The sequence below is a fragment of the Schistocerca gregaria genome, chromosome 4, assembly GCF_023897955.1.
Source record: "Schistocerca gregaria isolate iqSchGreg1 chromosome 4, iqSchGreg1.2, whole genome shotgun sequence".
Taxonomy (NCBI): Eukaryota; Metazoa; Arthropoda; class Insecta; order Orthoptera; family Acrididae; genus Schistocerca; species Schistocerca gregaria.
This window is the reverse complement of record NC_064923.1, coordinates 239,531,015-239,603,103: the sequence shown is the minus strand read 5'-3', so window position 1 is coordinate 239,603,103 and position 72,089 is coordinate 239,531,015. Positions and strand designations below refer to the sequence as shown.

At 43.2% G+C, this 72,089-nt stretch overlaps 1 protein-coding gene across 1 annotated transcript; it reads left to right on the top strand.

Annotated features, from left to right (window-relative positions):
* Nucleotides 1-11,550: 11,550 nt before the first annotated feature.
* On the top strand, nt 11,551-63,592 carry LOC126266828 (senecionine N-oxygenase-like). The gene is made up of 8 exons (XM_049971382.1): nt 11,551-11,907; nt 15,285-15,397; nt 21,559-21,697; nt 34,098-34,216; nt 38,625-38,802; nt 47,287-47,437; nt 48,349-48,512; nt 63,121-63,592. Exons 1-8 carry the CDS (start codon nt 11,830-11,832, stop codon nt 63,421-63,423), a joined length of 1,245 nt encoding a protein of 414 aa, XP_049827339.1. The 5' UTR covers nt 11,551-11,829; the 3' UTR covers nt 63,424-63,592.
* The last annotated feature ends 8,497 nt before the right edge of the window (nt 63,593-72,089 follow it).

Genomic DNA, 72,089 nt, shown 5'->3' with positions numbered 1-72,089 from the left:
GGGAACAGTTAAGTGTTAGCGATCTTCTCATCAGATTCTGCAGCAAACCAATACCGACAAGACAATTCAGATATTCATGTGTACGTGTCAGATTGAAGATGGAGAGACGGACGAAGTATATGAGGATACTGAACAAGTGGTACGTAGAGGGAGGTGAAAATCTAACAGTCATAGGGGATTTGAATGCGGTTGCAGGGGAAGGAGTAGAAGGAAGGCCAACAAAAGCAGTTCAGATTTACTTGCCGAGATCGCGAGCGAAAGATGAATTGATAGCGGAAATATACTGAGCGGGTAATTCAGTGCGCAAAGGGAGATGAAAATCCAGTAATCGTAGAGGACTGGACGCGGTTGTAGGGGGAAGGAAAAGATGAAAGCGTTGTGGAAGAATATGGGCATAATATCAGAAATAAGAGAGGAGAAAGGCTATTTGTGTTCTGCAATAAATTTCAGTCAATAATATCAAATATATTGTTCAAAGACCACAAAAGGAGATGATATATTTGGTAGAGGGCCGGAGATTCGAGAAGATTCCAGGTGTATTACACCACGGTTAGACAGAGTTTCCGAAATTAGATACTAAACAGCAAGGCGTAACTTGGGCCTGATATAAAATCTGATCACAATTTATATAGTAATGATGAAGAGCAGACTCAAATTTAAGATAATCTGTGTAAAAGGAAGTGGGATACTAAAGTACTGACGAATGACGAGTCGCGTTTAAAGTTCGCTAAGAATGTGGATACTGCTATAAGGAACACCATTGTATACAGTTCAATTAAAGAAGAGTGGACATCTCTGAAAAGAGCAGTCACACTCTTTGTAAGGACGGAATTGGAAACAAAAACACAGCTACTAGGAATATAAATGATCACGGTGAGACAGGTGCACCATCACCATATAGGTCACTCAGGATTGAAACAAAGAACAAGCGCAGGTAAGAAAAAGTGAAACGGAAGCAGGAAAAATGTGAAGAAATCTAAAATGAAATTATCGTTGAATGAACTCACTCAGCATACAGAAATGTCAAAATAATCTTCGATGAAATTAAAATCAAGTGCTGCAGCGTCAAGAGTGCAATGGTAATTTCACTGTTAACGGCAGAGAGAGACGGGATAGGTGAAAAGAGTATATTACAGGCCTCTGTGAAAAGGTCGAATTGTCTGATGACTTGACGAAAGAAGAAATTATAGAAAACATAAGATAGTGGGGATTTAATAGTAGAATCAGAGTTTGAAAGAGCTTTCGAAGACATGAGATTAAATAAGACGGAAGGGATGCACAAAATTCCATCGGAATTTCTAAATGCATTGGGGGAAGCACCAACCATACCATTCAGATTGGTGTGTGCGAAAAACAAGAGTAAGGAACAGCGAATGACGTGTAATATACAATATGTACAAGAATCAAGAGGGACCAACAAAGCTGGATGACAGAGAATGATTTGCTAGGACTGAAATCTATGTAAGACAGAGATGACATCTTTTGCCCCTGCTGTTCAATGCAAATGTCGAAGAAGCAGTGCCGGACATAAAAGAATGGTTCAACAGTGGCATTAAAATTCAGAGTGGATGGATTCCAATAATAAGATTCGCTGATGAGATTGCTATCCACAGTAAAGATTAAAAAGAAGTACGAGATGTGTTGAACGGAGTGAATAGTCTAATTAGCATAGAATATGTACTGAGTGTAAACCAGAAAAAAGCCGAAGGTAATGAGAAGGAACAGAAATGAGAGCAGTGAGAAATGCAACATAAAAATTGGTGTTCAGAAAGTAGACGAAGTTAAGGAATTCTGCTACGTTTAACACATGATGGAATAAGCAAGAAGCACATAAAATGCAGACTAGCACTGGCAAAGAGGGCATTGATGGTGAAACTAAGCCTATTTATATCACACATAGACCTTAATTATGGGAAGAAAACCCTGATATTATACGGGGTTTGGAGTACAATACTGTATGACAGTGTATAATGTACTGTGCGAAAATCAGAAAGGATGAGGATTGAAGCGTTTGTCATTTGGTGCCACAGAAGATTATTGAAAGCTAGGTGCAATGCTAGGGTAAGAAGCCAGAAAGTTTTCCCCAGAATCAGTGAAGAAAGGAATATGCAGAAAGCATTGACAAGAAGATGTGACGCGATGTCAGGACATAAGACACAGTTTGAAATATGTCCAACAAATAATTGAGGACGTAGAGTGCAAGTGTTACTCTTAAGACGAAGAGGATGGCACAGGAGAGAAATTAGTGTTGAGCCGCATCAAAGCAGTCAGAAGACTGATGACTCAAAAAATATAAAAAAAGGGTCTCATCTTTGCCACGTTATAATGTTCTGGTCGCACTTGTGATCTACGTTTATAATATAGAGAAGCAAAGCATTTTTCACAGATTTCTTTGTCCAGAGCCTTTACCGCTTGCAACATACACCCATGAGCCAAAACATTATAAGCACTTCCCACCACCTCATTGGAGCCGCTTGGTGGCGTTGCGGTGACGCGGTAACAAAAGTATATAAGCGGAGCAGATATGGACGGGTATCACCCCGGCGAAGATGTGGGCTGCACATAGGGAAATCCTAGGAGATAAGCGAGTCGGACAAAGGGTAGATTATTATTCTGCAGAGTATCTCGAAAATAGCGAAGCTGGCCGAATGTTCGCTTACTACTGTCATGAGCATCTACAGAAAGAGTTAGAAGGGCAGTGAAACTACTAACTACTAGGCACTAAGTAGTTGGACGTCCACGACTCTTCACAGAACGTGGGGATTGGTGGCTTGTCTGGTCTGTAAGGTAGGATAGATGGTGATCTGTAGCATCTCTGCCAAAAGAGCACAACGCTAGCGCACGCACGTGTTTCGGAGCACACCGTTCATTGTACGCTGTTGAACGTGGAGCTCCACAGCAGACTGCCCTTGCCTGTTCGTATATTACGATTGCAGTGGGCACGGGACTATTGGGATTCGACTGTCGATCAATGGAAACGCGTCGGATCTTCGGGTGAATCACTTTTTCGCTACACTAGGTCGCTGGTCATCCCATAAGTAACATCGTCGAGGTGAACGGCGGCTCGAAATGAGCAGAGCGCCACAGACGCTGGCTGGTGGGAGCAGTATTATGCTATAGCAGACATTCTCCTGTGCTTGCAAGGGATCTGTAGACACACTGAGATCTGCGAACCGTCTGCATCCCTTAAAGGTTTACGTCTTCTCCGTCAGCGATGTCATCTTTCTGCAATATAATTGTCCGTGTCTCGGAGCCAGAACCGCACTACAGTGGTTCGAGTGGCATTATAGTGACCCCACGCTGATGCCTCAGCGACCAAATTCGCCTGATGCAAATCCTATTGAAGGCATCTGGGTCGCTACTGAGCGCCATCACTGCGTACGCAAATCAGCGGCCAGAGTGGCCGAGCGGTTCTAGGCGCCACAGTCTGGAGCCGAGCGACCGTTACGGTCACAGGTTCGAATCCTGCCTCGGCCATGGATGTGTGTGATGCCCTTGGGCTAGTTACACCGAATTAGTGCTAAGTTCTAGGCGACTGATGACCTCAGAAGTTCAGTCGCATAGTGCTCTCAGCCATTTGCACAATTTTTTGAACCTTAATTACGTGAATTACATGACTTGTGCGCAGACACATACCTCCACAAAGCTACTAACATACTGTCGAATCCCTAATACGCAGAATCAGTTATATTTTTCGTTCTGAAGAGGGACAGACAAGCTATTATTCAGGTGATCATAAAGTTTCGGCTCATCAGAGCCTGTCTTCACACCCAAATTGGTCATACCTGATGTCATATCCCACACCATAAAATCACATCGGAGAAAGGTAGTATCAGGCATCCCTCAGGATCTGGTATTAGGTCTTACATGCTTTTCACTGGATATCATTGAGTGACATCAGCTTTGTCCTACTTGATGGGCTCCAGTTGTATCTGTTACTAAGCAAAGCCTTTCTCAGGAAAGCTCATGGTGTCTGGCACTGTTTATGAAAGTCTGTGTTCCTTATATCTGTGATGCTTGACTCTGATCCTATTTCACCATCGAATGCAAAACTCACTTGGCTGCTTGCACACAAGAGCAGAGATTTCAATAGCCTCTGTCTTCTCTATTTCCTTTTCGACGAACACTGATCCCTCGACCTTAACGCTCTTGTCTGAACAACATAGCATTCCCATACCAGAAGAAAATCCTTCGTGTCCCAATCCATCGTTCACCTATTCTCTCGAAGTCTTTCTCAGTAGCAGGAACACGACTCTGGAATAACTTCCTGCATCATATTAGAGAGCTGAATAATATCTCCAGTTTCAGAAGACAGTTAAAGACATATCTACTAAAGCAATAATAATGATTACCGTAGCCTCTGCACGCACTTGTTGGGTTTGTATATCCTTCTTTCAAACAAGATCTTCATTTCCCAGTATTTTTGGCTGGTGCAGCCTCCTTAAATTTCCTTTCCTCAGAATTCGCTATATCAGGAAACATCCATCTTATACACCTACAAACTATTTCTGTAACTGCCACTATCATTACTGCATTGTTATTATTATTATCACTGTTAGTGGCAGCAGCAGCAGTGGTATAAATATTACCAATATTAACTCTATTAGTCCTTATGCAGTACCATTTACCCATATTGCCCCGATAGGCACTCAATTTTAAAACCATCTGTCATATGAAAATGTTATTTCTGAGATAACTAGGACGTAAAAAAGGCACTGTATGTGTGAAAGCCTGATCGGATGAAAGAGAGGGCCTGAGGGCCTTAATCAGATCAGGTGAAATAAATAAAAATAGCCGGCCGCTGTGGTCAAGCTTCAGTCTGGAACCGCACGTCAGCTAAGGTCGCAGGTTCGAATCCTGCCTCGGGCATGGATGTGTGTGACGTCCTTAGGTTTGTTAGGTTTAAGTAGCTCTAAGTTCTAGGGGACTGATGACTTTAAAAAGTTAAGTCCCATAGTGCCCAGAGCCATTTGAATAAAAAATAAAATAAAAATAAAGGGCAACAGCAGATGATTTTCGCAGTCAGGGGCAAATTTTTCCACACACTCTAATCACAGGGTTGCTTACCTGGTTCCTATCACAATGGAAAGTTCAAATGAATGTTGCTGTATTCACTATATGAACCATTCCCCCATTCTCTGATACTGGTACACGAAATCTTGTTAGTTTTCTTATTTTCATTATGTTATGTCATACAGTGTTATGCTTTGGGCAGGACGCACAAAGAATGTTCTTGGTCCAGAAATTGCTCTCAGGATGACTGGCGGTGTCATTTCGGGAACTTGGTGAAGGCTGCTCTTCAGTTGTCAGTGCTGACACATTCAAACGAAATTCAGTGAGAAACGGATGGAAAAACAACATGCACTTGGTTAACACCTTCTTGAGCATTATACAGGAAGAAGAGCAATATTCAGCAGGTTTCACTTATAACAGGCTTCCAGTAGAACCGAAAGCATTGAGCGATAAACCTCAAGTATTCAGATCCAACCGGAAAGATTTCCTTGTGGCGCAATCCTTTTATTGTGAACGAACAGTAGTTGAGAACTTTTCTAAGACATTTGTTATTGGTTTTATAATTCTCTGAAAATTTTATGATCATCATTGTATCTACTGACTCGTTCCATGATCAAGTGTCTTTGGCTCGCATGGTCCCACGAAACCTGATAAATGGCTGATCTAAATAAAAAATTAATGAATACTACGCTTTGAATTGATGTAATAAGAGAATTCATCTGCTTAATCTGGTCATGCGAAGTAATTCCTCTCGAATTGTATGCCCAAATCTTCTCTTGAAGCTTAGCGGAGGGAAGTGATTCTACAATGAAGTTGGAACGGAATGAAAATAAATGCGTGAACTTCATATCAACGACGACGTCATTAGAAATGGAGCACAAGTCTGTAATGGACGGGAATGAAGCAGGATATCGGTCGTATATCTTTTTTCATGGTGAATCGCCCCAGTATTTGTCTTAATCAGTTCAGGGAAAGATACAAACCCTATTATGGCAGCACCACCCTGTAACGAGTCATCTGCTGTTCACTTTGCTAGGTAAAAAATCTAGAGTTACAGGTCACTACCTCGTTCACCCTACTGTCATTTATGAAACTAAGGCACGGGATTCGATAAATTGATTTTAAAACTATAATAGGAACTCCATTCGTGGATCAGACTTTAGGGCTGTTCGAAATGGCCGACTGCTGCCTACAGGTCAGTACGAGCAGCGATCTACGACCGTGGGATATATGAACGGCATGTCTCCAGTCCCTATAGCCGTTACTGAAAGTAGACGAATGCAGATGGTGATATTGCCTCTTTAAGCAAGCAACTCCTCATTTGGCCTTACGAGGCAGAGATGACTCGTTCCAGACCTCCCTGCCCCAGAAAAAATCTGTGGAGGTACCGGGAATCAGACCTTCGCCATCGAAGACAGCGAAGCTAATCATTCGTCTATGGATGCAGTCAAAAGGAAGGACTCTTGTCGTTTCAATAATTCCCTTTCAGATTCATCGAGCCTTAATCATAACATAATCGGAATTTAATGTTCACTGGTAGACAGTCACCTTCTCCACAAAAAGTGAATTATTTATGAACGAAAATATTTATCAACTTGAATTAAATTTGGATTCAGTTACTCTTTTAATATCATAGATAACGACCCAACTAGCAATCAAGAAATAAAATTGCACTTTTGTAAAGTTTGTTACATCATGAGGGGTCAAAAGTCGTGGAATAGTGGTGTGCAGGTATACGGATAGCTGTAGTATCACCCATACACGATATAAAACGGCAGTTTATTGGCGGAGCTTTCATTGGCACTCAGATGAGTCATATGAAAAGGGTTCCGACGTGTTTATGGCCGCGTGACTAGAATTGACAGGCTTTGAAGGTGGAATGGCAGTTGGAGCTAGATGCAAGGGACATTCCACTTCGGAAATGGATAGGAAATTCGGTATTCCAAGATCCATAGCCTCAAGAGTGTGCTGAGAATATCAGATTTCAGGCAGTACCGCTCGCCACGGACTACGCAGTGCCCGACGGCCTTCACTTAAAGACCAAGACCAACGGCGTTTGGGTAGAGTTGCCAGTGCTAACAGACAAGCAACACTGCGTGAATTAACAGCATAACCCAGTGTGGAACTGTGACGAATCTATCCGTTCCGACAGTGCGGCGAAATCGGGCGTTAATGGGCTGTGGCAGCAAATGGCCGACGCGAGTATCTTTGCTAACAGCGCGACGTCGCCTGCAGCGCCTCTCCTTAATCTCGTAGCCATATCGGTTGGATTACCGACAACTGGAAAACAGTGGCCTGTTAAAATGAGTCCGTATTTCAATTCATAAGATCTGATGTAATGGTTCGAGAGTGGCGCGGACCACACGAAGCCACGGACCCAAGTTGTTGACAAGGCTCTGTGCAATCTGATGGTGTCTCCATTGTGATGTGCAATGTGTTTAGATAGAATGGACAGGGTCCTCATGTTCAACTAAACAGATCACTGACTGGAAATGATTATTTTCGGCGACTTGGAGCCAATCTGTAGCCACCCATAGATTTAATGTTCCCTTACAACGACGCGCCTTGTCACTAGGACACAGATTTAAGAGATTGGTTTGAGAACATTCTGGACAATTTGGGCGAATGATTTGGCCACCCAGATCCCACAATATGAATTTCATCGAACAAAAGCCTGACTCGGCAACTCTTTCTCAATTATGGACGGGCATAGATGCGGCATTGATTCGTTATTTCGGCTGAGAACTGCCAATGACTTCTTAAGATCATGCCACCGGGAGTTGCCGCACTACCCCGGGGAAAAGGAGGTCCGACAGAATATTAGGAGGCATCCCAAGTATATTGTCCTATCAGTATATGTATTAGTGCGTTTATTAAGTGGTAGTCCTTTCTGGTATTGGAAGAAACTTCCATCTGCAGCTCGGCAGTTCTTCTGCTGTCCAACGCCACGCTTCTAATTTCGTCGTAGTGTACAACTCAGGAATAGATTAGACTGATCTTAATACTCGGTTTGGAAATTGTCAATGCAGTGATAGTTTTCCATACTGGATTCTGGTAAGCATTATCCGTCCTTGTAAAACATCAAACAGGAGAAAAATACTTTTGTGGTGAATAAACATTCTCCTAGAAATGTTCAGACCATGCGCAGGCTCTTCTTTCGCTACCAAAGTGCATGCTTCCGAAGGTCTGTTCTGATGAGCAATACGTCGGAATTCATATGTGCTGTATTACTAAAATAAAATAGTTACCCATACATATTAAGATTTAGTATATTTTCCTATATTCTTCTTGTGTAGCAACACATTTCGCTTGTCTCTCATTCCTACAATTTTCGCAAAATATCGAACTTTCTATGAAAATACGAGGATTGGAACTTTAATTATGGCAACTATTTATTTACAGCTCGTACAAAATAACTACGTGTTTCAAAACTTTACTGACCTTCAAAGTAGTCACCAACATTGTGTATAGCCCGTTGCCAGCGATGTGGAAGTCGTAGGATACTCTTAGCAGTGCCAGTTGTGTTGACAGTTCGAGCGGTGCGGTCTATTGCCCGACGAATTTGTATCAGTTCTGAAGCGAATGAAATGAAGTGTTTCCTTCAGTTTAAAAATCGAGTTGCACTTACGAGGGCTTAAGTCAAGGGAGTGCAGTAGGTGGTATAGCTCTTAGCAGCCCCATCAGTCAAACAAATCAATAACAGCTTGCACTGTACGTGCTTGAGCATTGTCCTGCATGGTGAGGTCCTGGAGGAAGTGCCCACACTTCTGTCTCTATGCTGTTCATTTTTGGAACACAACCTACGACCAGCTTAGAGACAGAGGTGATGACATTTTCTGCAGGTCATCACAATCATATTGCAGGACAATGCTCAAGCACGTACAGTGCAAGCTGTTACTGATTTGTTTCACTGATTGGGCTGCTAAGAGCTATACCACCTACTGCACTCCCCTGACATAGCCCTCGTGAGTTCAACTTGATTTGAACTGAAGGAAACACTTCACGGCATTCACTTCAGAACTGCTACAAATTCGTCTGGCAGTAGACACCGCCGGTCAAACTGTTAACACAACCGCTAATTGTATCCTACGACTTCCACATCGCTGGCAACGAGTTATACACAATGCTGGTGACTACTTTGAAGGCCAGTAAAACTTTGAAACACCTATCTATTTTGTATGAGCTCTAAATAAATAGTTGCCACTATTAAAGTTCCAACCCTCGCATCTGACTTTCAGCAGTGCATTAAATTAGCTTCAGACAAGAATTCATTGTATGTGTACTCCATCGGAGAACTAGCACCACAATAATATTTCATAATACATTAATCGCTTAGTAACAAAATTCAAAGAGAAGCGCTGCGTACCACAGAGCGCGTAGCCTCTCTCTCGCACACAGAAATCTTTTATGTTGAAATTTCAGATAACATATTCGCGACTTGAGCGTAACGGTGTCTGACTAAACTTTAATGTATATGAACGTAGCTCTCGTACGCAAAAGCTGGTAAATATTAGTTGCGACGTAACAAACCACTTACGCTTTAGGCTCTTCGCCTGCACACATTCGAGGTGCTTCTGAATGTTTGCACATTCCATCTGTCCATCTTCCATAATGCAGAATTCTCGATCCTTTCTTATCTCTTGGAATCAAGCTAAACGCTTGCTTGATTCTCTAATAGCCATTCATCTAAAAGTCATTAATCTCACTACGTGTGCTGCTCACAGTCTTCATTATAACCAGTAATCCAGATTTTGAGCACTGAAACATCTGTCCCCCCCCCCCCCCCTTCGGCCCTAAAATTACAATCACAATTACGGCTTCCACAAGCTCGATCCCTGGTCGTTCTAAGACGTTCACGTTATATCGTGACTCGGAGTCAATATTAAAATACAACTCCTCCTACAACTGTGTGGTTAGGTCAGTTCAAGGGTTGCAGAAAGGCAGCAGCATACCAGCTCCAACAAGAAAACACTTCTGTGGCATCAGCCATCAGTTTCGGAACTCCTGATACATCTACATCTACATCTACATGACTACTCTGCAATTCACATTTAAGTGCTTGGCAGAGGGTTCATCGAACCACAATCATACTATCTCTCTACTATTCCACTCCCGAACAGCGAGCGGGAAAAACGAACACCTAAACCTTTCTGTTCGAGCTCTGATTTCTCTTATTTTATTTTGATGATCATTCCTACCTATCTTCGCATTCGGAAGAGAAAGTTGGTGACTGAAATTTCGTAAAAAGCTCTCGCCGCGACGAAAAACGTCTATGCTGTAATGACTTCCATCCCAACTCGTGTATCATATCTGCCACACTCTCTCCCCTATAACGCGATAATACAAAACGAGCTGCCCTTCTTTGCACCCTCTCGATGTCCTCCGTCAATCCCACCTGGTAAGGATCCCACACCGCTCAGCAATATTCTAACAGAGGACGAACGAGTGTAGTGTAAGCTGTCTCTTTAGTGGACTTGTTGCATCTTCTAAGTGTCCTGCCAATGAAACGCAACCTTTGGCTCGCCTTCCCGACAATATTATCTATGTGGTCCTTCCAACTGAAGTTGTTCGTAATTTTAACACCCAGGTACTTAGTTGAATTGACAGCCTTGAGAATTGTACTATTTATCGAGTAATCGAATTCCAACGGATTTCTTTTGGAACTCATGTGGATCATCTCACACTTTTCGTTATTTAGCGTCAACTGCCACCTGACACACCATACAGCAATCTTTTCTAAATCGCTTTGCAGCTGATACTGGTCTTCGGATGACCTTACTAGACGGTAAATTACAGCATCATCTGCGAACAACCTAAGAGAACTGCTCAGATTGTCACCCAGGTCATTTATATAGATCAGGAACAGTAGAGGTCCCAGGACGCTTCCCTGGGGAACACCTGATATCACTTCAGTTTTACTCGATGATTTGCCGTCTATTACTACGAACTGCGACCTTCCTGACAGGAAATCACGATGGTTATACACATAACTCCATACTCTGTCTGAAGACTTTATCTTAATTTTGATATTTCTGAAGATGGGCAGAGACCGAAACGCGTCAACGTATCACTTCTGAACAGAAAAGTGCATAATTATTTACTGTGCTATTCAGAAGTGGTTAAAGATTCATGTTTACATAATCGTCGCATTTCTCCTACGCGACATCATATCGCACCACAAGTCTATGTTAACTGATTCGAAAAGTTCAGGTCTGTTTGGGACGACACCATGCATGTACAGTAGTTAGCGTATGTATGTGCGTAGATGTAAATGGTTGAATATCATTGCCGTCCGCTTGGAAAACAGCTACGTTGCCCATTTAGCGACTGAGTTTTGTCCAGAGGTACTCCGGCACATAAAGAACTCCTTGCCAGATCTTCCGCTTTCGAATGAAGTATGTCAGCCAGCAAACAAAAGATTATCACAGCAAGGATAGTGAGAGCAAAACAAACGTGCAGCTCCGTAGCCCCGCCGAGGTCACCGCATCAAACGAGAGGACTTACGTAACGTCTGTTATACAATCTTATTCCATAGCACTCATCGTTCCTGCTACCACAGAGCACTCTGCTTCGCAGATAGGCAGACGGCGGCTGTAGTACTGCTGCATGACGCGAAATTTAAGACCGTGACGACGAAATCTGCACGGTCAGTGAACAGTGATCGACTTGCTCGAAATTTTTGAGGCCAGTGGCCGATACCGGGGTGACGTCTCTAAAAAGATCCTCGCGACTTGTCGTTACTGTGCAGAATCCCGGAGGATTCAAATAGACCCGAGGAGCAGGACAGCGACAGTCTGCTAGCGACTGAGGTGAAAGATGAGTCACGTCGCGGTTCTCGGAGCAGGAATCTCGGGCCTGGCGACCGCCAGACGTCTGAACGATGCTGGTTACCAGGTATGTGGAGTCTTCAGGCTCCTTTGGACTAAACAGCGCACTGTTTTCTTTCCAGTCTCCGTTTTTATGCTCTACAAATCGTTAAACAGTGAGAGACAAAGAATATTTTCATTGTTCCACCTTTTAGGTTTTTTTCTGTTACCTCTACAGATGGAATGAGGGAAGAATGATTCTATGAGCATGTGTGCAAACTATTATTAGTTTAATTTTATGTTTAGCGTCCTTGTGAGATTGGTGTCTAAGGCTTTGGAGACCGATTCATGGAACGTTCTAAGTAGGTTTAAGCGAGGAATTAGGCTTCATTCTTTGGGTGTTTACCGTTTGTAACTTCGCAGCGTCTCTGTTCTGCTCTTACGTTACTAAGCTACTTGTCCTTAGTATTCGATCGACTCATCTTGTTACTACAACCAGACCTGCACCATTATAATAAAATTCAAAGATTTTTAAAATAAACTTTAAAATTTTCAATTTTTTTTCTTATGCTTCATTATGTGTACGAATGTAGACAAGCTTAATAAACGCCATATCAGTCTGAAGGCTTTCGTGAAATTTGTCACATATGGTAAAATCTTCTTAGTCATTAGGCTACATGTGCAATCATCCGTGAACACCACTGGAACCCTGAAGAAGACCCCAGCGGTGTGTCCGAAACGTTGAATGAGGAACATGTTTGTAGAGGAACATGGCGCCGTCTCACGACTCATAAGATTTAATCATCAATAATACCATCTCCTCAATATTCATATTTACAAAGGCGGATAAAGTGGCAAATACATTTGCCAACTGATCCATACATACCGGTAGTAACTATGTAAGTAGGCTGTTTAAGTATTTTTATTGGTAACGCCAACACCACGTAGCGCTCTGTATGAAAAATCACTGGCTGTGACGTGTGCAGTCTGTGGCTGGTTTGCATTGTTGTCTGCCATTGTAGTGTTGGGCAGCGGCAGCTGGATGCTAACAGCGGGTAGCGTTGCGCAGTTGGAGGTGAGCCGCCAGCAGTGGTGGACGTGGGGAGAGAGATGGAGGTGTTTTGAAATTTGTAAGAATTGGTGTCATGAACTGCTATATATATTATGACTAGTGAGGTAAATACATTGTTTGTTCTCTATTAAAATCTTTCATTTGCTAACTATGCCTATCAGTAGTTAGTGCCTTCAGTAGTTTGAATCTTTTATTTAGCTGGCAGTAGTGGCGCTCGCTGTATTGCAGTAGCTTGAGCAACGAAGATTTTTGTGAGGTAAGTGATTTGTGAAACGTATAGGTTAATGATAGTCAGGGCCATTCTTTCGTAGGGATTTTTGAAAGTCAGATAGCGTTGCGCTAAAAAAAAATATTGTGTTTCAGTTTAAGCACAGTCTTGTAATAATCTTTCTAAGGGGACGTTTCAACTACTCTAACAGAAAAATAATCCTTATCTTTTAAATTATTGTGCAGACTAGTTGTTCTTGAACGATACTACTTATTACCTTCTGTTAGTATGTACACAATGCCCTCGTCAATAAATCAGGAATCACAACCTGTAGACAACATAAATTTCAACACACGTCTCGATTTATTAGTATTCTTGTGACCTCCTATGAGTCTATTAATAGTGACAATTTGTTTCTCGTGAACGTTGAGTAGAGAAACCAAGAGTGTCGTGCAATCTGTCCCTAATGTTTTCGTATCTTCCGTAAACGGTATTTGTAAACAGTGTTCCATATCGAATATGGTTATTTGGTTTTCTTTGTTTGTTTCTTGTATCTGATCCTGAAGTTATCTACGTCAACATCCATATCTGCAAACAACTGTGAAGTCCATAGCATAGGATATTTCCTAGAGCAACCGATATGACATATTCCTACGTTCCATTCACGGGTGGAGCACAGAAAGAATGACTATTTTAAAGTCCTTCTGGGCGTTGTAATTAAGCTAATACTGTCTGTGCTCTTAGTACGGGAACGATCCACAGGGGCTGTCGTATTACTAAATTTCTCACTTAAATGTTGTTCTTTAAACGTTGTTAGTTGTCTTTCGAGTAATAATGGGTATCTTCCGTGACACTGTCAAGTAAACCTACGACGATGTTATTCTTGCTATACAAATAAGAACACTTGTTACATCCGTTTGATTTTGGTCCTACACACTTGTGCAATTTTCTAGAATGGGTCGCACAAGAGCTTTGTAAGCAATCGACGTTGTAGACCGAAAATATTTTCCCAATATCTGACCACTGTGTAATTATTTCGCTTAATAGTCCCATAAAATGCTACACCCAGAGTTTAAATGAGCTGACTGATTCCAATTATGACTCGTCGATACAGTACTCAAATGAACTCTGTTTCTGTGTTTTGAGAACTGCACAGTCCAAAAGAAATGAGCAGTCTGGAAGGAAGCTGCACAAATATTCATTCAGATTTCGTTAAGATTTTAAAAAGGAGCGAAGTGTGGTAATTTGCTTTAAACGTTGTGCAGCTTCCTTCCAGACTGCTCATGTAATTGTACGTACATCCACATCTACGTGATTACTCTGCTATTCAGAATAAAGTGCATGGCAGAGGGTTCATTGAACCGCTTCACTCTCGAACGACGCGCGGGGAGAGACGAGCACTTAAATTTTTCTGTGCGAGCCCTGATTTCTTTTGTATTTTCGTGACTATCATTTCTCCCTATGTAGGTGGGTGCCAACATAATGCTTTCGCAATCGGAAGGAAAAATTGGTGATTGAAATTTGATGAGAAGATCCCGTCGCAACGAAAAACGGCTTTGTTTTAATGATTGCCACTCCAGTTCACGTATGATGTCTCCCCTATTTCACAATAGTAAAAACGATGCGCATTTCTTTGAACTTTTTCGATGCCATCCGTCAGTCACACCTGATACTGACCCCACATCGCACAGCAATACTCCAGAATAGGGCGGACAAGCGTGGTGTAAGCAGTCTGATTTACTGGACCTGTAGCACCTGAATGCATACAAGGCAATTTTTTATGTTTATTTCAGTATACTATTACCTTAGACCTGTGAATAAAGCGGGACCTCAAAAGAACACAAATGTATGTATTGAGAATATTATCAAGCAGCCTACAACTACGTACTGTATGTCAGTGCACTCCGCGTGGGAGTGACTTACGTAGCTAGATTTGGACTTCTATAGGCCAGCAGATACCGATGTGAGGACGCTGTAATGTCCTTCATGTTTCTCCAAACATAAAAGACTATTATGTATTGTTATGCTATAAAAATATTGTCCCATATTGTCTGAAGGGAGTGCAGAGTTTTCAGCCGTCGGTGTCTGTGTGTGTGTTTTTGTTTTGCTACCTAAATGAAGTGTTCATTGCACAATAAATAATGAGGAATGATGTACAAAGGATATTTCCTACTTCACTTTGCAGGTCACGGTGTTTGAACGATCAGATAAGGTGGGCGGTACTTGGGCATACACTCCCAGCACGTGGCTGGATGATGACGGCAGACCAGTGTACACCAGCATGTATGAGAACTTGGTGTGAGTACAAAAAACACAACAAGAATGATAGTTTGTGTATCTGAAGTCGTAGCACTAATCAATCGTGAAATGCAGTTTAAGGAAATATGGTTTCCTTTTGCATTGTATCTCTAATTTAGATTACCGTAAATTTCCATCTGCAACAATCCAGGGGAATCTTACGACCAGTTAGTTGTACTTCTGCATTTCTTTTCTCACCATCGATATGTTTCTCTACTTCTGTGTATACGCTAGACAGAGCTTCCTTGTAATCGGTGCTGGAGACACAGCTATCTGTGATGCATATAAAGGATGAATCCGCGATGCCGTTCGAGTCAGGTAAAGGGTCACTGACACGAAAACGACAGAGTCGAAAGTTATACGCGAAACTCGTTATGGCAATGGGCCTCTTCTACTCCAAGCTCTTTGCTTTCTAAATTTTTCGAGGATGAATTATGGACTGAAACAAGTAAAAAGTGTCTAATAAAATGGGCTCTGAAGTGCATACGTTAAGAGCTATGTTCACTTGTCTTGTAGATGTGTTTCACAGTAGCAAAGAAGAACAGGTTTTCATATCTCATAATGTACGTACTTTAGGCTCGTGTTAACTGCAATTTTTTACTTGTTTTAGTCAAGAGTACGATCTCTCAAAATACGGAAAACAAAGCGTTTGCAGCAAAAGAGTTTCACCGTCAGAGATATCGGAACAATTTTGGGTTATACACTACTGGCGATTAAAATTGCTGCAGCAAGATGAAATGCAGATGATAAACGGGTATTCATTGGACAAATATATTATACTAAAACTGACATGTGATTACATTTTTACGCAGTTTGGGTGCATAGATCCTGAGAAATCAGTACCCAGAACAACCACCGCTGGCCGTAATAACGCCCTTGATGCGCCTGGACTTTAAGTCAAACAGAGCTTGGATGGCGTGTACAGGTACAGCTGCCCATGCAGCTTCAACACGATTCCACAGTTCATAAAGAGTAGTGGCTGGCGTATTGTGACGAACCAGATGCTCGGCCACCATTGACCGGACGTTTCAGTTGGTGAGAGATCTGGAGAATGTGCTGGCCAGGGCAGCAGTCGAACATTTTCTGTATCCAGAAAGGCCCGTACAGGACCTGCAACATGCGGTCGTGCATTATCCTGCTGAAATGTAGGATTTCGCAGGGATCGAATGAAGGGTAGAGCCACGGGTCGTAACACATCTAAAATGTAACGTTCACTGTTCAAAGTGCTGTCAAATGCAAACAGGTGACTGAGACGTGTAACCAATGGCACCCCATACTATCACGCCGAGTGATACGCCAGTATGGCGATGACGAATACACGCTTCCAATGAGCGTTCACCGCGATGTCGCCAAACACGGATGCGACCATCATGGTGCTGTAAACAGAACCTGGATTTGTCCGAAAAATGACGTTTTGCCATTCGTACACCCAGGTTCGTCGTTGAGTACACCATCACAGACGCTCCTGTCTGTGATGCAGCATTAATGGTAACCGCAGCCATGGTCTCCCAGCTGACAATCCATGCTGCTGCAAACGTAGTCTAACTGTTCGTGCAGATGGTTGCTGTCTTGCAAACATCCCCATTTGTTGACTCAGGGATCGAGACGTGGCTGCACGATCCGTTACAGCCATGCGGATAAGATGCCTGTCATCTCGACTGCTAGTGATACGTGGCCGTTGGGATCCAGCACTGCGTTCCGTATTACACTCCTGAACCCACCGATTCCCTATTGTGCTAACAGTCATTCACTCTCGACCAACGCTAGCACCAATGTCTTGATACGATAAACGGCAATCGTGATAGGTTACAATCCTACCTTTATCAAAGTCGGAAACGTCATGGCACGCATTTCTCCTCCTTACACGAGGCATCTCAACAACGCCGGTCGAGTGCTGTTTGTGTATGAGAAATCGGTTGGAAACTGTCCTCATGTCAGCACGTTGTACGTGTCGCCACCAGCGCCAACCTTGTGTGAATGCTCTGAAAAGCTAATCATTTGCATATCACAGCAACTTCTTCATGTCGATTAAGTTTCGCGTCTGTAGCACGGCATCTTCGTGGTGTAGCAATTTTAATCGCTAGTAGTGTAAATTTCGACTCGATCGTTTCCGGACCAGGGTCACTTACCTCAGATTGACACATTCACCCTTCTCCATCATCCTTAAAAGTCTGTAACATCATCATGGAATCATCCTGTACATTTTACCTTCATTCTCTCCTGTTGTTCAATTAACCAGTCAGCCGGCCGCGGTGGTCTAGCGGTTCTAGGCGCTCAGTACGGAACCGCGCGACTGCTACGGTCGCAGGTTCGAATCCTGCCTCGGGCATGGATGTGTGTGATGTCCTTAGGTTAGTTAGGTTTAATTAGTTCTAAGTTCTAGGGAACTGATGACCACAGCAGTTAGGTCCCATAGTGCTCAGAGCCATTTGAATTAACCAGTCCTGCATGCTTAACAGTTTTAAATAACACCTGTCCAATAGCGAGGATACTTTTCTTTTACTTTCTTCATTCAGTACCTTTTTTCTCTCTTCTAATAATGTATTTCATCTGTCGTTATTCATTTTTAATATCTTTCTGTAAACTTGATTTAAAGGGGTCTACTTTCTTCGTTCCAGCTTCTCAGTATCAAGCGAGTATTTTCAAGATCGTCTTCGACATTGTTTAAAATTTGTAGTTTTTTAAGGGGGGGGGGGGGAATTTACCTTCAGCTTGACGACTGAGACGACATAATAATGAAGCATGCTGAGGCATTATAACCGTAGCGGTATTTTCCTTACTGTTTTCCTAAACTGTCAGTACAGCTACTGGGATCGCGTTTCTAGTCCATTGAGTTTCATTGGAGTCTTTCATATATCCTAATTCTCCGCCTAGTAGAAATATGTATTCATTATTCACAAGAAGAGCTCTCCCGCCACCGAGTAACGCTAATTATTAACGTAGCGTGAGCCACCAGGAGATGTTTATTCAGCAGCTACCGTTCTGTCTGCTCGCTTTGCAATGTAGTTGACTGTTCTCCGCTACGTCACTCATGTTTTCACCAGGTCTGGAGACACTGAAAAACTAGGGCGGGTTCACAAACTCACACACTGCAGCAGATACAAGACAGTCACTATGCTACCCAGAGCTAAGCTTATAAATTCTTAACAAGACTCCACTGTTTTCTTATGTCTTCTGAAAGCTCACTGCCTCTTTGGTTTCAGATTAAATTAAGAACTATATTTGATATATGCCTATCACCACATTAATTTGTTTCCAAGCGCAGAAATGTTATAGATAAACGTATTATCACCCATAATAATCTACATATTTACCAAACTTTCTGAATGTACTCTGGAGAATTCTCAAAGAAATTGTATGATGGCTGCCACAGTATAATTATTGTAATGCTTATCGAATAGCTACGATTTTCTACAGTACCTCAACGCTTAAGATTGTCAGATGATATTGAGCACCATCTGAGCTCATTAGTGTCTCAACCTTTATTATTATTATTATTATTATTATTATTCTGTATTCTATTTTTGCTTTTCTTTGTGCCCGACATCACTTTCATTCTCTGAGAACGGGCCCTTTTCCGTTCGTTAGACCAAGTTGTTCCGTAATTTTTGGGTTTATCTGCCGGGCCAACAGTCCAGTTGTGAAATTTCTGCCTAAAAATTATTGTTTCTGGTTCATCAAGTTGCGCTACTCTTGCTTCCTTCACATCTCCTTTTGCTGCACCGATCCATTCTGGAGTTCCTATTTTAACTTTACTGTAATTTCGTAGATTTCCACAACTTGTCTGGTTAATCCATTCGTTTCCAGTATTTTCTCGCGACCCCAAATTTTAACCTGCGCATTTTTATGTCCAAGTATATTTTGATACACTTCTCAATTTATTTATTTGCTTACAGTCTGCACGTTCCGTCTTCACATAACGATTTCATAATTACTTTCCGTTTTCTGCTTTAAAAATGTTTAATGTCTCTCTTTCTGTTTTAGTGTGTATTTCAACCCGTTAATGAAACTCTCATTTGTTATTGCGCTGCAGAGTCTTCATTGTTAGACATCTTTTGTAAGGTTAAAGGTGTTTCCATTCCCTGACTAATTTCGAAACTATTTCAATTATGGAATCGTTTCGCCTAAATATTGGAACTGAGGAACTCCGTCGATTTTCGCCTAGTTACTTCTTAGAACAGTATGCCGGGCTGTTACTAGATTTTTTTTCGTTGGTATTTGGAGTCCTACGCATTCTGCTGTTTATTTAAGAATTTCTGTTCACGTTTTTGCTGTTTGATTGTCCTAACATAGATAATTACTATTATTTTATCCTTTTAATCACAATATGAAAGGTAGTTTGTTTGAGATCTAGTGCTTTGGTCTTTTCAAATCGGAGTAGAACCAGGAGGGGGGGGGGGGGGCAGTAGTGGGAGGAGGGAGTTACGTTTCCACTTGTGAATCCGTGGATGGCAATTACTAGTCTCATAACTCGCCACACAACTGGGGAAAACCCTCAGATACTTTGGGTCCGTTTTCGAAGGCGGAAACTTCTTGTAATTAGTTAGCATGGGGATCAATTGTGTCAAAGTGTATAAACCTAATTATTTGCTCAAGATGCACTGCAGTATCGCCGAAAACTAGACAAAATCTAGGTTATCCAGTAATCAGGACTGCTGACAACCGCGGCAGAGGTCGATATATCGGTTCTATTTCAGGGCGCTCAAAGCGCAAGGCCCTCTAGCACGTTATACGGTACAAAGTTCTCGGTCTGCATTACTGTTCGTTCCAAACACATCAGCTTCGCAAACAATTGCGTTCTTCTGCGAGTAGAAGTTTTAGCTTCGGTAAAGTGTTTTCCTGCTATATTTCACTCGCAATTTGTCTTCAGCTTCCCTCATATTGAAAAATTATTGACACCGTTTTGGTTAATTTATTGTGACACGTAACCAGTTTCTAGTTCATCTAAAAGATGAAGGATGTGGTTTATGTCAGGACGGCGAGCAGACCAGCTGAATGAATCCACTCCACATTTCTCGACCAATACCAAGGTGCTACAAGCTTGTCACAGTAAGATCCTGAAGATCAAGCTCAGTCACACCTTGACGGACCGTTGTGTCACTGAGGTCTTCACGGGGCATATCACGGAAGTTCTTTACATCTGACAAGACCTTTTAACTTCCGTTCGTTCATTACGTTTTAGGTTTCAGAGCCCACTGCAGTTAATACATTGATCCTGCTAGAATGAGGGGCAGTCTTTGTGCTTCCTTGTCATTTCCACTCCACCGTAAAAAAACTCACAGGGGCCTAGATATATCTTGTGAAACATCGTTTACGGGATACTGGAATCTTTTACTCCCTTAATTCCCAATAAAATGTATTTAATAGTGCCCTTTATGAGAAACAGCCACTACGACAATGCCACAGCTGTTAAAAGGGAATAAGCATACCACCCTTTGATCTATGAGCGAAACTCTATGTATATCTTTCCTGAACTTTGGTATTTATAGGGGCAATTTGTTTTTCGTCTGTCTGTCCGTCTGTTAAGACTCTTTTTTCTTAAGGGATAGACAGAAGTATCAAGTTGAAATTTATGTCAAATACTGAAAGCTACTGTCCCTTGACGGTAATAATGTTTAAGCTTCGAAGTCAGCAGAGTCATTAGCTGCGGCCATCTATGTCAAATATTTTGAAACTCGCTAAATCATTCATTGGAATTTCGGTGGCTGTAGAATCATGAAATTTGGCAAGAAGAAAACTTCTGTGTAAACCCGAAGATCGTTAATTTGTATATATATTTCATAAAAACACTTTTTGTCATTTGTTATCCCGTCTGTCTGTCTGACTCTCTCTTAACACCCCTTTTTTCTCAAGGAACGGGTAAAGGTATCAAGTTTAATTAAAAAAGTCTGTGGCTCTTAGAGGTGTAAAAAGCTTAAGCTTCTAAGTAAAAGCATTCCAAAGATACAGCCACTTATGTTACATGTTTTGCATTCTCGCAAATTCATTCATCAAACATATATTATCTGAAATATCTACATTAATATAATTTTGCCATATTTATACTTCGTTTTTTTCTGAAAATGGCACACTTTTGCTTATCTGAAACCGCTGTTCTTTAATTATAGTGCTAGTCAGTAGCCAAATCTCACGTATTTTCAAAAGCTGTTGCTTTTTCGCAGCACCAACCTTCCGAAGCAGCTGATGACATTTCCAGACTTCCCCTTCCATGATGTGGATGACTCATACGTGCGTTCTGAAGAAATACTAAAATATATCAACAGTTTCGCCGACAAATTTGAAATCAAGAAACTGATCAAGGTAAGTCGTAGATTTTGTGTAAATTAAAATTGACGGCAGAGGTAATGTAGGCCCTATGTTTTCTTCTTTGCTTTGTTTTATCTAATTTTCCAGCACCTAACAGCGCTAGTGTGTGTAGGGCTACAAAACGGTTTTCTCAGCTAAACGTTCTTTAGTTTCCAGTGGTTTTCCCTATTAAGTGTCTTTTAAATTTCGGTCAGCTCCATAAACCGTTCGTTGTTCATTTATTTATATAAGCAAGAAGTACGTAATATATTTGCTTAAGTTACAGTGACGTGAAGTTTCAGAGCTAACCGAAGTCGTGTGAGCTGCGATTGTATAAACGGATGTTTCATTTGGCACGAGTCTAAAGCTACTCCTGGATGCTAGTAAACGGCGATAAGTACAGTTGAGTAGTCGCAGTATACGGCTACTACGTGGGACTAGACACACCGCAGAAAACATTGGGGCTACATACCGTACGGTTAATCCTTGTGGTTTTCATAGACTCGTAGAGCACGTTGATATTAATGGATACCACAGTATTTGCAGCCCACAACCTCGAACGAGAGTCGTCGCGTTTACCCAACTGGGGAGTAGAAGAGAAACATTTGTTAATAGACATCGTACACTAAAATACATTTTAGGAAATGAAATGCAGACACATGTTAGCAACACAAGCCATTCTGTCTTGATTTTCGCCCAGACTGCGTTAGACAGGGGTATTATTTTATGACTGCACCTAACACCATCTGTCTGATATATGGTGCTTCATGATTTGCCTGTTTTCTTTTCCATATTCCTCTCTCATCCAGTATTCGTGGCATGGCAATCGACACCTCTTCCTACGACTGTGATGGTATAACACACGTCGAGGTAAATCTTCCCGATGCAATTTATCAGAATTATTTAATGCATAAGTTCAACACATTTAAAGAATGTCACTCCATTACAGATAAAATCTCATAGTATCACAGGAGATGAATAGGTTTGCGTTTACCAACTGTGAGGAAATAATTTTGTCTATTTACCAACAAAGGCACCATGGGTTACAAGAATATGTTAGTTTGTTGACTGTAGTGCAATGTAGCAGACATATTGCTGCTGAAGAAATGATTCCTTCATTCTTCAGTGCACTTTCTTAGTGTACTGGCAAAAGCATCTGAGATGTCGAAGACAGTAACATTCCACGAATGCTTGCTTCTGCGCACTTCCTGTATTTCAACTGACAGAATAATGAAGTGTCTCTCAAGAGGACACAGAGAAAACAAGTTTAGCAACAGCAAAATATGCCTGCTTCGACGGTGAGAACAAAAGACACAAAAAACTGCGTCTCACTACATACTGGTACAGAGGTTCACAGAGGAACTATCTAAAAATCGCCTAACTGCTTCTAGTATGTAGCAACACCAGTAGCAGCTCGGTAGGAAAATATACTTGCAGGGAAATAATCCAAGTTCCGAGACTGTCGCTTTGATTAGGTACAACACGGGCACAGAAAAGTCTGTCCTTAAAGCAGAAAGTTGAGAGAAGCGGAGTTGGTCCCAACGAAGGGCTTCGACAGCGTCCTGAGACGATGAGACCACCAGCACCCGCTCGGAAGTCAGAAGAGGCTCTAGAAAATGGAAGAAATGGCTCATGTAGTTTTTACCTCATTTATTTCATCTCCCTCGCTCCATATTGGCTGTCGGCTGTCCAATTCTCCACTCTTTAGACAAGCGAATTAAAAAAAATTCAAGGAGAAAATATAAACAGAACTTGTCTTCTCTTGTTTTTTAAATTAAAATTCAAAGACACATTTAAAAACGGAAATATACATTTTTTAAAGACACAATGCAGGGAGGTGAAATTCTGATAAACACACAGAACCACTGTAATTTCACTTAAAAAGTGATGGACCTGCACTATGGTGAGAGGTATTGTCGGAGGAAAAAGTAAGATCCCTAGGGATCACTGGTGGTGGGTAGAAAAACAGGGGTCTGTTAGGTACGAAAAACCAGACTGTGAAGATGACATGTAGGAGCTGAAGTGGATGGTGGGAAATACTGTCGGTGCGAAATATAGAGAGTGAGGAGTAATGTGTCGTGTCGATAGCGCAGGGGTTGAAAGTGGAAAGAGATGGAAAGGGAAAGGAGAGAAAAGCCCTGCGGAGGGGTGGGACAGGTGGGCAAGAGTTAAAGCCGGTGTGCGGGTTATACACTACTGGCCATTAAAATTGCTACACCACGAAGATTACGTGCTACAGACGCGAAATTTAATCGACAGCAAGAAGATGCTGTGATATGCAAATGATTAGCTCTTCAGAGCATTCACACAAGGTTCGCGCCCGTGGCGACGCCTACAACGTGCTGACATGAGGACAGTTTCCAACCGATTTCTCATACATAAACAGCATTTGACCGGCGTGGCCTGCTGAAACGTTGTTGTGATGCCTCGTGTAAGGAAGAGAAATGCGTACCATCACGTTTCCGACTTTGATAAAGGTCGGATTGTAGCCTATCGCCATTGCAGTTTATCGTATCACGACATTGCTGCTAGCGTTAGTCGAGATCCAATGACTGTTAGCAGAATATGGAATCGGTGGGTTCAGGAGGGTAATACGGAACGCCGTGCTGGATCGCAACGGCCTCGAGATGACAGGCATCTTATCCGCATGGCTGTAACGGATCGTGCAGCCACGTCTCGATCCCTGAGTCAACAGATGAGGACGTATGCAAGACAACAACCATCTGCACGAACAGTTAGACGACGTTTCCAGCAGCATGGACTATCAGCTCGGAGACCATGGCTGCGGTTACCCTTGACAGACAGGAGCGCCTGCGACGGTGTACTCAACTACGAACTTGGGTGCACGAAGGGCAAAACGTCATTTTTTCGGATGATTCCAGGTTCTGTTTATGGCATTATGATGGTTGCATCCGTATTTGGCGACATCGCGGGGAACGAACATTGGAAGCGTGTATTCGTCATCCCCATACTGGCGTATCACTCGGCGTGATGGTATGGGGTGCCATTGGTTACACGTCTTGGTCACCTCTTGTTCGCATTGACGGCACTTTGAAAATTGGACGTTACATTCCAGATGTGTTACGACCAGTGGGTCTACCCTTCATTCGATCCCTGCGAAACCCTTTATTTCAGCAGTATAAAGCACGACCGCATGTTGCAGGTCCTATACGGGCCTTTCTGGATACAGAAAATGTTCGACTGCTGCCCTGGTCAGCACATTCTCCACATCTCTCACCAACTGAAATCGTCTGGCCAATGGTGGCCGAGCAACTGGCTCGTCACAATACACCAGTCATTGCTCTTGATGAACTGTGGTATCGTGTTGAAGCTGCATTGGCAGCTGTACCTGTACATGCCATTCAAGCTCTGACTCAATGCCCAGGCGTATCAAGGCCGTTATTACGGCGAGAGGTGGGTGTTCTGGGTACTGATTTCTCAGGATGTATGCACCCAAATTGCGTGAAAATGTAATCACATGTCAGTTCTAGTATAGTATATTTGTCAAATGAATAACCGTTTATCATCTGCATTTCTTTTTCGTGTAGCAGTTTTAATGGCCTGTAGTTTATATCATGGCGGATCTCATTGTCTGGGAGAGATAGTTGGTTGGAGTTGCGTTGGGATAGGTTATGGTTTTAGGTATGGAGTTGTAAATTGCTCTTATATTTTTCTCTGTCTGGAATTGAACCCAACTTACAGAACTTAATATCAACTGAATTTTAACTGATCTGGATGCAGGTTGTGTTTGTATTAAATACTTAACGGAGGTAAGTAATCAAACTTGCCACGTACCTCACGTCTTGACAACACTGTTGCAGATTTCTCGAAAGTACAGCGGCAGACAGCATGCAGGCAGCGGCTAAGCTATACTTCTGTTTCTAAATTCATGTTCGAACTGTAGCGGTAATGCGTAATAATAAACAGTGGAGTGGGGAGAGTAAGTATTCTTATGAAATGATACGCCATGATAACGATTTTAGTCTGAGTAATACTTCGCGTCATCTTCACACTTAACATTGGTCTGAACAATACTACCCTTAACAAAGTGAATACTTACTGCTGCTAGTACTACTACTACTGCGTTGGCCACACAACCGGCAGGCGGTCTTTGGCCTCACCAATCAGCTTGCTCTACCGTTCTTGGTCCATATATTCTTATTCAGACAGCTCCAGCATAATCATATTCTCTCTGACCTAATCAATCCATCGGAATCTTGGTCTTACAATGGTCTTTTGCCTCTAATATCTCCCTCCACTACGCGCTTGATGATCTGGCCTTTTCGACACATTATGTGTCCATATCACTTTAGTTTTCTTTCTTTGATCACTGCCACGATTTCCATCGACCTGTATAGCTCCTGCAGTTCACAGTTGTTTCTTTTCCTCCATTCATCTCCATCTTTCACTGGCCCAAAAACCTGCCTGAGGATGGCATTCTCAAATGTCAGGAGTTTTCTTTCCATCTTTTGGGTGATGTTCTAGGTCTCTGCTCCATATAAGACTACAGGTTGTATTACTGCCTTTCAGATCTTGGTCTTTGAGGATCTCGATAGAAGCCTGGACTTTAAAATCTTTCCCAGAGCAAACCTTGACCTGTTTCCTGCTTGTATTCGTGCGGTATTTTCCTGGTGTATCTCGTTTCTTTCATTGAGTATAGCCGTAAGATATTTAACGTCTTTTATCCTTTCAAAGGCTTCGTCCTCCACCTTCAGGGGTCCGTCAACATTTCCTCTGCTAACTAAGAGGTGTTTTGTCTTATCTATATTCAAGTTCAGGCCAACTCTCATTCCCCTTCCATTAAAATTCTTGTCATATGAACCAGGTCTTGCTCTTTCTCTGCTATTAAAACTACATCATCCGATAGGCCAGGGTGTTGATCCTTCTTCCAGCTGTATTCCTGTCTCTAGATTTGCTGCTTTTCTCAGGGCTCTCTCCAGTACCAGGTTAAACAGAAGAGGGGAGAGACAGTCTCCTTGTCGCACTCCACTCCTCACCTTGAACTTTGATATGTTTCCATTTACTTTCACAGTGCATGTTGTCTCCTGGGTGCATATTTGTGTCAGTTTTGTGAGTTTTCTGGGAACTTGAGCCCTTTCGTGTCCTTGCCATATATCTTGTCTATTCACTCTATCATATGCTTTTTGGAAGTCCACAAAAAGGCAGTGAACATTTTTGCGTGATTCCCAGCCCTTTGCTGGCACTTGCCGTGTTGTATATAAATACAGTTGACTTTCCCTTTCTGAAACCTGCTTGTTGGAATCCCAGTACTTTCTCGACATGTCGTGTTAGTCGCTTCCGTAACAACATGCTCAACATCTTATAAGCGGTACATAGTAGTGTGATTCCTCTGTAGTTGTTACATCTCATTGGTTCTACTTTCTTTAGTATAGGGCAGATGACAAACTCCTTTCATTTTTCTGGGATTCTTTCCTTCTTCCAAATTAAGGAGATTAAGTGGTATAGTCTCACTTGTAGAGTAGCCCTTCCCTCCTTCAGCATCTCTGCAGGTATGCCATCTATTGTGCCTTCCAGGCGGTGACACATAAGAGAAATTATCTTCGTCTTAATACGTTGAACTTCAACCTGTCGTTGAACCGAGGGAGCATGGTTTAAGAGCTCCCTGAGAATTACGAAACAGCACTCCATGGTATGTCGTTGCCACAGCATTTTGTTGCGACCGTAATTCAGCATCGAACGACGTAAGGCAGGCTTGGTGCAGTCGAGCCACCACCCGAGAGTAGAAGGATACGCTGGAAGGCGTCTCACACAGATATTCTACGACCTGCCTTCTTTCCGGATCCTTGAGATGGGCGACATTCAGCTTCCACAGGTCTCGACCGCGCCACACCTTCTGCCTCTGGAGCGAAACAGTACAAATGTAGGCCATATGGTCGGAAAAGGCGGAGGGCCATAACTCAGAGTTGCTTAATGGCTGTTGACGGACGTATATCCAGGCCGATCACCATGCAAGCGGTCCCAAGTATCGGTGAGGTTCAGGTCATGCACGAGCAGCTTGAGTTCCAGACATGTAGTGGAATGGGGATGTTGGTCCTTCTGGAATAACACACAATTGAAGTCGTCGCCAAGAATAATATGGTCGTAGCGGCCTACAAACAAAGGAGCGACCTGTTCTGAATAGAATCGCGACCGTTCCCGTCGTTTGGCTGTGCCCGAGGGAGCGTAAACATTTATGACTCGGACACCGTGGGAAGTCACAGTAAGACACCTAGCCGGAGATAGGTAAATCACGTAGTCTACCTCAATGCCTTCCTTTAAAGGAATACCTGTCCCACTGCCTCCGTCAGCACATGGCGTGAGGTAGGAAACATAGCCATAGATATTAGGCAATTCAGGGAGCAATTGCAGTTTGACAGGGGTGCCAATGGTGTTGACATTGATGGAGCCCATCCTGTAAGCTTGTCGTGGAATTGGGACTTTTGGGACGCTCATGGAGGCACGAAGAGCAGCAGCGAACAGGAATGTTGTCCCAGTAGGCTGCACATCCCCGTCCAGCAAAACTGTCGATTAGAAGTAGTGGGTTGGAGCAGCAACATTCGCTGCTATCTCAACGGTGAGTGTTTTGTCGTCTATATCGTCGGACCACGCAAAGGTGCGTGGATGGTGTGAGTCCGGTTGAGTACCTGTGGAGTCCGAAGGCGGCGTCACATCAGCGGTGGAAGAGTGGTGCTGGCTCAGCTACTGTTCAACGTCCATAGCAACAGCGTCTGGTGTATGCCAAGATGGTTGTGCTTCCGACGGGGTGCAGACTGGTGCTTCCACCACGGAATCGTCTATCGGGGCAACATCTTTATAGAAGTAATCCTCATCGTCTTGAGACTGCGTCCTGCAGGTGTCAGACGGGGCGATCCGCCATTTCCGACGTGTCCTCGGCGACCGTAGTTTGCGCACGTGATCTTCAATGTCCGAAGACGGCTGGGGATCCTGATATTCGGGCACAAAAGCATCGGTAGGCACAACCATGGAGTCAAGAGCCGTCCCCGTCCTAGGGATTGCTCGGCAATGCACATGTCGGGAGGAGGAGGCATTACCGGAGACGACGTTGTGGCAGTAGTAAGCGCCAGTGGTGATCGTGCTCGGGGATCGATATGGAGAACTTCGACAAACGTCAGCGGTAGCGTCGTCGGAGTGGTCATGTCCGGCAGGTCCCCAGGCGGTAACCGTGTGATTCTGCGTTGCAGACACCTGGAACGGAGATATCCTTCTTTGCCACATCCCGAGCACCAATAAATAAGTAAGGTTACACATGTTTGGTTAGCTCTATGCGGATCTGTCGTACTCCATTCGCTATATAGCGAACTGAACCCACTTTTCAGCATTATGACTAATCACCTTTCCATATCGGCGGAATGCAGATACCACTACCTCTGAAGGCAACTCGAAAGGGAGTTCAAATACACGTATGGTCCGCAATCCAAGTCCCGCTTGTTACGTCACCGATGTGTCTGTCAGAGTGACGAAACTTAAGACCACTTTGAGTTGCACTTAGAATTTTGTCACATATGTCTTCGTTAACAAATTTCACGTATACCACACTGCTCACTACAGACAGGTGGATGCCAAGAAGATCGTTGCAGTCAATCTTGACTTCATCTCTGATAAACTGTTCGATTTCCAGTGCATATTCAGGTGCAAATCTAATCTTCAGTGGAAGGAAATAAAGCGCGCTAAGACGGCAGAATTACGTAAACAACTCTGCGAGAGAGCTTCGTGTCGAGGACGTAAACAAGACGTCCGTGCCGCTAACGTGCCGAAAGACGACTCTCCATCTGAGTCACCGAGGGCACTGCGGATAGTGCGTCTGCAGGGCCTATCTCGCGCACGTCTCCCGCGAGCCCCACATTCTCACCTTATATGCCAACACACTACATTCGTAGTGTCCCTACCCAACACGGCCGTCAGCAGCTGAAGGTATTAATATATAATTCTAATTACGTTCTAGACGGCTGCAGGTCATCAGTGGTGTCTGCTCTTTCGGACATGACCGAAAAAAAGGAAACCATATCCATATAAAAATAATTAATGTTGAGCAATGAAATTACGGAAATGCATTTGTCTAGCTAATGTATACAGGGTGTTACAAAAAGGTACTGCCAAACTTTCAGGAAACATTCCCCACACACAAAGAGAGAAAATATGTTATGTGGAAATGTGTCCGGAAACGCTTACTTTCCATGTTAGAGCTCATTTTATTACTTCTCTTCAAATCACATTAATCATGGAATGGAAACACACAGCAACAGAATGTACCAGCGTGACTTCAAACACTTTGTTGCAGGAAATGTTCAAAATATCCTCCGTTAGCGAGGATACATGCATCCACCCTCCGTCGCATAGAATCCCTGATGTGCTGATGCAGCCCTGGAGAATGGCGTATTGTATTACAGCTCTCCACAATACGAGCACGAAGAGTCCCTACATTTGGTACCGGGTTTGCGTAGACAAGCTTTCAAATGCCCCCATAAATGAAAGTCAAGAGGGTTGAGGTCAGGAGAGCGTGGAGGCCATGGAATTGGTCCGCCTTTACCCATCCATCGGTCACCGAATCTGTTGTTGAGAAGCGTACGAACACTTCGACTGAAACGTGCAGGAGCTCCATCGTGAATGATCCACATGTTGTGTCGTACTTGTAAGGGCACATGTTCTAGCAGCACAGGTAGAGTATCCCGTATGAAATCATGATAACGTGCTCCATTGAGCGTAGGTGAACGAAACTAAAATGAGCTACAACATGGAAAATAAGCGTTTCCGGACACATGCCCACATAACATCTTTTCTTTATTTGTGTGTGAGGAATGTTTCCTGAAAGTTTGGCCGTACCTTTTTGTAACACCCTGTATAACCGATTAAAACTGCAAGATCACAGAGTTATGAAAGAGCATGGTAGGCCTTCTCAAATGTGAAATGCTACTAGATTAACAGCCGGTGTATACGAGAGAATGCTGAACGCAAACATGCAAACGTGCATGCATTGTGTTGTACAGTTGTCGGATGTCAGTTTGTGGAACGAAGATCCATGCCCAAACACACTCTTTTGGAGAAAGATCTTTCCATCCGGCAGGTCAAGACGATACGTTGGCACTCTGTAGAGCACCTTGGGTTATAACAGCTGCTCATGAGCGAGCGCTAACGTGTTGTAAAACACCCGATGGAATGCTGTTTATGAATGGCAACCCAACCGGCCGAATCACCCACTCCGAGTGCGTGGTAGAACTACGAGAGCGCTCCTGTCGTGATACGGAATCGCACCCCAGGCCACAACCACAAGTATAGGTCCAGTGCGTCCAGCACGCAGACAGGTTGGTTGCAGGTCCTCAGCTGGGCTACTTATAACCTACAAAACGCCTCTCTGGCATCGAAGCGGAACCAGCTTTCGTCAGAAAACACGACAGACCGTCACCCTGCCCTGCAATTAGCTCTCCCCTTTACACCACTGAAGTCGCAAATGGCGGTGGTTTGAGATCGGTGGAATGCACGCTACAGGGTGTCTGGCTCGGATCTGCCGTTGAATTGACCGATTTATATTAAGTCCGTGTGTCACTGTGGTGCCAATTGCTGTTGTAATTGCTGCTGCAGATGCAGTGCGATGCATCAGTGCCATATGCCGAACCGTATGGTCTTCCTTCTCGAAAGCGCCACATGCCATCCGCAGCCCGGTCTTCTTGAACCGCACATTCTCATGAACACCGGCAATCAGGTACAATGGCTACATTCCTGTCAAGTCTTTCTGCAGTATCAAAGGAGGAACATCCAGATTCTCGTAGACTTGTAACACGACCTAGTTCAAAGTTAGTGAGGTGTCTATAACGGCATCTTTGTTGTCATAAAGGGATTCTTGACTAACATCAGCTCACTACGTCCAGTCTCGAAGCTAACCGACTCTGATGCCGGTTACAGAGTGTATTTAAAGCAAACCTGATTTGCATCCTCTTAGTTGCGCTATTACCACCACTCTTATGCTACCGGCATGAAATTTGAATAGAAAACATCTTGCAGATTGAGAAATACGCCTGTCGCACAACTCTTTCCCAGTATTGCACTTTTTTTCTTGTGTGTATATTATATATAATATATACAGGGTGGTCCATTCATAGTGACTGGCCAAAATATCTCACGAAATAAGCGTAAAACGAAAAATCTACAAAGAACGAAATTTGTTTAACTTGAAGGGGGAAACCAGATGGCGCTATGGTTGGCCCGCTAGATGGTGCTGCCATAGGTCAAAATAGGAACCCCCATCTTTTATTACATGTTCGTGTAGTACGTAAAGATATATGAATGTTTTAGCTGGACCACTTTTTTCGTATTGTGATAGATGGAGCTGTAATAGTCACAAGCGTATAAGTACATGGTATCACGTAACATTTCTCCAGTGCGGATGGTATTTGCTTCGTGATACATTACCCGTGTTAAAATTGACCGTTTACCAGTTGCGGAAAAGCTCGATATCGTGTTGATGTATGGCTATTGCGATCAAAATGCCCAACGGGCATGTGCTATGTATGCTGCTCGGTATCCTGGACGACATCAAGTGTCCGGACTGTTCGCCGGATAGTTATGTTATTTAAGGAAACAGGAATCTTTCAGCTACATGTGAAACGTCAACCACGACCTGCAATAAATGATGATGCCCAAGTAGGTGTTTTAGCTGCTGTCGCGGCTAATCCGCACATCAGTAGCAGACAAATTGCTCGAGAATCGGGAATCTCAAAAACGTCTTGTTGAGAATGCTACACCAACATCGATTGCACCCGCACCATATTTTTATAGACCAGTAATTGCATGGCGACGACTTTCAACGTCGTGTGCAGTTGTGACACTGGGCACAAGAGAAACTACGGGACGGTGACGGATTTTTTGCACGCGTTCTATTGAGCGACGAAGCCTCATTCACCAACGTAAACCGGCATAATATGCGCTATTGGGCAACGAAGAAATCACTATGGCTGCGACAAGTAGAACATCAGCGACCTTGGCGGGTTTATGAATGGTGCGGCATTATGGGAGGAAGAATAATTGGCCCCCATTTTATCGTAGGCAATCTAAATCGTGCAATATATACTGATTTCCTACGTAATGTTCTACCGATGTTACTACAAGATGTTTCACTGCATGACAGAATGGCGATGTACTGCCAACATGATGGATGTCCGGCACATAGCTCGCGTGCGGTTGAAGCGGTATTGAATAGCATATGTCATGGCAGGTGGATTGGTCGTCGAAGCACCATACCATGGCTCGTACGTTCACCTTATCTGACGTCCCTGGATTTCTTTCTGTGGGGAAAGTTGAAGGGTATTTGCTGTCGTGAACCACCGTGAATGCCTGACAACATGCGTCGGTGCATTGTCAATGCATGTGCGAACATTACGGAAGGCGAACTATTCGCTGTTGAGAGGAATGTCGTTACATGTATTGCCAATTGCATTGAGGTTGACGTACATCATTTTGAGCATTTATTGCATTAATGTGGTATTTACAGGTACTCACGCTGTAACAGCTTGCGTTCTCAGAAATGGTAAGTTCACAAAGGTACATGTATCACAATGGAACAACCGAAATAAAACGTTCAAACGTACCTACATTCCTTATTTTAATTTAAAAAAACCTACCTGTTACCAACTGTTCGTCTAAAATTGTGACTATTACAGCGCCATCTATCACAAAGCGAAGAAAGTGGTGCAACTGAAACATTCATATTTATTTACGTCCTACATGAATATGTAATAAAAAATGGGTGTTCCTATTTAAAAAAAAACGCAGTTGATATCCGTTTGACCTATGGCAGCTCCATCTAGCGGGCCAACCATAGCGCCGTCTGGTTTCCCCCTTCAAGCTAGGCAAGTTTCGTTCTTTGTAGTTTTTTCGTTTGATGCTTATTTCGTGAGATATTTGGCCCGGTCACGGTCAATGGACCACCCTGTATATGTTTCAAATCGGATTATGAAATCTTATGTAGACAATGATCTTCCTCTTGTCCTGAAGGACAAGTTTAATCTAGGTCGCAGTAAAACTGTTGATTAGTATGAATTACAAGCAAACAAACGAACAAACGGACTCTCTTCTTTATATACTCGTCTATACTGGTAGACGAATAGAAGGTAGATGGTTGTTTTTGGTGTGAATTACCAAGCAAAGGGAAAGGGATAGTAACTTATTTTACTTTCAAGGAACCGATTATTCTAAACCCGACCTTCCCATGAGCATTCAGGAACAGTGGCTTAAGTACTTCTTCACGACCAGAACACGCAAGGCCTCACGATTGTTCTTTTCCTGAAGTGTATCAAATCACGTTGAAAGAGAATGACTGGGTGTTGGTACGCAAATGCCAAAGACAGCTGAATTGCTCAGAGGATAAATATTTTGTGGTGAGAGGTCATTTCTTTGTTGGCAGTTCCAGCAGCACGTGGAGAAGGTGAGCCCACGCGGCTCACGCTGGGCCGTGGAAGTCACCGACCTGCGGACACGTGAGTTGCACACCTACGAATTCGACTCCGTTGCTGTGTGTACCGGGTGAGAAACTCAGCGCTATATACTACTTTTCAGTTATGCTTGTTCGATTGCATTTTCCAGTGAGCCATTATATTAGCCGCTAATAAATTCCTAAATGGATGAGCTGTTTTAGTCTCTTGTAAGACCTAACAAGGATACAAGAGCAAAGAGAATAGACACTGTAGTTAGCGCATAACATTACGCTTTAGCTTAAAAATAACTAATGTCGCAGAAAATTGTGAGATGAAAAGTACAGTTTGCTTACAACAGAAATGAAGTTCAGCATAAAGGGCAAATAATAGAAAAGTAATAATCTCTGATACAACCTCACAGAAAGCTACCGTATATTAGACTATAGACCTACCTGCCCCAGCTTCGCCCAACAAGCACGAAATATCTACCGCCGTGCGACGATCGACTTTAATTTATAATGTGTACAGATCAGGGAAACATGCCGTGCATGCACATAATCATATCTAAAAGCAATTATATTTATCCCTTTTGCACCTATAAATTCTGTGGGGTCAAATGAAGCTCCGAACAACAGTCATCTACATATACATGACTCCTCTGCAAGTCACACTTTGTGAGAGAGTTCATACAGCCACTATCAAACTACACTCCTGGAAATGGAAAAAAGAACACATTGACACCGGTGTGTCAGACCCACCATACTTGCTACGGACACTGCGAGAGGGCTGTAAAAGCAATGATCACACGCACGGCACAGCGGACACACCAGGAACCGCGGTGTTGGCCATCGAATGGCGCTAGCTGCGCAGCATCTGTGCACCGCCGCCGTCAGTGTCAGCCAGTTTGCCGTGGCATACGGAGCTCCATCGCAGTCTTTAACACTGGTAGCATGCCGCGACAGCGTGGACGTGAACCGTATGTGCAGTTGACGGACTTTGAGCGAGGGCGTATAGTGGGCATGCGGGAGGCCGGGTGGACGTACCGCCGAATTGTTCAACACGTGGGGCGTGAGGTCTCCACAGTACATCGATGTTGTCGCCAGTGGTCGGCGGAAGGTGCACGTGCCCGTCGACCTGGGACCGGACCGCAGCGACGCACGGATGCACGCCAAGACCGTACGACCCTACTCAGTGACGTAGGGGACCGCACCGCCACTTCCCAGCAAATTAGGGACACTGTTGCTCCTGGGGTATCGGCGAGGACCATTCGCAACCGTCTCCATGAAGCTGGGCTACGGTCCCGCACACCGTTAGGCTGTCTTCCGATCACGCCCCAACATCGTGCAGCCCGCCTCCAGTGGTGTCGCGACTGGCGTGAATGGAGGGACGAATGGAGACGTGTCGTCTTCAGCGATGAGAGTCGCTTCTGCCTTGGTGCCAATGATGGTCGTATGCGTGTTTGTCGCCGTGCAGGTGAGCGCCACAATCAGGACTGCATACGACCGAGGCACACAGGGCCAACACCCGGCATCATGGTGTGGGGAGCGATCTCCTACACTGGCCGTACACCTCTGGTGATCGTCGAGGGGACACTGAATAGTGCACGGTACATCCAAACCGTCATCGAACCCATCGTTCTACCATTCATAGACCGGCAAGGGAACTTGCTGTTCCAACAGGACAATGCACGTCCGCATGTATCCCGTGCCAACCAACGTGCTCTAGAAGGTGTAAGTCAAATACCCTGGCCAGCAAGATCTCCGGATCTGTCCCCCATTGAGCATGTTTGGGACTGGATGAAGCGTCGTCTCACGCGGTCTGCACGTCCAGCACGAACGCTGGTCCAACTGAGGCTCCTGGTGGAAATGGCATGGCAAGCCGTTCCACAGGACTACATCCAGCATCTCTACGATCGTCTCCATGGGAGAATAGCAGCCTGCATTGCTGCGAAAGGTGGATATACACTGTACTAGTGCCCACATTGTGCATGCTCTGTTGCCTGTGTCTATGTGCCTGTGGTTCTGTCAGTGTGATCATGTGATATATCTGACCCCAGGAATGTGTCAATAAAGTTTCCCCTTCCTGGGACAATGAATTCACGGTGTTCTTATTTCAATTTCCAGGAGTGTATTTCTCGACCTTTCCACTCCCGAACAGCATGTGTGAATAACCAAACTTTCCCATGCCAGCCCTGATTTGATATACTATATTGTGATGGTGATTCCCCCTTGTGTGATGTCCTTAGGTTAGTTAGGTTAAAGTAGTACTAAGTTCTAGGGGACTGATGACCTCAGAAGTTAAGTCCCATAGTGCTCAGAGCCATTTGAACCATTTTTGAGAAAGTCGGTGACCGAACTCCCGTTAAACGATATCGCCCCAACGAAAAACACCTTATGTCTTAGTGATTGGAACGCGGACTCATCGTACCTGTGACACTCTCTCCCCAGTTTGCGGCAGTACAAAACAAGATACCGTTCTTTGCAGTTTTTCAATGTCCTCCGTCAATCCTGCCTGGTAAGGACATTACATGCGCAAGAATAATCGCGAAGGCGATGAACTAACGTAGTGTTCGCAATGTCTTTCGAAGATTTGTTCCGTCTTCTAAGTACCATGATGATTGTCTGTATTTGCTTTAGGAAGGGTTCGGAAGTTGCGCTTAATAATTGAAGCAAGAATAAAGAAAAATCAAGATACGGTTTTACGATTTGTCGACCTACAAAACGCTCTGGACAATGCAAATTGGTTCAAGAAATATTCACAAAAATTGTGTAAGCTGTAGGGAAAGACGGTTAATGTACAATACATGCAAACGCCAAGAAGAAACAATAAGAAGGGAAGAACAAGAACGAGTTACTCGGATTATTTTGTAAGCTCGATATTCTTCTTATTATTACAGTTATATAAGTTACCGCCATATTTTTGCCATCACATATAGTCAGTTATTGACACATTTTCTTTTAACAATTTTTTTTAAAAAAGTCTGTTTATCTATTTTTATTATATTTTATATTATTACTGTGACAACTCATAACACATTTTAGTTAATGAATAGATTTTCACTTAATTGCATATAACAGTACGTACTCGTGAAGTATGTGTGCAGGAGAGACATCTGACGAGTTTACGTCATAAACCTATTTCGCATTTTGCAACTGTACTCCTGTTCGCTGAGAACAGTTCTCATTTTGACCCTGCCTGCACTGCATAATTATATACGTGTGACGCGATTTTTTGGATTAATCATATGGAAATATAGTAAGGCTTCTTTCGCTTTATTCACGTGCGTCGCAACAAATTTTTAACCCCGAGTATTCTATCTATATTAAATTACTGGCAATTCATTATTTTATAGTTTATTGTTTACAAGAGGTATACAGGGTGAACATTAATAAAAGCGAAAATCTGCAGGGACAAATGCCTGACAGGAAATGGAGGAAAAGAGGTCCATGGAACATGTGTCTGCAAATGGACAGTGTCCAAATGACATTAAATCGTCCCTGAACACAGTAAAGAGTTGCATTGCATCCATGTCACAATACACGTTAAAAGTCGCCTCCATCGTACTGCAGGTGAAAGGGATAGAACTGTTTGGTATGCAGGTTACACGTAATCGTACTTCGGCATAAACCGTGTATGCGGACCGCTTGCCTGGAAGTTGTACAAGGGTTCGTCTCACTATCCTGCAGAATCCGGTCCTCCAAATCTGATGTACGCACAATCTGCCGCCTCTCTGCACGCTCAACTGTCTGAAAGGACTCATCATCACACAAATTCCCTAAAAGGGCTTGAAACGTTATGTGATGTGGTTGGTGCCTGTGACGGTACTTATTTTGGTATAGCTGCGCTGCCTCTCGACCGATTTCGTCAGCTTGGCCGCACACAGGTATTGTCTGTTCTGGACTTGAATACCGGTCCATTCTGCTGCTTACAGTACGCTGCATCAATCACATAACCTGCAACACACGAGAAACGTGGTCAGAGGAAGTGTCATTCGTCAGTTAGTGCGATCTACTGTGGCAAAGATGCAGTTCAAAGTAAGTTTTTCCTCCATTCCCAGTAAGGAATCCCAGCGTGACGAATTTTCAATCCTCAGGGCCCGGGTTCGATTCTCGGCTGGGTCGGGGAATTTTCTCCACCCAGGGACTGGGTGTTGTGTTACCCTCATAATCATCTTATCATTCTCGTCGACTGCAGGTCGCCGAAGTAGCGTCAACTTGAAAGACCGGCACCCGGCGAACGGTCTGCCCGACTGGGGGCCCTAGCCATACGATTTAAAAAAAAAAAAAAACAAAGAATCCGTCCCTGCATTGTGTCGGCTTTATTTATGTTCCCTTTGTATATTTCAGTTGCTGTATTTTGTTGTCTTTTCGTCAGATATGGTGATTATGCGCCGAAATCGACAGTCTGAGTCAAGTTTGGTTGTGATCTTTAACTGGAATTGCAGAACGAATTCTATGTCATTCTCTTCCTTATGTAAGAGATAACTCTGAAGTGAGATAGCCGAACCCTGTTCGCAGGCAGTTCTGGTGCCCCAAGTACCCATCGGTGGAGGGTCGCGACCTGTTCCGCGGCCGGCAGACGCACTCCCACGAGTACCGAAGGCCGGAGCCCTTCAAGGGCCGCCGCGTACTGGTGGTGGGCGGCGGGCCCTCCGGCTTCGACCTCGCCCTCAACATATCGGCCGTGGCAGAGCAGGTACGGCACACCACTCCTGTACTACTATACTCCAAGCGAACATTTCCGGAAATTTCTGCCTGAAATTAAGACCTATTTTTGATACAAGTAGATTTCTTTTGGCGAGGAAGTCGCTCTTTACCTGTGCTAAATTGCATTTTATGTTCACCTCGCCGCTTTCGGCAAGCTTCCAAGAAAGCAGAATTCGTCAATTTCGTATAGTTCGTGGTCATCTATATTAATATTAAATTTATAGCTGTCCCCATTCTGCTGCTGCTTATTACCTTAACCTTCCATCGGTTTATTAGCAATCCGTACTCTGTACTCATTACACTGTTCATTCCATCCAACACGTTCTTTATTCTTCTTCTCATGCACTGACGATAATAGTGTCATTAACGAAAATATAATTAACATCCTTTCATCTGAATGTTAATGCCATTCTTCAACTTTTCTTTTCTTTTCAGAACTGTCAGATTAATAAGTTATGGTTGCATAACACTAATACGATCTGTTTACAGAACAGTTCCAGAACTGGTAGAAAACTGCCTCCAGGAAAATCAATTTGGGTCCGGAGTAATGTAGGAACATGCGACTTATGTTAGAAGATACGTGAAGAAAGAGATACTAAAGTTTAGCGAAGTTGTAGGTATAGCGAAATCCTTTGATAATGTTGACTGGAAAACATTAACAGAGATCCGAAGCCAGCAGGGATAGAACAGAAAAAGGTCAGAGTTGGAGCCTATCCCCTGTGTATTCAGTCTATAGTCTGTACTTTGAGCAAGCAGTAAAGGAAACCAAGAAGAAATGGGGGGAGGTCACTTCAGTTCATGGTAAAGAAATAAAAGATTTAGATTCGCCGATTAAATTGCAACTCTGTGAGAGGCAGTAAACAATTTGGAAGAACAACTGAACGGAATGGTTAAGATCTTGAAAAGAGGGCACAAGATGAACATTAAAAATAATGAAACAACGATAATGGAATATTTTAGGATCAAATCAGGCGATGCTGAAGGAATGCTACACTAGAAAGTAGTAGATGGGTTTTGTTCATTGGGCAGAAAAATAACTGACGATGGGGGAACTGGAGAGAAAATGAAATTCAGGCTTACAGAGGTAGTAAGATAAAACATTTCTGAAAAAGATTAATTTGCTAACATAGAACATAAATTTAATACTTAAAGAGTCTTTTTTGAAGAAATTTGTGTTGACGACAGCCCTGCACATAAGTGAACAGTTGTTTATTAACAGTTCAGACAAGAAGAGAATATTGCTGAAGATGAGGTGGGTAGATCGAATAACTAATAAAGAGGCCTGCAGCTGATAGCTCACTAACGAAAACTAGCCCAACGGCCGAAAACCAATTGCTGCAAAAATTGTCCCACTACTGGTCGCATGTCTCCATTCCTATTTGTCTCTGTTGCTTTACCATTTCAAGTACCCTGTGCTACCTTCCCGAAACTACGTATTTGTAAATGCACTTTCATCATTACTTGCTACACAGTATGATCTACCGGGAATCCAAAGTAACCGCCTCTGAGGGCTGTTATTTTTGGGCGTGGGATAAACAGAGTTAATATACAAGTTAATGCGCAGTTTACTTAAAACCTAAAATATACAATTTATGCTTATTGTACGATTATTCCGTAAACATCTAATAAATTACAATGGATTTTAATTGATGCAATGAACTCCTCATTTGTAATTGGTCTAATTAGTTTGTTACTACAATCTAAATTAATTACTAAAACCTTAATTACCCGAAACACGACTAAATCTAGTCACTAATCTGTAAACCAACGACCTATATTAAATCTACTTATCTTAACGTTATTCTGCTGTTCTTCTTTGTAATAGTGGAACAAGTGTTCTCGAAGTGATCGCCATATTTGAATATCAATAGTTATACATGCTTCCACAACTCAAGTATGCTTGCAGTTATACAGAGAGTTTTTTTATGTTCCGTATTCTGTCATAAACGTTATTGTACGACATCCATACCGTGGTTATCGGTGTCTGTGTCACTTGCATTCGACCTGAAAAAGTCAGACTCACACGTCAGTTTTCATTTAAGAATGGTGCTGCAACCATGCTGTAGTTAGAACAAAATTGCATTGGATACATATTGAAGATTACATGCTTGGTTATCACCTGGTTCACTTCTGGTGATCATATCGTGTTTCATTCCGTAGTATAAACACAAAGGTTAAAAACTGAAAAATAATTCAGTTAAACTGCTCTTACTGTACAGAGAAAACACTCGTTATCTTGCCGCACGTGACCGCGCCGTTCGCTAAAGATGTGGGTCACTTTCTTATCAGCTAACTGACGCTCTCCGATACCAAACGAGTCTTCCCACTCCAGTGGCTATGGTGTTCTCCCAGATTCACTCAGTTCATGACGACTGTCAGTTCCTTAACTGTGATAGTTTTCTGGATCTTTTCATCACTGACACTCAAGTGTAATGTTGTGATGTTTGTAATTTTGAAAAGTAATTATTAATTACTTGTCGCTGAGAGAATGCGTGGCTCTTACATACAGTGTGACATCCTCATGTTTGGAACGATGGCACACTAGATACAAAACCCACATATTCATAATACTGAAGGTAATCACAGATTACTTTCCAAAGTTATAGAATCGTGATATACACCATACTTTTTTAAAAAAAACGTTCTGTCAGATGTTAACAATTAGGTCGAGACTAAATGCGGTGTAATGAAACAAATTTTTAGTAGCTGGTTGTGGTTATTTTACAGCAAAATGCGTTTTATGCAAGCTGTTGCACACAATTTTATGAAGGAAATATAACAGTTGTTCATGGCCTTGTTGAAGAAATGAATTGTACAGCTTCCACGGGAAGCTAAACGTAAAGAACGCACCTTTCAAGCATCGTAGGATACTCAGGATTTATGGCGCTTGAGGTAGGAACTGTACCTTGTCTGTCGTCAGGTCTCTAGAGAAAGTTGATTGACGCTGAGATTTTAATCTCTATTCCTGTTTCCTACGAGCCAGAAAAATCCATTCACCTGGTATTCTTGCCCCCAGCCCATGGAAACATCCATCTTCTTTACCTAAAGTTTCGTTGCCGAAATTGATGATGCAATTAAAGAAAAGTGACAGTGGAAAGCTGCAGGTCACTGATTGACAGTAATTTATCATCCAATATATTGCAAACTAAGGCAACATGTGAGATAGTGCTGTCGTGATGTCTTATCGAGTCCACTCATATTCTGAATGACATGTCAAGATGCCACTTTGCTGTAGGACAAATAATGAAATAGAAAATACACCAAGATACAATGGAAGCTAAACAAGAATGTCTCTAGTCCCTAGAGAGAACGAGAACTGCTGAACTGAAATGAATTAAGAAAAGTTAAGATGTTAGTTATGAGTTCCGAAATAAAATCACAAAGACACTGGATGATTGACGAAGCTTATCACATTCCTATCGGTAGAACTGCTATGCCAGATGCTCGCGGTGAAAATGGTGTGATTGAACGTTAGCAAGCAGCATAGTTGCTGCGCACATGCTATCAACGAAACATGCTAATCGAACAAGACTGCCTTCACGCAAAGCTGCTCCCAAGATAACGGACGACAGTGCTTGTGTATTAAAATTGTGATAATTTGCACACTACTACTATCCACGATGTGAAGACGTCCAGAATATGCAGCCGAAAGGGGATTACAATAGTGTTCTCCTATGGATACAAATAGTTTTCCATTGCCAATGAACGGGGATGAAGGCTGAACTGCCTCTGCTGCCACAGATAGACGGAGCGGCACGCCTTCTAGGCCCACAAGTTGAGAGATCTGTCTTGGCCCCATTTCTGGGAACAGGGAGGAATAAATTCCTCCCAGTGTTGGCAACTTAAATTCCGATATAATGGCTCCAAATCTTTGAGGAGTTTCGCCATATTGCATAATTTCTAAGTTAACCAACTGGTGAGTGTGAAAACTAATTGACACCCATCAGTCGATGGTTGTCCATTCAGGCAAGCCAAGGGTATTATCCGTTGGCTAGTCAGAGAAAAGTTACTACATAAAATGAAAGATTTATTTTAATGGCCTTTAATTAACTGGCTGTCAAGTCTCCAATTCCTACAAATGAATTTGGAATTATCCGAGAAACACTCTTTCTTTGTGTTGAGAACTGCTATGGACAGCCGTTGTGGCTTCGCCACATGCATTGTATACCTTTGAAAAATCTCCGCATTACTTATCATTTCTGGAAGTACTCTCCAGTAATGCAACAAATATTTCTCTCTCACCCTTGCTTCATAGATCAACCCCAATACTCTAGCACTACTGCGCTTTGAACCCTCCTTAAATTTTTGTTACTTCATGAAGAGATGACTTTATTATACACCCAATTCTAACAGTAACTCAGGTTTAGCTTGTATTAGCTGATAATGAGGAATCATTATAAAGATCAATTCACAAACTGTTCAGATCCTGTAGTCAACATACTTTATCTTAGTATCTCGAGTAATAAGAGTAAAGGCAAAACATTCACAGCACTATAACATAAAAAACAACAGAAAGGAATAAATTATTTGTTTAGGACACACTGTATCCTTCATAAAAGAAACGGTCACTGAAAATCAACAAAAAAGATTAAATCAAATTAACACCGCGTAATCTTTGTTAGTAACAAACTAAACCGGTTCATGGTTCATTTGTCATGGTTCGGACACACTGTATCCTTCATAGAAGAAACGGCCATTGAAACTATATAAAAAGGATTAAATTATATCAACAGCACGTAATCTTTGTTACTAACAAACTAAACCGGTTCATGGTAGATGTTTCATGGCTCATGATCCGAGTTTCAGGTTCCCTATCTATCGGCCTCAAAGGCAACAAAAAAATATATTTTCGAAAGATCGCATACTTATCGATCGAATGTAAGAAATCAAAACGCTGTATAATATTATGATAAAGGTTTAACACACCCTGAGACAAGTACTGTATTACTTTGTATATATTTTGAAGTAGCGTAGATCACTATGCGAAGATTATGTCGATAATATTCTTCCAGCATTAGACAGTGAGAGCACTTACAGACTTCCAACAAACTTTAAATCTAATTTCAAGCCTTTATGAAACTTCACTTCTATGACAAACCCAAAAACAGGTTGAAGAAAAAAAATCACTTACTAAATTTTCACTGCTCTCGCAGTAGAACTTCAGCATCATGGATGAAGCTTTAATTTACTGGTTGTGTACTGCTAACTCTATTCGTAAAACATTTTTCCTGCGGAATCCACGTGTATCACTAAGCACCTTCAAATTTATATCACTGTACGACACATAGCTCATGAGATATGGCATCGAAATCATTGAGATTCTTGAAAAACCAGCTCTGGCTTAAGATGGAGCACACATCATCGTCACTGTACTCATCCGTCGTTTTTCATAATGAGAACACTTAGCGACTTCCGACTAAGTATAAACATAATTACAAACTTTTACTGAACTTCTTCTTCCTTAAATGCTTAACGTCAAATATTTAACACATTAACTCATTTGAAAGGAAATTAGTAGTTTGATGCTGTTTTATTCGAGGAAGCGAGATTTATAAGAAGAATGCCGGTTATACAAGAGCAAATTGGATAAATCAATTGGAATGAGAGGTCGAACGCCATTACTATGGCCAAAGAAAAGACGAGAAGATGAGCAGCGTCAATTAGTTCACCAGTTTCGCAAGAGTTTGAACTTCCTGATGCGTGGCGGAAGAAGAATCGTGTCATGGGCTTTCCGATCGTGATGCCAACGTGATGTTTCCGACCATGAACATTCTGGCCTTGTTATCTCCAAGTGTCAAAGGGAGCCGCAGCTGCGGTGGAGGCTGAGAATCGTTCTGTAATAATAAAAAAATGAAAAAAAAACTTTACGTTTCATACAGATTTTGGGCTGGCTATTCACATGATAAAATAACCATGTTTAATTGCCTCCTTTTTTACCTTTTCATCCTTCTACTGCAGTATATGATTAAACTTCTTGTCTTATTTAATGAAATTTAATTTCTCACTAAGTTTTTTGTAAGAAAGTCAGATAGCTTAAACATCTTAAATTCCTCGAATCTTTATATTTCTTATAGTGAATTAACCTGTCGTATCTTTCTCCTCTTATTTAAAGAGGCAGACCCATGTAATCTTTTTTCAATTTCAAATACACCATTTACTGTTCCCCCCATTTTTTCCAACCTTAGACACTGGCCCCCTGCCGCTGGTTAGCAACATTTCACATTTCAGTTAGTATGCTATGATTTTCCATCCATCGGTTGACTATATAGTTGTGAATTTCATGACCTTTTCCTTACTGCGCATTTCTTCCACTATTATCATCCACGCTTCAGCAACACTGTTTGTACGAACATGTACCACTGCAGAACACATGCGGCAAAACAATGGCACTTCTTCTCTACCCCTGTATTCCGCCGTTAAATCCAGTTATCGTATTTTCTTTCACAGACAGCCAAAGTAAAAACTGCAAACGGAAAGGTATGTTTCGAGGATCACTGCTTTCATAGTTTTAATTTTAGACATTTCTAACCAGAAACCAGAGGTTTCGATGGCTACTCAGGCATCTCATCCTTCAATCCAAAAAAATCTTTCAGTTTATTTTTACTTTTCACGGAGCAAAGTTAATAACACTGGAAATACGTCCGCCTATTCTCATGTGATTCCGATGTCAACGTGTATGGTGTACAACCTTTTTCGATCGTCAAATATCCACTCCACAACAAGATGTCCATTTTCACTCAAGATTTTCTCCATTTCAGCTATGCTGCAAAACTCTTTTGTCAGGAACACACTCATGGTCAGTTTTCAAAAAACTATTCTGGTAATTTCTAAATATCGTCGCTCAACTGAATCTCCAAACTGGGGTCAGAGTTCTGGGACGTCCCAGGAGCTCCGCTACTTGCTTTACACAATGCAGTCTAGTAAGTCTCATAATCCGGCATATTTTAGACTACATTTAAAACTTTATCTTTTAACTCCTCAAAAAACTTCATAAATTTAGAAATCAGGCACCAATTGTTCTTCGTGAACTCTTGCCTTGCGGTTATGCATTAGTTTCTTAAGCAACACATCTGTTTCATGAGGTGTGCAAGAGTGTTGCTGTCCAACCGCCATTTGCCATTTGCATTTTTTAATCATCCCGTTCGCAATTCACGGACAGCTTAGACCTACGGAAAAGGAGGCATTCGGCGAGGGCAATGACGGGGACACCGCATCCGGTTTGGTAGTCTAACACGTAGACGACTCGACTGCCAACCATACTCTGTTAGATGCACAGAATGAAGGGTACCCAAGTTTCACCAAGAAAACACAAAAACCTTAACAACTCCAACATTATCAACTTTGGTCTCCATATTATGTTAAAGCAAAACACTTGCTTTTAGACGATGTTTGGAAGTATAGCAGCGAAAATATGACTTTCACTCATCAATTTTGACTTCGACCGTTTCAAAAACTAGGGAGCATCTAAAGAAAAGCCGAAGCGCGTGTCTGTTCTGTTTTCAGTACAGAACGTTCTTGTAAAACTTGATGAAAACCGGTGACCCACGTGTCAGACCTTCCTCGTGTAAGACACGTACACGTTTACGTGCTCTATGGCCAAGTAGTGCACATGACATCCGCCCTTAGGTTATCACGATTACTGTGGTACCACGAAGGGCATCCAGTCACAAAGTTAAGTAAAAAGTAAAATTTGCCAAATCCCGTCTCGTAATATGTTGGATGAACGCTGGGGGAAAGAAATAGATCATAATCGTCAAGACTTCAGAGTGCTTCCAAAAGAGTCTCCTAACTGAAAAACTCCGTATTTATTTTAATTGAATCAACTGTAAATTAACTAACCTTTGCCCAAGCATCCTGTGTTTTCAAATTGGCTATACCAACGACGAATATTTTAGGGTGCAGGCGGATGAATTCGCATACGTCGACGAATAGCTCGATGGACCGAAATAACTGATTCACTCTTTGCAATCTGCAGCACCCATAATGCCCTGTATTGAGCGGACACCATCTTACTTCCGACTGATATCTAACGGCGATTTTCTGGAACTCTAAGACCCGCCTACTGAAACAACATACATTTCCTTGCTCGCACATCCCATGTTTCGTAATTGAACCGTACAATATCAGGTCATTCTTTTCGAAACACTATATTTCCGTTTATTAATGAAGAATTCTTTTTCTTTTATCTTTAAAGAATACTTGATGAGCTTACTCGCTTTCTCTAGTTTCCTTGGTCTGTGTCACATGTTCTTCTTTCATTGTACCGTTGTCTCCTTCTGGTGGAGGGCTAAATCTTGGTAGTCTGGAAACTGTATCGCGTAAAATTGGCTTCCTATTATGAAATGAAAATGCACTTTCTGTGACACGTAAGTTGTATAACTATTAAAATTTCTCCGGTAACATTTTTTTATATACTACTCTATGCAAAACAATATTAAAGGTCTTTCTCATGAATGTGATATTTTTTATCCAGGTAATCATCAGTTACCATCCAGAAACTGCTGAGAAAGGCCAGTTCCCCGATAATGTCATAGAGAAACCGACGTTGGTATCTCTTTCTGAGTACGCTGCCACTTTCCAAGATGGAACATCCGCAGAGATAGATGATGTTTGTTACTGCACTGGTGAGTGTCGCAGTATGTTTCTGTCATCTGTACGTTTCTCTGGGATATGTTTCGTTATAATCAGATAAAGGAAATTTGAATCTGAATCGAAGTACTCAAGAAAAAATTCTAACAAATTCGACAAATTTACACCCAAGATAAAAATGCTATTCCTAAAAAGAGACTTAAACTTACTTGATTAATGGTATAGAAATGACACTAAGGAGACAAAAAGTGAAGTGATGGGTTAGACGCGTATTTTATATTAATAATAGTGCTAAACTTCAAGTCAGACAATTTTCTTGCCATTGCTAAAATTCATCACTTTCCGAGAGATTCATAGTGAAGGAAACCTATTTCATACATTATTATTGACGTTTAGAATGGCCTGAATATAGTTAGGTTATACAGAAATACGACAACTTCGAATATGTATAAAAGTAGCTGAATTCCTTAGCGCACCAACGTTATGATGAACTCATCTCTTCGTGGTAGGTCTTGTTTAGGTCGTCTATATACATGTTCGTCGAAGGATAACAGCATATTGACATGCCTCAATTGATATGACACGGTTTTGAATTGTAAAACTGAAATAATATTTAGTTTTTCTTAAGTTTTCCAAAAGGTATGAAGATTGGCACATTGCTAGATGTGACAATGGCGAAATTCCCACTTTTTTTCGTGAATAGGCTTTAAATATGACATAATTCGACTAAGAGTAGGCCTGCTAACGACAAGTTAATGCAGCCTCTTATCCGCAATTATTCCACACTTAATATTAATAATTACATCCATATACACAGTCACACAAGAAAATTGTCAATGTTTTACAGTGTTCGGTAAATGGCAGTAGCGACTCACGGAACTACTTTTCACTGCATATTAGGGATCCTGAGTCACAATGCTGATAGACTTTACCGTTTGTTTACCAGGATACCGGTACAGATACCCATTCTTGACTCCGGAGTGCGGGGTCATTGTGGAAGACAGGCATGTGCGCCCTCTGTACCACCAGGTGGTACACATCGACCGCCCGACGATGGCCTTTATCGGTGTGCCATACTACGCATGTCCTTGCATGCTCTTCGACGCGCAGGTAGGTTACCAACGCTACAAAGTGTCACTTATCTTCCCTCTTACAGTGCTGTGCATCATTCTAAGATATAATTTTCTCTTCTGAGTGAATAGTCCATCTGAGTAGCCTATGATATACTATGTGATCAAAAGTATCCGGACACCTGGCTGAAAGTGACTTACAAGTTTGTGGAGGCCTCCATTGGTAATGCTGGAATTCAATATGATGTTGGCCAACCCTTAGTCTTGATGGCAGCTTCCACTATCGTAAGCATTCTTTCAGTCAGGTGCTGGAAAGTTTCTTGGGGAATGGCATCCCATTCTTCACGGACTGCTATACTGAGGAGAGGTATCGATGTGGGTCGTTGAGGCCTGGCACGAAGTCGGGGTTCCAAACCATCCCAAAGGGGTACTATAATATTCAGGTCAGGACTCTGTGTAGGCCAGTCCATTTCAGGGATGTTATTGACATGTAACCACTCCGCCACAGGCCGTGCACTACGAACAGATGCTCGATCGTGTTGAAAGATGCAATCGCCATCCCCGAATTGCTTTTCGACCGTGGGAAGGAAGATTGTGCTTATAACATCAATGTAGATTTGGGATTTGCCAGTGCCACGCTAAACAACGAGGGGTACAAGCCTCGTCCATGTAAAACACGACCACACCATAACACCACCGCCTCCGAATTTTACTGTTGGCACTACACACGCTGGCAGATGACGTTCACCGGGCTTTCGCCATACCCACACCTGCCATCGGATCGCCACGTTGTGTACCGTGATTCGTCACTCCACACGTTTTTCCACTGTTCAATCGTCCAATGTTTACGCTCCTTACCAAGCGAGAGGTCGTTTGGCATTTACCGTTGTGATGTGTGGCTTTTGAGCAGCCGCTTGATAATGAAATTGATCTTTTCTCTCCCCCCGCCTAATTGTCGTAGTACTTGCAATGGATCCTGGGGTACAGTTTGGAATTCCTGTGTAATGGTCTGGATAGATGTCTGCCTATTACACATTGCGACCCTCTTCAACTGTCGGCGGTCTCTGTCAGTCAACAGACGAGGTCGGCCTGTACGCTTTTATGCTATACGTGTTTCTTCACGTTTCCACTTCACTATCACATAGAAAACAGTGGACCTAGGGAAGTGTGGAACTCTCGCGTACTGACGTATGATACAACTGACACACAGTCACGTGACCACGTTCGAGCTTCGTGAGTTTCCTGCAGCGCCCCATTCGGGTCTCTCACGATGTCTGATGACTACTGATGTCGCTGATATGGAGTACCTGGCGGTAGGTGGCAGCACAATGCACCTAATATGGAAAACGTGTGTTTTTGTGGGTGTCCGGATATTTTTGATCACACAATGTATCATGATATTAACTAGCTTAACCAGTAGCACACATGTGGTAACTGCTTTTAATTTTACGGAAGAACTGTCTTGCATGAACAATACAGTCGTTCTTTCTTCAAGACTGAAGTACTCTTGGAAACAGCAGTTTACGTGCGCAGCAGTATTCACTCTCTACTGCGTTGTTGTTGATAATTACGTGGGGTCAGTTGTGTGACCAGCACATGCGTTCTCCTTGCTTTAACAAAGACGACGAAAGTAGACTGCGCTCCTTCTTTTGTAAGTTCTCTGTACAAAATGTTAGTCATACCTTAAAAGGGCACACTCGTCGCATGGGGGCGCTGTAGATGGTGTTACCAAGGCAGTGAAGTGGTGTATGTGTGTTAGTCAGATGTTTGCAATCTGTGCAGTAAGATGGGTGGACGTGAAGACATGAGCGAGCGGTAGAATGGAACTATTATGTTTGGACGTGTTCATTACCACACGCATGAGTTGGTGTCAAAGCGAACGGTCTTATGTGTATTCAAGGAATGATGCACAAACCGAAGCCATGCAACGTGGCGTAAAAACTGTGATCGTGAAGTGCTGCTAACCGACAAGGTTTGGAGACGAGTGTCACTCTCTACCTCGGCAGGAATTTCTGTTGTTAGTGAGTGCATGTGAATCTCGTTGCGAAGGGAACTGCACGCAAAGGAAATGTGGAGCTATTTCGCAACATTCCATGCCACACATCGGCACATAAATCTTCATGTCTTCAGTGGGGATATTCAATGAGCATGGGATAGCGATAAGCGCATATCCAGATGGCTGTAGCATCGAATACAGAAGGTATGAAGGTACAGTGCATTTGTGGGGTTGCCACCTGTACTCAGGCGGCTCACAGAATAATGTTTCCGGCGTCATTATGGCCGCAAGACGAGAATTGACAGTCTTTGAACGCCGAATGGTAGCTGGAGCTAGACCCATGGGCCAATCAGTTTCGAAAATCGTTAGGGAATCTCACAATGTGAAGAGTGTGCCGAGAATACTAAATTTCAGTCACTACCCCTCACCACGGGCAACGCAGTTGCCGATGGTCTTCACTAGGCTGCTGGTTTGCACAAAATTGTCAGTGCTAATAGACAAGCAACACAGCGCGAAATAACCGCAAGAATCAATGAGGGACTCAAATCGAACGTATCCGCTGGGGCAGTGCACAGCAGATGACCAACGTGAGTGCCTTTGCTAACAGCAGGGCATCTCCCGCAGCGCCTCTCCTGGACTGTTAACCATATCGGTGAGACGGAAGACGACAGGAAGACCGTGGCCTGGTCAGATAAATCACGATTTCAGAGGAAAGAGCTGATGGTCGGGTTCCAGCGCTGTGCAGACCCAACAAAGCCATGAACCCCAGACGTCAACAAGGCACTGTGCAAGCTGCTGGTGGCACCGTAATGGTATGGGCTGTGTTTACGTGGAATGGACTGGGTCCTCTGGATGTTCATGTCCCCAGCAACGATGGAATTTTTATGGATGGCGGTGCACCATGTCACTGAGTCACAATTGTTCGTGATTGGTTCTGAACAAATCAAGCAAATGATTTGGCCGCGGAGGTCGCCCGACATGGATGCCATCGAGCATTTTTTTAAAGTCATCAGTCCTCTGACTGGTTTGATGCAGCCTGGCATGAACTCCACTCTTGAGCCTACATCTTCATCTCAGGGTAGCATTTGAAACCTAGGTCGTCAATTATTTACTGGATGTATTCCAACCTCTGTCTTCCTCTGCAGTTTTAGCCCTCTACGGCTCCCTCTAGTACCACTGAACACGTTCTCTCACGTCCTAACACATGTCCTATCATCCTGTCCCTTCTCCTTGTCAGTATTTTCTACGTATTCCTCTCCTCTCCGATTCTGCACTGAGCCGTCTCATTCCTTACTTTATCAGTCCATCTAATTTTCAACATTAGTCCGTAGTGCCACATCACAAAGGCTTTGATTCTCCTGTGTTGCTGTTTTCCCACAGTGCATGTTCCACTAACACACATTCTCAGAAATTTATTCCTAAAATTAAGACCTATGTTTAATAGTAGTAGATTTCTCTTAGCCAGGGATCTCATTTTTGCCTGTGATAATCTGCTTTTGATGTTCTCCTTGCTCCATCTGTCACTGGTTATTTTGCTTTCTAGGTAGGAAAATTCCTTAACTTCATCTGCTTCGACCATCAATTAGTAAGTAAAGCTTCTCGTTACTTTCGTCTTTCTTTGATGTGCTCTCAGTCCATAATCTGTACTGTTCATTCCGTTTAGCAGATCGTGCAACTCTCCTCTTTCACGGAGTGTACCAATGTCATCAGGGAATCTTATCATTGATATCCTTTCATCTTGAGTGTTAGTTCCGTTCTTGAAGCTTTCCTGAATTTCCGACAGTGCTTCTTCGACATACAGATCGAGCAGTTGGGGGCGAAAGACTACATCTCTATCCGTCTCAGCTTCAATAATTTTATGATTCATCATCCTCAAAGTTAAGTACTAATTCAATGAACATTCTCGTCCCATTTTTATCATCTGTTACTGTAGGTTTTTAAATGATAAAATTTACTGCCACGACACTTCCTGGTCGCCGGTAACAGGCTGGCTATCCTTGCTTCCATACCACTTTTGTTCTATACTGTTTGGGGCAGTGACGAACAGCACGGATACGTTGAGAGTTGTAATATAAATTATTCCTTCCACCACACATTAACCTGAGCTCTGAATACAAAGCTTTAAACAAAAACACTGAAAGGCGACGTTCAGGTTCATGGAGCTGTCGAGCCCCACCGAACCCTGTACTTAAGGAAAAATAGGAGTTTCTTACTAATTTTGCTCCTGAGATATGGATGAGAAAAAATAGTAATTATCCGTGTTTCAACAAGCTACAACATTACAGAGTTAATTTCGTTCGTCGTATTCATTGTTTCAGCAAAGCCAGAAATTAATTAAATAATATTAAATAATATTGCTTATTTAAATCATGAAGAACACAGTTAATTAAGAAAAAGTTCATGAGTCAGTCAAGTCTATGGTTTAACATTATAATGGAGACAGTTCTTTGCAGTAAAAAAGTCAACGTAGTTTAGATGTCTTCGTAGCATGAGTTCGGCTAGATGAGTGGTTTCCATCATTTCCGAAATCCTTATGCCATGAGTGTAATCATATGTTATCTAGTACCCACAACCCACCCCCCTCAGTTGCCCTCACTCCTCCATTCCCTCACCCTCGGCCATCAATATTAGCGCGTAACTAAAATTAGAAATGAAAAAAAAAATTATTTGAACCTTTTTAGTTTTAGAATGACGAAAGACAAACGAGATTTAGTGTCTGTAGGTGATTTATTAAACCACGAATTAATGAGTCAGTGAGACAATTCGTGTCGGTTATTTCTACTAACCTTTTTCTGAAACGATGAACAAGTTCTCAGTGGATCGCGATTTATACTTACAATACCTTCTCAGAAAAGAAAGCCAACTGTCTACACTGAGGGCAGACACTTACTACAGAACACCCTTCGAATGCACCATTTCGCCGGATGGTGTGACCGAGCGGTTCTAGGCGCTTCAGTCTGGAACCGCCCGACCGCTACGGTAGCAGGTTCGAATCCTGCCTAGGGCATGGACGTGTGTGATGTCCTTAGGTTAGTTAGGTTTAAGTAGTTCTAAGTTCTAGGGGACTGATGACCTCAGATGTTAAGTCCCATAGTGCTCAGAGCCATTTCAACCATTTTGAATGCACCACTTTCTTCCCTTACGACTCTTGCTTCATCACACCATGCACCCCCACATAAAATCAACCGAGCTAGGATACGTACACTATACTTACCGCTTGTAAATCACATTATAGTTGGACACCTTATTTCGAAACTGACAGAAATTGAAAGGCTTCAGGCTGCCAAGGATTTGTGTCTGGCCACTGCCAATAATAGCAAGAATAATAACGAGAGTCTTGAGATTCTCCCGGCATAACGAGTACTCCATAAAGTTTCGGGTTCGCAACCGGATAATGTAGACTTCTTGCCACTATGTTTCGGCTGACCACCATTCATGTATCTTCAGGGTCGTGTTTTGCGCTGGAGATTGCTAGTTCACATCACTACCTTTATACAAAAAATTGGCCCGAAGAATCATGTGCAAAGGCAGCCGCTACATGACAGACCTCCGTCGAGTTACGTGGCAGCTTCGAATATTGCTTCATTTATTGCGCGCAGGCAAACGCTCGCTCTCAGTCGGACTGCGTATTGGCGGAGTCAAATTTCAAACGTCAAAATGAATGTATGTGATTGATTACATGCAGTCCGTATTGGGCAAATGGAATGTCCTGTGGAGATACAATGTTCGGTTATGGGTGACTCATTGGGCAGCGAAAGGCGAGTGTGGTGATCACGTTCAACGCTTATTTCAAGTACTTCCGCGAGTTATCTGATCAATGTCAACTTTGCTGCACTGCCAAGGTATTCTGTAGATTTCAGTCTTCCGCAGTCCCACATCGTCCTCTGCCGAAACGAGAAGAGCCGAATTCTCTTCTGCCTAATTACGACGAAATATTGCCTAGCCGACGTACGGGAAGAATGCCTAGAACTTGACTCGCTACTTCTCCTCTTGACCGCATGTGTGGTCACGTTTCTTCTTCCTTAAAGCTGTGCTGATCTGACATGGGGAATGTCCATTGTCTTTGAACACTGATCGTATGTGTTCCAGCTCCTATGCAAGGCTGTCTGCATCAGATACAACATGTTCCCGGCGAACGAACGTTCGAAAGACATTTGTGATGGATGGTGGCTGCTACGATAAGAACCTTATACGGCGGTCTTTACAGCGAATAAGGGAAACGCCTGTATGCTGTTCCCACGTGGGGGCTATGACGAGAAGATTTATTGCTGGCTGACTGAATCAACGTACAGGAATATTGATAAAGACCCCACAGGGAGAGTAGAAAGAAAATCGACAGCGTTGCTGAATTCTTCTCCCCTTCTGCAAGAAATTGAGAAAATATTAAGGCCTCACAGCTCCATTCTTCCAAAAATAAACAAAAAAGGTCTTCCATTACGTCCTATTGTGAACAATATGGGAGCTCCAACGTAAGACTTACACGTTCTGCGTCTTTACTGAGGCAATTTTTGGAAATGTGTTCACTTTGTATTGACAGCTCCGGTGACATTATTAATAGACTGAAGTCACTTCGACTCAACGAGTTGGGTGTCTCGCTCTTCATAATGTTGCTTGTCATGGACTTCTTGTCACTCATCGAAAGTAAGTTCCAAGCTGATATGACTGCACTGTTTAATCACACTCTTTCCTCCACCTGCTTATTACTCAACAGTGAATACTTTGAACGAATTGAAGGTGTTGCCATGGGTTGTCCTCTGTCGCCCCTGACAGCAAACTTTTTTATGGAAGACAATGAAGAGAGTGCACTTGATTCGGCAGAACTTAAGCCAAACGTCTTCCGGCGTTATTTGGATGATACTTTTGTAGTTGTAGCTGCACTACAATTTATTATAACTACCCGGTACCTTGTTTTCGATAGCAATTTTAGATAGAACTGCGTATTTTCTGTAGTGGGCCATAACTTTTGTTTATACAACAGATTTTTCGACTGTAATATTTTCTTCCCAACTCACATAACTTTTACTACCTTACGCACAGAGTGTTGTAAGCCTACCTATGTATTTTGTTTTCCGTCTGCATACAGAATAGCACTTAGAGAGTAATTTCTTTCCGGCCATAGTTGCATCGTCAAATGTTAAATGCCACTATGGCTGCAGTACTTTAGGACATGGTTTTCATAAAACAGACCTGAAGAAGGTCATTATACACCGAAACCGGTAATCTGTTGGCAAAAAGCTTGTGAGCATAGACATAAAGTAAACGAAATTTGTTTTTTCTGTTCTTGAAGATGCTGTATTTATAATTATCTTGGTGTTCACGTATACTTCTCATTACCTGCACAAGATGCATACGGTGTCCTCGCTTAATCATTGTTGTCCATTTTCTGTTTCTAATGCCTGATTCAAAGGTATTTTCGAAGTCAGTGAAAGGAACATTTCCTATACTGACTTCTCTTTATGGTAAAAATATGATACCTGCACGAGACTCCTTTCCTGAACCCAAGTTGCTCTTCTCCGAAACGTGCATCTTTTATTATTTCTCAGCGATTATTTTTTATTTTTAAGTAAGATTTATAAATTGTTTTCTTGAGATTTATACCTCTTTAATTGTCACACACCTTCCTTTGGCCCTTTTTAAAAACATGAATTATTTCAGCTGTTTTGCAGTTATCAGCAATTTTATAACTTTGTCAGCATTAATTAAATAAATGTAACGTTATCAGAAGTGCCACACTTATAACGTCCAGTCTCAAAAGCTATTGATCAAAAAGCAATATTTTTTTGTTTATTACTAAAATATCTCTCTCAGAAACAAATATTTTCAATGTTGTGTACTGCATTGCGTTTCCTGCAAATACAAAGGTCTGAAAATGCGTTTTTGTGCAGTTGTGTCAGTATTTAGCACGAAACAAATGTGAAGTTTTTAACTCTAACTCATACAAAAGCAACGTAAGAATCCTGAAATTCATGTTGGTATTCCTCTCAGGAGTATCGCTAACACGCCAAAAATATTTCATTAACTGTAATTACGCCCGTTACTATGTTGATTATTGAAATAGCAAAAATTATCGCGTCCGAAGAAGTTTCCTTCTCCACTTTATATCTTGAAAACAATGGCATTCGCTGAATAATAACTTGGTGTCCAAACAAAATTAAATATAGTTAAAATGTAGTACAACTTACAATAAGGACGTTGTGAGTGTTGGGTGAACAATATTCCATAGTCTCACAAAAAGGAAGAGACAGCGACAGAAATAAATGCACAAACGTAATATTTAATGGGAGTAAGAAGTTCATTTAAGTACACTATACACAAGTCAGACAATGGGAAAACAACGCATTTCAGCGTCAGAGACAGAGACTGTGGAACTATCGGAGTCTCTGCTCGTGGTGTGAGATTTAATGAAATCTTCGGCTCACTGTTCCACTACTCCATATTACTTCTATCACTCATTTCATATGTTTCACTGATTTTTGTGTCTTTTTGGTGTCGCTTTTTCAGTTTCATCATACAAAGGGCGTTCTACTTCAGTCGGCGCTTTTTCTTTTAATTCTGAATAGCAATTGCGTTGAAATGGCAACTGTTGGAAGGAAACCTTAGCACTTCATGGTCGTTTTCTTTTTTTTTCTGTCAACCCGTTTTTAACGTTCCTCCAGCCATCTGACGTTGTATTTATTTCTCGTTACTTACGTGGACGCCTTACTATGTATAATCGAACGATATGAAGCGCTATATCAATCGTGGAATTTTTCGTTACGTTTCAAATTAGGGTATCCTAACTATGTCACCAAAGTATTGTTGTTCATCTCTTCGTGTTAGTCGTACGTCTTATTTGAACAGAATAACAGCTAGAAATGAAACATTTTGAATATCCGGCAAGCGCTGCAGTTATTCTGTTTGCATTGCCGATCGGAGCTGCTGTATTACAGCTGTCCACTCTTTCCTTAACACTTTCACGCCGGCGTGTATCACCGGTGACTCACGATAGATCCTCACATCGGACAGCGTGTACCTGCAGTGGCTCATACTCGACTGTCACTTACGCTACCAGCATTACGCTAAAGCACGATGTATTACCTATCAGCCGGTGCAACGAACAGCAGTGAATACAGGGTGCGGCAAATAAAAATGGCCCGGAGATCAGAGCTCCAAGGTACGAAAGAAACACAGCAGAGGAAAGGAAATACAGTAGTAACCCAATTATAGCAGATACTGAAAGTGGCCACCATTATGCATTGGCAATTTCGGGCCTGGTCAGCAAGTTACTGGAGGCGGATCATTGCCAAACTAATGGAATCGCTACAATCTCATCCGAAATATTCTGTAGCAGCTCTTGAAGCCTATGAGGGTTGTTGCGATATAGCTTAGACTTGACGGGCACAACATAATTGCACAGTAACATATCAGGTGACATGGGTTGCCAGTTAGGGCCACGGCAAGACTGAACTCTGGTAACAACTCCGTCAGGCGCGAAGATTGCGTACGTGAGCTCCAAGGTTCGGCCGGCTGTACGCGCAATTGCTGTATCCTGTTGGAAATAACTGTAGCCGCTTTCCCCCTTCGTTACGGTTGCCACAAATAGTATCCACTCGTTCGGGTCACTTTTATTTGCATCATCCTGTGCAGGTTTGTGCGACCCTTCAAAGAGAGAGCTTTCCGAACATATGGCATGCTATAATTTGTGATTAATTTAGTGCAAAATCATTTTTTAAGGTCTCTCGTTGTTTTGAAATAATGGACTTAAGATAGAATAAAATGCTCTCGGGTTTCCAACCGCGTCAGTTGGTTAAAACTACACGAGCTTTCGGCCAAGCACTCTTGGCCATTGTCAAGTGCTATGACTGCCAGTGAGCTGTTGGTGCGATCTTATAAACGCTAGCTGCCGGCTGTGACGTCACTGGTGCCCGTGACATTGCGATATATGGGCACGTTTTGAGTCTGCGTTCGATGTGCCCTCTTCAACCGTGCGATCGCTGGATCCCACGCAGCGCTCAACTGTAAACCACCGTCTCTATTCAGGGTGTTTGTGGTAATTTTTTTATTTTAATAGCTTCCTGTATTAAACTGTCCCAGAGCCGTTTGTGAGAGCCACGACAGAGGTATCGTCAAATATTATGTGGTGACCGTTTTCTAATGCATGCTCAGGTAACGCAGATTTGTCAGGATAGCGCAGGCGATAATTCCTCTCACGTTCTTTCCTGAGCTGTTCCACAGTGCGCGCTGTTTGTCCGAAGTTCTTCCTGCCACACTCACAAGGTATTTCGTAGACTCCAGGTGTTCTGAGACCTATAGCGTCTTTAACTGGTCTCAGTAATTGAGGATTTTCGTTGGAGGCCTGAAGATTGATTTGATCTTGTGTCTCTTCAACAGGCGGCTTATCTTGCCCGACACAGAACCACAGAACGGCAGCAAAGCAAGTTTCTTTTCCTGCTCTTCGTCGGTGGTCTTTTTCTGATATTTCCCAGAAATCACTTCTTTCACTTGATGGGCGCTGTAGGCGTTATTCCTGAAAATCTTGTGCAGGTGGCTCAGTTCATGAGGCAGGTTATCGTCGTCAGATATTACTCGTGCACGATGCACCAATGTTTGTAACGCTGTGCGCACTGTGGAACAACGCAGGTAAGAACATGAGAGGAATTATCGCCTACGCTATCCCGAGAAATCTGCGTTAGCTGAGCATGTATTAGAAAACGGTCACCACATAAAATTTGACGATACCTCTGTCGTGCTTCGCACAAACGGCTTCTGGGACAGTTTAATACAGCAAGCTACTAAAATAAAAATTACCACAAACACCCTGAATAGAGACGGTGGCTTACAGATCAGCGCTGCGTGGGATCCAGCGATCACGCGGTTGAAGAGGTCACATCGAACGCCGACTCAAAACATGCCCAAATACAGCAATGTCACGGGCACCAGTGACGTCACAGCCGGCAGCTAGCGTATATAAGTGCGCACCAACAGCCCACTGGCAGTCATAAAACTTGACAATGGCCAAGGAGTGCTTGGCCGAAAGCTCGTGTAGTTTTAACCAATTGACGCGGTTGGAAACCCGAGACCATTTTCTTCAGTGTTATCGCCGCGAGACTCTGCATTCATACAATGGACTTAAGATAATTTCAAAACAAAACATTATGTTAAGGCAGTAACCTAGGGCGTTTGAATATGATCGCTGGCCCATGGCACGAAACAGGGAAAGCAACGCTGTCAGATGAAGGAAAGTATACGTATGCCGTCGCACAGCGAGAATCACATTTCTCTGCGCCGGCGTAAACATGTGAAATTATGTTCTGTATTCACCCAAGTTCACGAAGCTAAACGATATCGTCAAAACTTATCCCTACTAATTCCCAAAGAAAGCAGCAGCACTAGGTTTTAATAGCTTGCGACTACAAACAGATTTAAAGTGGAATCCTAACGATTTTGCAGCTATTAGCAAGGACGATTTTCTACCTTGTAACTTTCTGTGTATCAGCTGTAACTTCCTTGAACAGAGCGCGTATATTTCATGATGAATTACATCTTGCTGCAAAGAGACTCGTTTTATATCCTTTTTACGAATTGTCTGTTCCTCTCAGGCGTCGCCAATTTAGACGATTCATCTAACTTTCGCAAATTTATCCTTGATAATTCTTATTACTGATTGTTCACTGATCGGTAGGTCAGCTACAGTTCGCCACTTTGTCCAAATGAAAGCGAGTTGCTCCTGGATCCCTCTCTGTATTCCAAGATACTCCCTCAAGGAACATATGAATTCAAGCGAATGATGACGTATAACCAGGCCGCGTCCCACACTTTTTGAAAGTGTCCTATGATTGTGATTGCGTGCACTCGGACTGCCCCTCCTTCGACTGGTTGCATCATTCATTGTAAGATACTAGAAACTAAAAATCACCAGAATCGCTTAATGCAACGACGCAGGAAGACTGGCTAGGACACTGCTACAAGCAGCGGATCGTAAGTTGCAACACAGTGATACCAAAACATGGCAAAATAGCTCCTATTGGAGTTTTCCTTGCGGTAGCAGTCCTGCCCGCTACCTTTTGAGTGATAACTAATTTGACTCTATCTGTACAGGGTATAACGAGCATAAGTGCAGATATTTTTATTGGTGTCAGAGGACACTGTACTGGGCAATATTACAACAGTACTTCATTTGCAGACTAGTAATTGAAGCTGTTAGGAGCGGTACACCTTTAGATTGGTGAGCAGCTCCAAGTACATGTGGCAAGAGCAAGCCATTAATACTTATTTTCTCCTGGCAATAGGTCAGTTCCTGAAGGGTGGATGGATGGATGGTTGCCAAACGGTTAGTCTATACTGCAGGCGTAGTCCACTTAGTGGTGCACGTGCAAACCATGCAATTAACACTAATGGCTATTAAAATTGCTACACCAAGAAGAAATGCAGATGATAAACGGGTATTCATTGGACAAATATATTATACCAGAACTGACATGTGATTATATTTTCAAGCAATGTGGTTGCATACATCCTGAGAAATCAGTACCCAGAACAACCATCTCTGGCCGTAATAACGGCCTTGATACGCCTGGACATTGAGTCAAACAGAGCTTGGATGACGTGTACAGGTCCTGCTGCCCATGCAGCTTCAACACGATACCATGTTTAATCAAGAGTAGTGACTGGCGTATTGAGACGAGCCAGTTGCTCGGCCACCATTGACCACACGTTTTAAGTTGGTGAGAGATCTGGATAATGTGCTGGCTGGGGCAGCAGTCGTACATTTTCTCTATCCAGAAAGGCCCATAGAGGACCTGCAACATGCGGTCGCTCATTATCCTGCTGAAGGTAGGGTTTCGCTGGAATCGAATGAAGTGTAGAGCCAGGGTCGTAACACATCTGAAATATAACTGTTCAAAGTGCCGTCAATGCGAACGAGAGGTGACAGAGACGTGTAACCAATGGCACTCCATACCATCACGCCGGGTGATACGCCACTATGGCGATTACGAATAGACGCTTCCAACGTGCGTTCATCGCGATGTCGCCAAACACGGATGCGACCATCATGATGCTGTAAACAGCACCTGGATTCATCCGAAAAAATTACGTTTTGCCCTACGTGCACCCAGGTTCGTCGTTGAGTTCACCACCGCATGCGCTCCTGTCTGTGAAGCAGCGTCAAGGGTAACCGGAGCCATTGTCTCCGAGCTGATAGTCCATGCTGCTGCAAACGTTGTCCAACTGTTCGTGCATATGGTTGTTGTCTTGTAAACGTCCCCATCTGTTGACTCAGGGATCGAGACGTGGCGGACTATCCGTTACAGCTATGAGGATAAGATGCCTGTCATCTCGACTGCTAGTGATACGAGACCGTTGGAATCCAGCACGGGTTTCCGTATTACCTTCCTGAACCCACAGATTCCATATTCTGCTAACAGTCATTGGATTTAGACCAACGCGAGCAGCAATGTCGCGATACGATAAACTGCAATCGGGGTAGGCTACAATCCGACCTTTATCAAAGTCGGAAACGTGAAGGTACGCATTTCTCCTTCTTACACATCACAGCAACGTTTCACCAGGCAACGCCGGTCAACTGCTGTTTGTGTATGAGAAATCGGTTGGATACGTTCTTCATGTCAACACGTTGTAGGTGTCCCCGCCGGCGCCAACCTTGTGTGAATGCTGTGAAAAGCTACTCATTTGCATATCACTGCGTCTTCTTCCTGTCGGTTAAATTTCGCGTCTTTAGCACGTCATCTTCGCGATGTAGCAATTTTAATGGCCCGTAGTGTACATGGTGTGTTGGTAAGAAGACTGTTTGATGCCGAGAAAAATCAAGGTATAGAGGTACCAATCATCACAATATCGCAATTTATTCTCCTGTTTCCCTGTATATTGGGTGTCCCAGAAACACTGCTATAAATTTTGAAGGGTTGTAGAGGCTGTATTGAGAAACAAATCGAGCGTTGAAATTCGTGTCCTAAAAAGTCGTCCACCGACGTTACAGACCGTCGGATTTAAAGGCACTGGTGCGAGCCACTAGGACACACCTTCGGCAGTAAACGCGACTTCGTACATTGACTCACTGTAGGAGGACCATCTAGCAATTTTGTTTCTTATTCAGTGATCGCGACTGATAGCCACGATGGCCAGCGGAGAAGCTGGAGCTAGCTGCTGCCTATAAAAGCATTGTCTCCTACGAAAGCGATACTCTGTTGACGATTTCGGATATCAGTTTCCATCTGCGGTTTTCTCCTGAAACCCTCTAAAATCTCGAATTTTTTTCCGTATACAGGAAACCCACGTCCAAAACCGTTATCCACCGAGGCAACAGAGCATAACATTCATAGGAGACAATGCATCAGCTAGCACCATTCTCTCCAATGGAAGTCATGGGAATCAGTCGCCGTCACTGGCTAACAAACACTGTACACAATGACATTTGCTGCCAAAGACTGGTCTAGTGGTGGGCTCCGGCGTCCACAAATTCGACACTCTGTGGCCTCGTTGGATGACGATTTGTTCCTCAGCACAGCCTCTACAACCCGTCGATGTCTGTCCCTACGTTTTAGGACACGCTGTAAAATGTTTTGTCCGATGCGCTTACCCGCTTGTGCAGTGAATGCTTTCAGTCACAAGTAGGCATTCTGGCCAGTGCGGTGACTACGAATGTGCACCGCAGGCGCAGTTCTGGGTGGCGGTGCTGGACGGCAGGTGTCGGCTGCCAGACCCGGCCGCGATGCGCCTCCAGGAGCAGGAGGACGTGGAGCGGCGGCGCTCGCAGGGGGTGCTGCCGCACAACATGGCCGCCTTCCAGCGAGAGTACGTCGACCGGCTGGCTGAGCTGTCGGGCGCCAGCCTCACGCCGCGTTACTACCACAACTTGTTCGACGCCGTCGGCTTCGACTTCCTCAAGGACCTGCAGAACTACAGGAAGAACAAGTACAGGATCGTGGATGACGAAAATTACGAGAAGGTCCTGTAAGGGAGGAGGGGGGAGAGACGCTACGAAATTTTGCTATTATTATGTCCACCACGTATAATCGACAATACCTTTCTCTTTACAAGATTTAGATAGCTTTCCCCTGCTTGTAACCTTTTTGTACCTGTTTACTGCATACTGATTAATAAAAATAAATGGTAATGTAAACTAATACACGTCTTAGTTCTCTTCCTGTATTCGACTCTTTGAAATATGTTGAACATTGTGCAGCAGTGAAAGCCTGCAACATAAATTAATATCGTGAGTTTTACACGCAAACAGGACAGTCATGCTCTAAATCAAGGTGCTTATGGTTAGAAACCCCCTTGGTCCATCAGCTTATGTGTCTTCTGAAGGCCGGCCGGTGTGGCCGAGCGGTTCTGCGCGCTTGTCTGGAACCTCACGACCGCTACGGTCGCAGGTTCGAATCATGCCTCGGGCATGGATGTGTGTGACGTCACGTTAGTTATGTTTAAGTAGTTCTAAGTTCTAGGGAACTGATGACCTCAGATGGTAAGTCCCATAGTGCTCAGAGCCATTTGAACCATTTTGAACTCTGAAGGCAACGGTTGACTCGCATGTTATGAGCGGACAGGCAGGAGTGTGACCACTCCTACAAACCATGTGATTACATTACATGTGAGTACATTTCATCCGTATTTCAAAGGCATTCTGAAAAGCAGTAGCACAGCATTGCAACTGTCAGAATGTCTAAACCACTACCGGTTTTAACAAATGACTCACAGTAATTCCACCCACGAAACTCTCACAACTCAAACTGAAAGATACGTTTTGTGGGCAGAAACAAGTTTAACAACGTTATCAGCTGACAAGACGGCATACAACTCCGCCTCCTTTAGTCCATGAAGACCACATGAAAAGTCAGTGCCACCACACCAAATCTGCGCTTGAAGAAAAATACTTTGTGTAAGTGAGAGAGAGAGAGAGAGACAGAGAGAGAGACAGAGAGAGAGAGAGAGAGAGAGAACCCTGTGCAGAAGACGCTTACATGTATGTCAGCACTTCTTAAGGAGCGAGAGGTAATCACGAGAGAGCCATCCCTGGACTTTGCCTTTGATATTACTTTCTAATATACATTTATATTCAGAGATGTTATTTGTCTCTGCCTTGTCCATATCGTAAAGTGCCATTTCTCTCTGATAAACGTTAGTTCCAATTACTGGTGCTCTATAGTTACTGCTGTATTACTCTAATTTCCCTTTATTCTGTGTTTTAGTGAAACAGTATTATAAGGAAGGATAGGAACAAAGCAATCAGTCGCACTGACATTAGTTTTTATTACTCTTGCATATCCAGATTTAAGCTATAAGCAGCCACACTGAGTTCACCTGAGTGACTGCTGTCTATAGGTGAAATCTTTAGATGCAAAAATAATAACAAGCGATGGGACTGCGATTGATTACTGTGTTACTATCCTTCCACATAACAGTCTACGTTTCTGTGCACAGCAGTTGCTGATGGAATCAAGTGGGTTATGAGACAATAATTGTAGCGAAGCCTTTGCTAAACCAGAATTTCTCAACCGCCATGCCTCGACACATTGGTGTGTTGCGAATGCATGTCAGGTGCCTAGTGAGATTTTCAATGTATTTTAAGACACAAAAAAATTATCGTTTCCTACAATAGCTAAGCTTGCAAGATCACCAATAGCTCGTTTTGGCACCCGCCCTGTCCGGCACAGAAAATCAAGGCACACATCCCACGTGCCTGGCATTTTAATATCTTCGGATAGCTGCAAGGGAGGATTTTTGTCGTTAAAATGTTTGTATCATATTGGTATTTCTGAATACAACAGATTATCTATGACTTAATTTTAAAACAAATTAATTCTTCTGTAGATGTTTGATAAGAATGGATTCATTATCAACAATGATAATACAAATATGGAAATCAATAACTGACAAAGTCGTGAAATTTTTTTTTTGTTAGATCCAAAAAACCAAACTAAGTGCCGTTGCTAACAACCTGAAATGTGGTCTAAAGGCTACAATGATTTCCACTAGTGCATATAAGGCACGAAAGATAGCATGAGCGGTACGTGCTGGTCCACTATTGAGGCTAAAGCGAGCTAATTCCCACAAGGCTTTGTAACTGTTTGCAGCGTGTGACAGAGATCTTGCCCGGACTAAAAAACGTTAGAGGCTGGAAGAATGTCAGTGTCAAATACCTAAAGACCTTAAACTTCTAAGAAATAAAACAAACTATTTGTTTTTACTACGCTCGAGACCGTGAACTTTTTATTTTAGAAAAGCAGGCGATACATATATTTAAAAAAAATGAAAGTAAATATTTCCACAAGTAAAAAGAAAATTGCACCTGGTATTACCAAGATGAGAACAATGTTTAACTAACTTACAGACGGATCATTACAAGATTTTCAATACAGGGATTACCTCTGACATAATAAAGAACTTCGTTTTACCGTCATAACAATCAAGAACAACATGTCAGCTAGCAAGAACAAGTTTCTGCAACAGATGCCGCCGTAACTGAAAGCAGCTAATTGAATAGTTTTCGAAAAGTTAATCAATTAAAATAGCATTGTGATTCTATAAGTTTAAAAGAAGGATTAAAAATAATTTAATCACCGGACAATGTATCTGCAAAATTTATCTGTAAAAGTTTTATTTCTAACAAAAGTGATGAATGCTTGAGATTCCATTGATTAGCACTTACATCGATATATGTATGGCATTTAGAACGTTCTGCACTTTTTAGAATAAAATATTTATTTTCAATGATAAAAGGAAAATTGCAATAATAGTGTGACTCTCACCCCTGACTATAAACGAAAAATATTATTGAGGATTATCCTTTAAAATATCTTTATCAAAAGAGGCTGAATAACTCCGAATCTGTCTTTTGGTACAAAGTCCGTTATTGATTCCCATACTACGATTGTTGAATCTGAAATTATACATTTCTTTTATGAAGCTAGTTTTCCACTTAAAACTGTTGTTACAGCTTTTTTCGTTCAGTTGATGTACTGATCCTTGGAGGACATCTTCGTTCTTCTGAATAATAACTATATCATTAGCGAACGGAAGCGCATTCAGATAATCATTAATTCTTTTAATTTCTTTGTTTACTTTACCGAATTCTCCAGAAGATCCGGTGAAATACAATCCGAATGAAGAAAGAGATACTGGAAGAGCTCGTAAAAGATGGGAATTATTTTGTTTGTCTTGCTTGAAAGGAACACGACGACAACTATTGTTCCTTTATTATTACAGCCTCCTTACCTGAGAGTACACGTAATAACTAAATACTGTACAAGATTAAGAGCTTGATTTGTAGTCTTGCAGTTAACAATAGAGTTTTAAAAAGTTAATGTAAATGAGAAGGAAACACAAATCTGTAGCATTAGGATACAGCATCAGTAGTGTTCTGCTTGACACAGTCACGTCGTTTAAATATTTGGCACTACCCTGAAAAGAGATGTGAAATGAAATGAGCATGTGAGGACTTTGATAGAGAAGGCGAATGGTCGACTTAGGTTTATTGATAGAATGAAAATATCTGTTATCTGTAAAGGAGACCGCATATAGGGCGCTAGTGCGACCTATTTCTTGAGTACCGCTCGAATGCTTAGGATCCGCGCAAGATCGAATTGAAGGAAGACATCGAAGTGGACTGCTGTATTTCTTAGCGGTAGGTTCGAACCATACGGAAGTGTTACGGAGATGCTTCGAGAACTCAAATGGGAATCCGTGGAGGGAATACGACGCTCTTTTCGAGGAACATTACTGAGAGAATTTAAAGAAACGGCATTTTAATCTGACTGCAGAACGATCCTACTGCCGCCAACAAATATTTCGCCTAAGGGCCACCAAGATAAGATACCAGAAATCAGGACTCATACGGAGGCGTGCCTCTTCCTGGGAATGGAACAGGAAAATACACTACTAGTACAAGGTACCCTCCGCCAAGCAACATACGCTGGCTTGCGAAGTAAGTCTGTAGATGTGGATTTAGACGTCACCGTTTAGAGGAGCAAACATTTTTCTTGTTTGACCCTGAACGTTCTAATCGGGCGTTCTGTTCAGAGGCCGACGCTAGGTGGAAAAGGGTGGTGCTGAGGTGTGTTAATGTCATTTCATTCTCACGACAGGAGGAACTCGCCCTATGTGAGCTGCGATCCACAGTCAGTTATCACCATGAGGTATCCCCCAAAGCCGGAAATCGTCGCTATTGCTCGCAGCTAAAACTGCCGAGGCCGTTGATAACACACGTCTCTGCCTCGTAATGACTGGGTGTTGTGTGATGTCCTTAGGTTTAAGAATTTGAACTGGAGAGAGCGTCCACATTAAATAACAATATGGTGCCCATGAACCGGCCTCCACGCCATAGTGCACGATGTCCGTGGCTGATTGGGACTTTACTATGAGAATCAAGACAAGCGGTCCCCAGCAAGCGTTCCAAAGCTCGGCCTGGGAAGGTAACTCCATCATAAGGTAAGGTGAGACAGGCTGGCAAGAGTGGTACTCACGTAACAGAATGACAACTCAAACTATTGGCAGCTTAAGGGCCGACCGACCAACTAACCAATCCGACTAACATGCGATCACCGGTACAACGATGGAATATTTTTAGGCAAGGGCGAAGAGACTGACAACACTACGTCTTCAGAAAGCACCCAAGGCCCAATGAAACTTTAGAACCGAGGTAGACCTCAAAAAAAAAAAAGATATGCACAGTATCACACAAGAGGCTGTCGAGCTACACGCCGTGTCGGACAGCATCAACACGAAGAGGAAAGGTACAGTGCCGGAAAAGTACGTTAACCTCCAGGGCAAGTAACTCGAGCGTTACAAGCCACAAGGCAGAAAATACCGCTGGTTGCACTTCACCAATAATAACAATACTAAATTCAATGTTGAATAACTAATAGAGAAAGAGGGCTGCAATACTTCACCGCCTCGAAACACTTCACTCGTTGCCGCCAGGCTCAGCGGCCCTGGGAGCAGCAACCCGCAGACCAAAGACGAGATCTCAGAATAGTCGAGGTTGCATTAGCAGTTAACTCTTCAGTCAACTTAAACGTCCAGGGTTCGGTGCGCAACGAATTCGTTGCTGTTCAGCAGCTACCCCTCCTCGATCCGGCAGTGGCAGCACGATGCCTGCGGCCCTGGCTTGCCATCGCGCTGCCCAGACCTGCTCGCTGCTGCGCCCCAACTGAATTGATGCCCGTTCGCATCCCCTCACCAAATCCAGTACGCAGACAGCATTAAAATAACTGCTCATTCAAAACCACAAGATATACACGGATCGGGGAAAACAATTCCACCAACAACTCACAATACTAAAACCCGTCATTGAGAAAGAAAATGGATGAATTATAATCGGCACAAACACAGAGAAGCCATACCAAACGACCAACCACGATTCCAGTATAAATCGTCGACTGACAACTTATTGCCACGAGGGCACTTCGACAGAGAGACACACACACACAAGTGAAAGTTGCGCTACTCGAGTATCACGGTCCATTCAACTAAAACTCGCTAAATACGGTCCTTGATGTGCTGGTGCACTCTCGCGATCACATCCTTCCGTCGGAGAGTGCATGTGTGTTACCAGTGGACGGGTAAGTACTGGCTGTCCGGACCTCACTGCTGCTCCGTCCCAGCTCAACTCGCTCGACACACGGCGGCCCAGAAATACACTCCTGGAAATGGAAAAAAGAACACATTGACACCGGTGTGTCAGACTCACCATACTTGCTCCGGACACTGCGAGAGGGCTGTACAAGCAATGACCACACGCACGGTACAGCGGACACACCAGGAACCGCGGTGTTGGCCGTCGAATGGCGCTAGCTGCGCAGCATTTGTGCACCGCCGCCGTCAGTGTCAGCCAGTTTGCCGTGGCATACGGAGCTCCATCGCAGTCTTTAACACAGGTAGCATGCCGCGACAGCGTGGACGTGAACCGTATGTTCAGTTGACGGACTTTGAGCGAGGGCGTATAGTAGGCATGCGGGAGGCCGGGTGGACGTACCGCCGAATTGCTCAACACGTGGGGCGTGAGGTCTCCACAGTACATCGATGTTGTCGCCAGTGGTCGGCGGAAGGTGCACGTGCCCGTCGACCTGGGACCGGACCGCAGCGACGCATGGATGCACGCCAAGACCGTAGGATCCTACGCAGTGCCGTAGGGGACCGCACCGCCACTTCCCAGCAAATTAGGGACACTGTTGCTCCTGGGGTATCGGCGAGGACCATTCGCAACCGTCTCCATGAAGCTGGGCTACGGTCCCGCACACCGTTAGGCCGTCTTCCGCTCACGCCCCAACATCGTGCAGCCCGCCTCCAGTGGTGTCGCGACAGGCGTGAATGGAGGGACGAATGGAGACGTGTCGTCTTCAGCGATGAGAGTCGCTTCTGCCTTGGTGCCAATGATGGTCGTATGCGTGTTTGGCGCCGTGCAGGTGAGCGCCACAATCAGGACTGCATGCGACCAAGGCACACAGGGCCAACACCCGGCATCATGGTGTGGGGAGCGATCTCCTACACTGGCCGTACACCTCTGGTGATCGTCGAGGGGACACTGAATAGTGCACGGTACATCCAAACCGTCATCGAACCCATCGTTCTACCATTCCTAGACCGGCAATGGAACTTGCTGTTCCAACAGGACAATGCACGTCCGCATGTATCCCGTGCCACCCAACGTGCTCTAGAAGGTGTAAGTCAACTACCCTGGCCAGCAAGATCTCCGGATCTGTCCCCCATTGAGCATGTTTGGGACTGGATGAAGCGTCGTCTCACGCGGTCTGCACGTACAGCACGAACGCTGGTCCAACTGAGGCGCCAGGTGGAAATGGCATGGCAAGCCGTTCCACATGACTACATCCAGCATCTCTAGATCGTCTCCATGGGAGAATAGCAGCCTGCATTGCTGTGAAATTTGGATATACACTGTACTAGTGCCGACATTGTGCGTGCTCTGTTGCCTGTGTCTATGTGCCTGTGGTTCTGTCAGTGTGATCATGTGATGTATCTGACCCCAGGAATGTGTCAATAAAGTTTCCCCTTCCTGGGACAATGAATTCACGGTGTTCTTATTTCAATTTCCAGGAGTGTACTAGAGGCCGCTCCAAAGATGGTACCACAGTACGCGCTATCGATAAGTGCTACTTCTGCCGCTCACGGACATACAAGGCTAGTAAATGTAGTGGCGCCAGTGAACACACTAAGAAAACGAGACGCCACTATCGCTATCACAAGATGCCAAGCTATGAACGGCATCAACGCGAGCCGCACACGCCTCACGAGTGAAGTTGCAAAGCGAATCGTGCTTCTTGCATCACGTTACGAAGGCGCACCGAATCTCTCCCAGCTCTCTCTCTCTCTCTGTCGCACACTTCATGCTGAATCGCTCACAGTCACACACACTGCCTTGCTGAGCTTCTGTTTCTGCCAGCGTATTCGCTTATTACACACGCCGTGGTAAATTTACTGGTGAACTTTGAAATTTTCTGTCTTCCCTAACGGAACTGTTCTGCTGTACAACAGCTTCAGAAACGTTAAGTGATCCCCTTTTTCCCGAGACTGATAGAGGGGGGCGTGAGATCTGCACAACATTCAGTAAAAATTTTCAGATCATTGTCTATCTAGCTAGCCCATGTACGTCTGGAATTCCTTCAAAACTTTGGGCACAGAGAGAGATTTCCAATCACTTACAAACGAGAAGACAGGGACCTTACGCAACTGTTGTTCAGTATGTAGCCCATGTAGTGAAAGTTCCTTTGAAGAAAACTACACGTATTGAAATTACATTTTAACCCACGAACCAGAAAAATGTTGTAATAACAGACGAGTCAGGAGTTTCCACCAATTTTCTTCTTCATTTTCTTCTTCTTTCTTCGAATGTTAGGCATTTGTCTGTTACGTACTGTTACTCAGTGTCTTTATCATCTGTGGTTAGGTTATTTTTGATCTCACCGCCTCTTTCTTGGTCCGCTGTTGAACTTTTGCCTATTAGTCACTCATTCGTTATTATGTTGGGGCCTTTCCTTTGATTCATTCTTGTGACATGCTCTCTCCATTTATTTCTGTACTCGATGAACTGTCCATTCGTGCTTTCAAGTCATAGCTCATGTATGTTTGTAATAATCCTTTTCATGTCAGATAGTCTATAGCCAGCTGCACTTCTTAAAAACTTCACTTCCGCAGCTTGTATTCTTCGTTAATTTCGCCGGCCGCGGTGGTCTCACGATTCTAGGCGCGCAGTCCGGAACCGTGCGACTGCTACGGTCGCAGGTTCGAATCCTGCCTCGGGCATGGATGTGTGTGATGTCCTTAGGTTAGTTAGGTTTAAGTAGTTCTAAGTTCTAGGGGACTGATGACTACAGCAGTTGAGTTCCATAGTGCTCAGAGCAATTTGAACCATTTGAACCTCAATTTCGGGTGTTATTGTCTAAATGGCACTGTCATAATGTATGGACGGCACTGCCATCACTTTGTAGAACGTCATTATGGTCCTTCCTCATCTTTTCATTCAGGATTCTGTATATGAAGGGCATATCTAACATAGGGTGATGGTTTATTATTATTTTGCTTGGGTTTTGATCTTTAAAAGCCTTGACTTTTGTTTTTTGGTCCAGACTGAAAAGTTACAGCTTTTGAAAGATATATTTAATTTAC

Excerpts from the sequence above, each read along its gene's own strand:
- LOC126266828 (XM_049971382.1), top strand. The coding sequence starts at position 11,830 with ATGAGTCACGTCGCGGTTCTCGGAGCAGGAATCTCGGGCCTGGCGACC. Across the intron at positions 15,398-21,558 it reads AGCATGTATGAGAACTTGGT|CACCAACCTTCCGAAGCAGC; the intron begins GTGAGTACAAAA and ends GCTTTTTCGCAG. Across the intron at positions 38,803-47,286 it reads TATCGGCCGTGGCAGAGCAG|GTAATCATCAGTTACCATCC; the intron begins GTACGGCACACC and ends TTTTTTATCCAG.